The sequence below is a fragment of the Phascolarctos cinereus genome, unplaced genomic scaffold (genome assembly GCF_003287225.1).
Source record: "Phascolarctos cinereus isolate Bilbo 61053 unplaced genomic scaffold, phaCin_HiC Scaffold_2;HRSCAF=192, whole genome shotgun sequence".
Classification (NCBI taxonomy): Eukaryota; Metazoa; Chordata; class Mammalia; order Diprotodontia; family Phascolarctidae; genus Phascolarctos; species Phascolarctos cinereus.
In genome coordinates this window covers 20,232,208-20,304,082 of record NW_027555625.1, presented here as the reverse complement: position 1 = coordinate 20,304,082, position 71,875 = coordinate 20,232,208, and the positions used below count along the sequence as shown (strand labels likewise).

At 44.0% G+C, this 71,875-nt stretch overlaps 1 protein-coding gene across 1 annotated transcript; it reads right to left on the bottom strand.

Annotated features, from left to right (window-relative positions):
- Positions 1-15,897: 15,897 nt before the first annotated feature.
- Positions 15,898-32,563, bottom strand: STC1 (stanniocalcin 1). Its single transcript, XM_021001164.2, has 4 exons — positions 32,221-32,563; positions 27,726-27,868; positions 24,724-24,935; positions 15,898-18,899 (listed from the first exon to the last, which is right to left on the bottom strand). The coding sequence occupies exons 1-4, from the start codon at positions 32,336-32,338 to the stop codon at positions 18,629-18,631; spliced, it is 744 nt and encodes a 247-aa protein (XP_020856823.1). The 5' UTR covers positions 32,339-32,563; the 3' UTR covers positions 15,898-18,628.
- Between the last annotated feature and the right edge of the window lie 39,312 nt (positions 32,564-71,875).

The following is a 71,875-nucleotide window of genomic DNA, read 5'->3' as shown; positions in this document are numbered from 1 at the left end:
TCCATAGCCCAAGATAGATGACTTGGTCTTCTCAACCAATCAGAAGGTATGTAGTGAGTGACACCATCTGTCTTTCATCTAGTGGCCCAAAGTCCTTAGGTCCTTTCAAATTGACTGAGCTTAACCACTCATTGACTTCAGGAAAAGTAAAAGTCTATGTTTGGCCAATTGTTGACTTCCTGGTCACCGCTCTCTCCTTGGAATTCTCATGCCTCAGGTAGTATTTGTTGCTTCTGGTCATAGGTGCCATCTTTTCAGATTTCCTGCAGACAGAAGGTCCCATTTCCTTACTCTGCTGTAGGCACCCACTTTCTACATAGAATATGCTAGGTGGTACAGTGGATAAAGCATTGGACTTAGAGGGAGGAAAACACCTGTTTGAATCCTGCTGTATGACCCTGGGTAAGTCACTTAATCCCTCTCAGCCTCAGTTTCCTCATCCATAAAATGGGGATAATAATAGCACCTACATACCAGGGTTGTTGTAAGGATCGAATGAGATGATACATGTAAAGTACTTTGCAAAATTTAGCACACAATATAACTGCTAGTTATTATTGAGTCACTTGCTTCACCTGGAAAGTCTCTGGTAAAGTATCTAAAAGTATCCAATATCTATGGCCATGTGAAAAAATGCCCCAAATCACAAATTATTAGAGAAATGAAAAACTTTACCTCATACCAATTAGGCTGGCAAAGATGACAAAGAGAAAAATGACAAATAGTGGAGGGGTTTGAGGAAAGCAGGCACAGTATGTTGCACCACTGGTGGGGCTATGGATTGGTCTAGCCGTCTTGGAACACAATTTGGAACTATGCCTCAAAAGTCATTCAATACCCTTCTCTTTGACTCAGAGTTAACTTTATGAAGCCTATACCTCAAAGATAGTATAGAGTTATTGTTCAATTGTTTTTCAGGGGGGTCTGACTCTTTGTGACCCCATTTGGGGTTTTCTTTGCTAAGATACTGAAATCAGGCCTAAATCTGCATCCCTTTTACTTAGAGACATTATGCTTAGTCCTGCCTTATGGGGCCATTGAAAACAAGTGGAATCCCTTTGACACATGACAAGCCCTGAAATACTTGAAAACTGCTATAATGTCCCTTTTAAGGCATCTCTTCTTCAGGGTAAAACCTCCTTCATCAATCTTCATATGATGAGATTTGGTTCTTTTTTTTTTTTTAATCATTCCTGTCATCCTCATTTGGATATAGGAACCTTAGAGACCACTTAGTCCAAATCCCTCATCTGACATGTCATAGAAGGATTGATCAGGACACCCACGAGCAATTAATTTCTTCCTAACCCAGCTGATAAAATCAGGAAAAGGGGAAAGTAGGAGAGACAATGCAGAGTTAAGATCTTAAAAGCTGTGTAAAGAAAGACTTCATACTTTGTTATTCCTTTAGGAGGAATGAAGAAGTTCATGCAATCAGATTTCATGCAATTAGAGGGAAGATTGCCATCGGCTGACAAAGATTGGTCACACGTCCCTCATAGCCTTTTAAAAGCAGTCTTGCCATATCTGGAAGTCAGGTGAAGCAACTCTGAGGAAGGTGACCCTTGGCAGCAGGGAGGAGAACCTATGGAAGAAAAAAAAAACAGTTCTTAAGAGGAAATCTCTCATCCTCTCTTAGGGAAAAAGGGGCTTTATTTCTCCTCTGCTCTTACTGGCATGACATCTTGCTGCACCCAGCAGGTAGCAGGGTAAAAAAGAGAGTTTGTTGAGACAATTTCAAGGGAAATGACTTCTGGCAGTAGAGAAAAGAGCTAGCTATGGATTTAAGAAAGTTAGTTCTGGAAATTGGGAGTCAAGCAGGCCCGGAGAGACTATCTGAATGACCTCTCCAAAAAGAGACATTGCATGTATTGGGGAAAGAGCATGAGGACATGATGAGAAGAGAGAGGATATTGAGGTGCTATAGTGTCAAAGATGTAAATTGTATTGATCACATATATTCCCTATGTGTGTCTTTTGTGCATGTACCCACTTTTCCTTCTTATGTTGTATATATTTGAAGGAGTGCGGCCAGGTTTATTGGATGAATGTTTGGTGACTAGGGTTCTTACTGGGCCACCTCAGTAGATGCCTCTGTTTTGAGTTCATAGTGTCTATATAACACAAAATCTTTCCTGAATTCCATATTTGCTACTGGCCTTCTCATCAACAACATTGTATTGTACTGCCAGGCATTTATTTTATAGTCATTCAATGTGTCCATATATAGATCTATATTTATATAAATCTACTTATAGATCTCTCTCTCCTCTCTCTGTACATATTATAATATATTGATAATACAATATATATATATACACAATATGTATAATTATCTATCATCTCTTCTGAGAGAAAGTGAGCTCCTTGAGAGTAGGAATTGTTTCATTTTTTAATGTTAGTATCTCAGTGCCTAATACAGTGCCCAGCATGCAGTAGATGCTTCATGAATGCTTGTTTGATTGATTGATATTAAAGGGAAGGTGCTCCTGAGTTTTGGTTTTATGAATATGGACCTAGATTAAACTTTAAAACTGGGGTATTCATCACCTTGTGGGGATTTAACATGCAATTTGTTAGTGTTGAGTTGGGAGTTGTTCCCAGAGGAGGAGCTGCTATATACAAATGAGGAAACTCAGGCCCAGGGAGGGTAAGTGGCACATCCAGCATCACAAGGGTTAGAGAGGTCCTTCCCAAAAGGCGGTTGCCAGAAGTGAATATGATATTCCCTATAGAATGTGACTGTGGCTGAGTATGTGGGACTATAAGTATAGCCTAAGATGGTGGCTTTATTGGCTGCCATATCCTACTATTGATGCATATTGAGCATGCTTAAAGCACCATTAAAAATGAGCCATAGCCTCATGTTTACCTGACATAGTACTTGTACAGCTGATTTTTTAAACCCAATTGTGGGATTTCCTATTTGTCCTTATTTTATTTTCTCTGAATGGATTTGACCCAGAGTCCTAGCCTGATGAGATCTTTTAGGACCCTGACTCTGCCATCCAATATGCCAGCTATTCTTTGTAGTCTGCATCAATGTCATCCCCAAAGCTGATAAGTTTGCTTTCTATGGATTTGTCCAAGTCATGGATAAAAATGTTGAACAGCATATGGACAAGGAGAGATTTCTGGGGACTTCCCTTCAAGTCTGACTCAGTAGAACCATTAATGACTGCTCTTTGGGCCCAACTATACAACCAGCTGGGGATCCACCCCACTCTACTATTGCCTCGTGCTTATCTCTTCATGTTGCTCTGTGTATGACAGACTTGTCAAAAGTACCTAACATTTCATATTTAAGAGCCAAAACATTCCAGCCATGTTTGTTGGTGGAAGAATCTCCTAGATATATTTTACCTTCTTGCCTTATAAAAGTGAGTGCACTAAATTGAATTTAATCTTTTCTTGATCATTCAAGGTCACTATTATGAGCTTCAGTTAACATTATATGCTCTCAAGGTTTTCTTTGGTAGGCATATAAGGATTTTGGATAACAGTAAGAAGGGATTGTTGATTACGGTTGAATTCAGGTGTGTTGATTTCCTCTTCTCTTCCCCAAAGGGATGGACATGGGACTAACAGAGCATAAACTCCTCAAAGGCAGGGGCTGGCCTGCTTTTATAGTGGTATATTCCCAGAGTTTTGAACACAACAGGGCCATTTTAAATGCTTGTTGATTGATGAAAAAGATGATAGGAATCATGTCACCCAATAAAAACTTGATGCCTTGCCAAGAGATATACATCAACCGGGGCAATGCAGGTCTAGAATACAGAGTCATTTGTGAATCTCTATCTGTATGTGGGGAGACAGCAGGAGCTTATGAGCACTACCAGTTTACCAAACAGCCTAGAGCAATGGAAGAGAAAAGGAGACTTCCAGAAAGTTTGACAGAAGACCCAGTGACGACAAATGATCCCAAAGGCATTTACTGGTAGAACTGGAAGTGGTTGGATATGCCAGGGTGCTGAGGGAAATTCCAGGATGAGACAGCATGGTTTAAGTCCCAAAGTCAATAACTGGGGAGGTGGTATAATTGGTGGAAAGGGTGATAGATTTGGACCCAGGAATACCTGGGTTCAAATCCTACCTTGGACACATATTATGGCACCATGGACAAGTCATTTAACCTCCATTAGCCTCAGTTTTTGTAGCCATTAAATGTGGATAACAATGTCTACAGTGCCTCAGAGAGTTGTTACAAAGTTCAAATTAGATAGTAAGTGAGAAGTGCTTTGCAAAGCTATTACAGCTCTTACAGTCATCAGAAAATGAAGCCCTGATGTGCTTATGTTGACACTTATTGTATAAAATCATTAAACCTAGTAGAGCAAGCTCTCCTCCAAGATGTCTCCTAGTCATGCATGAGATTCATAGAAGACTTCCTTCATAGATGCACCAATCAAGGGGACTTTTTCAAGGATCTCCAATTATCAATAGCATCTCTATCATTTTACAAATGAGGAAACTGAGGCACAGATAGGGTAAGCAGTCCTCATTTTGCTAGTCTGTGTACATTACCCTCCATTTCCAGACTCCATGCATATTCACTGGTTGTTTACCACGCCTACAATGTACTCCCTCCTCATCTCTATTTCAGATTTCTTAACTTCCTTCAGGTTCTAGCTAAGATCTTACCTGTAGCAAGTTGTACATGACAGATTTGCAGTTTCATGTACAATCATATTTTTAAATTAAATTGTGGAAATGCTTGTTTTATTCCATAAATTAAAAATAAAATAAATAAATGTGAAAAATTAAAATCTTACCTTTTGTAAGAAGTCTTTTCTAATCCCTCTAAAAGTTAGTGCTTTCTCTCTGAAATTCTCTCTAATTTAGCCTTTCTATATTTTATTTGTACATACTTGCCTGCATTGTCTCCTTCCATTAGACCATGGGCTCCTTGAAAGCTTTCCTACTCTCTTTGCACTTCTAGATACTTAGCCCAATACCTGGTATATAGTAGGAGCTTAATAAATACTTCTTGATTTGACTTGACCCAACAGGAATTAGCAAAGTCAAGGATTTGAGTGAAGATTCTCTGGCTCCATACAGAGTGGTCTTTCCATCCTAGCACCCACAGGTCATGAGTTGGGAGGAGTTCATGTTCCAAGAGGCTCTTGAGGTTGAGGTGTGTGTGTGTGTGTGTGTGTGTGTGTGTGTGTGTGTGTGTGTGTGAGTGAGTGTGTGTGTGAGTGTGTATGTGTATGTGTATGTGTGCTTCACTCATTTAGGAACATGGCTGATGCCATCTAACTTCTATCTCAATTAAATACTTACTGCTTCAATGCATTTCTTTGCATGCTTCTCATTGTGGTGAACAACAACACACAAAAAAAGACAAAACCATGGCTGGGTCTTAACTTCACAAACGTTTCTAACATCCTGATCTGGTTGGTGCAAATGAGACAGGCTAAGTACTTTATCTTTGAATCCAAGATGAGCAATTTATTTTTAAATCTGCATAGTCAAAACTTGAGTCTGTGTGGGTTCACAGAGAGGGGGGCCCATTGGCTACACAAAGTCCGAGTATAGGAATGCCCCAGTGTGAATGAGCAATAGGAAGATTCTTCAGGTGTGCAGAATGGACCTGAAAGAAAAATGGTGGGAGGTGGCTAGTAGGCTGAGGGCATGAGACTCAGCATTAATTAATTTATCAACAAGTATTTATTAAGCACCTACTATGTACCAGGTGCTATACTATGATTCATGTACAATGGAAGAAACCATCCCTGCTAGCTTATATTTTAACAGGCAATTAACTAAGGTTAGAAGTGAGCTGTAGCTGAGAAGTCTTGTCGAAATCATCCCAAATGTGGAATTATTGGGAGCCTGGATTCATAAAATGGGGTTAGGTTTAGCAAGCTTAAACGACTCTCTCCAGGGCTAATGCTTCAGCTCCCCCTCTTCCCCTCTCTCCTCCCCCTACTTCTTACTCTCAGGCTATTCCCAAATTGGAGAGATGCCTATTGGATAAGCTCTGCGTGGGTCCCTGCTTTCTTCTGGCCATTTTTTTAGAGCAGAAGATGAAAGGGACCTGAAAAAATTAAAATCAAGATAAGGTCTCTCCTCTGGCAGGATTGTGAGGATGTGGTCATTTAAGAGGGCCTTTCCCTCTTCTCTTTGGCTTTTGACATCTAAAGTCATGCAAGATGCTATCACAGCTCTCTTTATTAAGGTGGCATGAGTCACCAATTGCCAAGAGCCAGGCATGTTAAACTTCTGTGACAGGGAAGTGGCGCCAAAAAGAGAGAAAGAGAGATGAAGTTTTGGCAGCCCAACATTCCGGCTGCATTCCAAGCTCCTGCAGGTACTTTCTAAGTGGCCCCTCGAGTTTATTTTATGGGTGAGATCACCTCCGAGGTGGGAACAACCAGGAACTGTCGTGCTTCAGATAAGACTTAGAAAATCTGCTGTTATTCACATGCTCTGGGCAGGAACAAGGGAGCAGTGTCAGGCCCAGGAAGTAGTTGGAGAGGGGATGTTCCCAGCTGGGATGGAGAATGAGGAAGAGATTGTCAGCCTTGGCTTCACTGGAACCAAGGACTTAATGTGAGAGGTCCCCCAGCTCAAGAAAGGAGAAGAGAGACCTGAATGGGTTAATGTGGAATCTGGGATAAACTGACTCACAGATCCAAGTGGGTTCTGTCTCCGGAGCTCACTTCTTGCCTTAAAGATGTGTATGTAACAGCAAAGCTGGAAGTGATTAGTAGTTCTGGGTATCACAGCTGGCAGAAGCCTTCTGGAGAGGGGCCCTGGGGTTAATGCCATTTCTCAGCTTGGCATTTCCCTGCTGGGTGTGGAAAGGCTGAAAGAGATGAAGGCATTAGGGCAGAGAAGCCAGAATTGGGAGATCAGGAGGCAGGACACCTGGAGCTGAACCCTGACTCTCTTGCTTTCCTCAAGACAGTTCAATTCTCGTCTTCTGCACCAAGCCTCCCCCCCCCCCAACTAGCACCTTCTCTTAGAGATGATGATCCATTCTCACTGCCCATCTCTTGTTGGTCCATTGTTTTTGCTCATTGCTTCCCCGTTAGTCTGTGAGTCCCTTAAGGGGAGGGGATGCTTGTGCTTTCCACATATCTGTATTGCTTAGCATAGTGCCTGGCACACACTAGGTGCTTAAGAAATGTTTGTTGGTTGATTGGATCACTTCTCTGAACTTTAGCTCTCCCATCCAATATATTCTAACCAACACTTATAGAGTGCCTCCTATGTTCATGCCTCTGTGACGAGTACAGCAGATAAAAAGCCAAGATGAAACCATCATTTCCCTCGATAAGTGAATATTCTCCTAAAATGAGTTTAGACCAGAGGATTCCCAAGGTTCCTTTCTATTCTAACTTCCTATGGGCCTATAAGTCCTATGGATTCTAATTCATGGGGATAGGGATGAGGTGGGGGTAGGGTCAGAACCCAGAAAGATGAAGTATCAAAGATGGTGAAGGATTATATAGCATCCCTTAAAGGAATTGGGGATGTTTGGCTTGGCGAGAGAAGAATGAGAGAGGATATGATAATTGTCTTCAAATGTAAGAAGAGCTGTAACTCCAAATGGAAATCAGATTTGTTCTATTCTCCCCAGAGGGCAGAATTAGGAACAATGGATGGAAAAGGAAAGCTTACGCTTGTTTCAGGTTGAGACTCCACAACATGGTGAGGAACTTGGAAAGAGAACTTTTTTTTTGTGATTATTGTTGTTGTTCAGTCATGTCCGACGCTTTGTGACCCTTTTTGGGGTTTTCTTGGCAAAATACTGGAGTGGTTTGCCATTTCCTTCTCCAGTTCATTTGACAGATGGGGAAACTGAGGCAAATAGGGTGAAGTGACTTGCTCAGGGTCACACAGCTAGTAAGTGTCTGAGGCCATATTTGAACTCAGGTCTTCCCAACTCTGGGTCTGGTGCTCTATCTATTGTGCTACCTAGTGAGAAAGACTTGGGTTTGATAATCTTGGGCAAGTCACTGAACTTCTCTGGGCCTCAGTTTCCTCATCTGTAAAGTGTGGGGGTTGGCCTTGACAGCCTATAAGTTCCCATTCAACTCTCGAGCACTGATTCTATGAATTAGAATGGTCACCAGAAGGAAGAGGAGGACTCTGCTTTGATCAATCAAGTGAGTATTTTTTTTTTTGGCTAGGCAATGGGGGTTAAGTGACTTGCCCAGGGTCACATAGCTAGTAAGTGTTATGTGTCTGAGGCTGGATTTGAACTCAGGTCCTCCTGACTCCAGGGCTGGTGCTCTATCCACTGCACCACCTAGCTGCCTCAAGTGAGCATTTTTTTAGGCAATTGGGATTAAATGACTTGCCCAGGGTCACACAGCTAGTAAGCCAAGTGAGCATTTTTTAAGGGACTACTATGGTCTAGGCACAGTGCTATGTACCAGGGATACAAAGATGAAAACAAAACATCCCCTATCCTCCGAAAGGTTCCCTTTTTATTAGAAGGTAGAGGGTTCCTCCCCACTAGAGGTCTCCAAACAAAGGCTGGGGGACCATTTTGTTGAGGCGAGACTGATTCTTGTTCAGGTATGGGCTGGACTGATGATGATGATTATGATAACTAGCATTTGAATCAGGCTTTAAGGTTTGAAAAGCACTTTACAAATACAATATCTGATCCTTACAACAACCCTGGGAGGTAGACGCTATTATTATCCCCATTTTATAGACGGGAATACTGAACTAGAAAAAGGTTAGGTGATTGGCCCCATGTCAAATAGCAAGTTAAGTATCTGAGGTTTGTACTCAGGTCTTCCAAGTCCAGTGCTCTATCCACTGAACCATCCAGCTGCCACCCTGACTAGATAATTAGGTCCCTTCATTCTCTGGGCTTATATGAAGCTTCTCTGAAAGGACACTTCAGAGGACAACCTCACAGGGGCAGGAGTCACCTCTAGGACCCAAGACCAGGAAGGTTGAGGTCCTATGACTGGTTATTTCAACTGGTAAGAATAGCACATTTATGCAAATCCAGAGAAAAAGTCTGACGACAGCAGGGTCAGTTACATTGGCTTGGCTCCTTAGCCATAGATGGTAAACCTTTTGCTAAACAACTAACTTTCTAATACATGTACTAAGTCTCAAGTGGGTAGGAGAAAGAAGTGTGGACGGCTCAGTGCAAATACATCCCCACTCCTGGAGAAACCATGGCCACCATGCACATGTCTTTCAAATGTTGTTTTAGGTGTGTGGTGGGAAGTGATAAGACATTGACTATAATGAAATTTTTACAGTAGTTCAAACAAGTTTAAGGAATCAACTTGGGTGGAGCCATGTGGTTGGTATAACTACATTGTTTCCCAGTTCTTTTGTCAATGGGCTCATCTGTTTTGTCTTTCTTTACAAGTATCATAGACCACAGCTAAACAATACAGAGGGTTTCTTAGAAAAGTTTCATGTTCCTTCAATCATATATTCTAGTATTCTACAATAAATATACAACTTTTCAGGGATAATGATAATGGCTAGCAATTTTGTAGCATTTTGAAGTTTGCAAAATGCTTTATAATATTTTCTCATTTTATTCTCTCTATATCCCTGAGAAGTAGGTGCTATTACCATCACCCACATTTTACTGATAAGGAACCTAAGGCACACAGTGGTTAAAGGTTTTGCCTTAGGGTCACAGCTACTAAATATCCGAGGCTGGATTTGAGTTCAGGTCTTCTTGACTCCAAGTCTCTTGCTTTTTGTCCACTGTGCCACCTAGCTGCCTCCAAGAAACATTGTCAATTGACTGAACATACAGGGAAAATTCATAGGATCATAGATTTAGCTTGTTATTATCCTTTCTAAAATGTGATGTTCAGAACCAAACATAATACTTGAAATGTGGTTTTAGTAAGGCATCCTCAACTCCATTCCTCTCTTAACATCCCACTGCTGGGCTATAACAAGGCTTATATTATGTTTAGCCAAACTGCTCTTTCTCCCCACTCATATTTACAAAATTGATTTTTTGAACCCATGTTTAAGACTTTACATTTGTCCTTATTATACTTTATCTAATTTAATCCAGCCCAATGTTGATATCTTTTTGGGTCTAGATTCTGGCATCTATCGTTCCCCCACCACATTTGTGTCACTTGCTAATTTGATCAGCAGGCCATCTAATGCCTTGATTCAAGTCATTGATAAGTATGTTAAGCAGCTTGGGGCAGAGAACAGATCCCTGGGGCAGAGAACAGATCCCTGGGGCATTCCATTAGAGACCCATGTCCCAGTTAATATTGACCTATTAATCACTGTTAATGTTCATCATTACTTATCGGGTTTATCAATTCAACCAATTCCTGGAATCTACTCATCAAGTTGGCATTTTCCCATTTTGTCTATAGGAGTAGCATGATTTTTTTTTTCAAATATTTGGCTAAAATCAATGTAAATGATCACTCAATCTCCCCAGGTTTCAGTTTCTTCATGTGTGATTAGTGGATTAGACTAGATGATTCCTGAGGTCCCTCCCAGCGGGGACCCAGCATGCACTGACTCATGCATCTGTCATAAGATCTTGCTGACATGGGGATTTTTTTTCTCTTTTATTTTTTTTTAAATTATTTATTTATTTTTAGTTTTCAACATTCACTTCCACAAGTTTTCGAGTTCCAAATTTTCACCCCATCTCCCCCTCCCCCACCCCAAGATGGCATGCATTAGGAATATCCCTTCCCCTAGTCTGTCCTCTCTTCTATCTCTCTCCCCTTCTCTTATCCCCTTCCCCTTCCATTTTCCTGTAGGGCAGGATAGACTTCTGTACCCCATTTCCTGTATTTCTTATTTCCCAGTAGCATGTGAAAACATTTTTTTAAACATATGTTTTTAAAACTTTAGGTTTCAAATTTTCTCTCTTCCTCCCTCCCCACCCACCCTCATTGAAAAGGCAAGCAACTCAATATAGGTTGTACATGTACAGTTATGCAAAACACGTCCATAGTAGACATGTTGTGAAAAACTAACTCTATTTCCCTTAATCCTATCCTGCCCTCCCATTTATTCTATTTTTTCTTTTGACCCTGTCCCTCCTCAGAAGTATTTACTTCTGATTCCACCCTTTCCCAATCTGCCCTCCTCTCTATATTCCCCCTGCTCTCTTGTCCCCTTCTCCCCCTATTTTCCTGTAGGGTAAGACAGATTTCCATACCCAATTGAATGTGTATGTTATTCCCTCCTTAAGCCAAATCCTATGAGAATAAGATTCACTCATTCCCTCTCACCTTCCCCTTTCCCCTCCACTGTAAGAGACTTTTCTGTTTTTTTTTGTGAGATAATTTACCCCATTCTACCTCTCCCTTTCTTCTTCTATGAGTATCATCCTCTCTCATCCCTTACTTTTGTTCTCCAGATATGACCCCTTAATCTTCAACTCACCCTGTGCCCTCTATCTATCTACATATACATACATATAATTTTTTTCCTCCAACTACCCTAATACTGACAAAGGTCTCATGAGTTATAAATATCATCTTTCCATGCAGGAATGTAAACAGTTCAATCTTAATAAGTCTCTTATGATTTCTCTTTCCTGTTTACCTCTTCATGTTCCACTTGAGTCCTGTATTTGAAAGTCAAATTTTCTATTCAGCTCTGGTCTTTTCATCAAGAATGCTTGAAAGTCCTCTATTTCACTGAATGACCATTTTTTCCCCTGAAGGATTATACTCAGTTTGCTGGGTAGGTGATTCTTGGTTGTAATCCTATCTCCTTTGCCCTCCGGAATATTATATTCCATGCCCTGTGGTCCTTTAATGTAGAAGCTGCTAAATCTTGTGTTATCCTGATTGTGTTTCCACAGTACTTGAACTGTTTTCCTTCTGGCAGCTTGTAATATTTTCTCCTTGACCTGGGAACTCTGGAATTTGGCTATAATATTCCTAGGAGTTTTCCTTTGGGGATCTCTTTCAGGAGGAGATCTGTGGATTCTTTCAATTTCTATTTTGCCCTCTGGTTCTAATATCAGGGCAGTTTTCCTTGATAATTTCTTGAAAGATGATGTCTAGGCTCTTTTTTTGATCATGGCTTTCAGATAGTCCAATAATTTTTAAATTCTCTCTCCTGGATCTATTTTCCAGGTCAGTTGTTTTTCCAATGAGATATTTCACATTGTTTTCTAATTTTTCATTCTTTGGTTTTATTCTACTGTGTCGTGATTTCTCATAAAGTCACTATCTTCCAATTGCTCTATTCTAATTTTTAAGGAAGTATTTTCTTCAGTCTTTTGGACTTCCTTTTCCATTTGGCCAATTTTTCTTTTTAGGGCATTTTTCTCCTCATTGGCTTTTTGGACCTCTTTTGCCATTTGGGTTAGGCTATTTTTTAAGGTGTTATTTTCTCCAGTATTTTTTTGGGTCTCCTTTAGCAAGCTGTTGACTTGTTTTTCCTGATTTTCTTGCATCACTCTCAGTTTTTCCTCTACTTCCCTTACTTGCTTCTCAAGATCCCTTTTGAGCCCTTCCAAGGCCTGGGACTGATTCATATTTTTCTTGGAGGCTTTGGATGTAGGAGCTTTGACTTTGTTGTCTTCTTCTGGTTGTATATTTTGATCTTCTTTTCACCAAAGTAAGATAATATAGTCTGACTCTTTTTGCACTGCTTGCTCATGATCAGCCAATTACTTGAGTTTTAAACTCTTTGTTAAGGTAAAGTCTGCTTCCAATGTGGAGAATGTACTGTCCCAAGCTTGGGGTTTGTACAGCTGTTTTCAGAGATACTTGTAGGGACCTGTAAATTTTCAGTTCTTCCAAGGTGGTATGATAAGGGGCGAGGTGTTTACTCCTTTCCTGGCCTGTGACACAAGTACTCCTTTCTGTCCTGTAACTGTGAGGAGGGTTCCTCTCCACAGCCACTACAAGCTCCACCAGCCAGTGCTCCTCCTCACCCCAGCACTGCCCCAGAACTGTGACCCAGATCCAAACGGGCAAAGCAAGAGATTCCTGCCTCAGCACTGGCAAAGAGATCCCTGCAATCCCTCTCTGATCAGCCACTGGATTCCCCCTCAGTCTGTGGGCCAGAAGCTCGGGAAGCAGCTGCCCCCCTGGGGCCACGCTCTTGGGGAATGGAGCTGAGACCCTGCCTTCCTTTCTCAAAACCGACAGAAACAGACTTTTCCCACTGACCTTCTAAGTTGTCTTTGCCATTGGTGGATTGAGGAGTGTGGAAACCTCCACAGCTGCCCAAGATTCAGTCCTCTGAGGCCTGCTCCAGGTTCGCTGTGGCCTGCTTCCCTACACTGTGCTGTGCTGTGCTGTGCTCCCAGCCTGGTGCGATATGCCTTTCTGATCAACCATCCAGGTTGTCTTGGGCTGGAAATTTGTTTCACTCTGTCTTTTGTGGGTTCTGCTGCTTCAGAATTTGTTTAGAGCCATTTTTTAATGAGTATTTGGAGGGGTTTGGGGGAGAGCTCAAGCAAGTCACTGCTTTCACTCTGCCATCTTGGCTCTGCCCTAACATGGGGATGTCTACAAAGTTCTCCTGACATACTAGCCTAGGCTGGGGTAAGTAAAGGCTTGGCTGGACAGAAGCTCCTTTGAAGAAGATCTGGAGATTTTGGTGAATTACACACTTAAGCAGGGGCAACAACACAATGTCTTTGTCAGCCCCCAAAGATGATTGGATCTTGGACTACATTGAGATGCACCACTTTTAGGAAGAAGGAGGCACTGGTTCCGTGGTGTTCTGCCCTGGTCAGATTCTCCTCTGGGCAGAACAATTTAGGGACAACATTGATTAGGTAAGAGGGGCAAAGAAACTGGAGCCTGTGCTCCAGGAAGATTGAAGGAGCTGGGTACAGTTAGTTTAAGAAAGATTTAGGGGAGATATAATGTGCTTCCAGTGTAGAAGGGCTGCTGCATATTAGAGGGATTAACTCTGTTTTGCTTGGTCGTAGAGGGCAGAATTAGGAGAATGGGGAGAAGTCACTGAGCCAGATTTTAGCTAGATAGAAGGAAAAACTTGTCATTGATTAAGGACCTCTCAAAGTGGTATGGACTACCTGGAGAGGTAGTGAGCTTACTGTTGCTGGAATTCCATCAATGGTGGGATAACCAATCACTGGGGGTATTGTAAAAGAGATTGATGATAATGTTGTTTGTTGTTATTCACTCATGTCTGACTCTCCGCGACCTCATTTGAGATTTTCTTGGCAAAGATACTGGAATAGCTTGCCATTTCCTTCTCCAAATCATTTTACAGATGAAGAAACTGAGGTAAACAGGGTTAAGTGACTTGCCCAGGGTCACACAAATAGTAGGAGTCTGAGGTGGGATTTGAACTCAGGTCTTTCTGACTCCAGGCCTGGCACTCTTTTCACTGTGCCACCTAGCTGCCCAATAATAAACTGATAATAATAATAATAATAGCTAGCATTTACATAGCACTTTAAGATTTGCCAAATGCTTTCGGACTTTTCCATCATGTCCCAGTGTTAGGTACCTCCCCCTCCTCTTTACCTGCTCCCCAGATTTTTAGCTTTCTTTTGTGTGTCTTCCCCTATTAGATTGTAAGCTCCTTGAGGCCAGGGGCTGTCTTTGCTGCACAGTGTCTGGGAAATAGCAGGTGCCTAATAAATGTTTATTGACTGACATATGTAGGTGCTTTTATTATCCCCATTTTACAGATGAAGAAATGTAGGCAGACAGAGTCACAGTGACTTGCTGAGAGTCACATGCCTGTGTCTGAGGCAGCTAGATAGCTCAGTGGACAGTGCTGGTCCTAGAGGCAGGGTGACCCAAATTTGAATGTTGTCTCAGATACTTGCTGCGTGGTGGACAAGTAATTTCCATCTGTCTATATTTCTTTATCTGTAAAATGGGGTGGTGCAGTAGATAGTGTCAGGAAGACTCATCTTCTTGAGCTCTAATCCAGCCTCAGACATACAGTAGCTGTATGACCCTGGGTAAGTCATTTAATCCCATTTGCCTCAGTTTCTTCATGTGCAAAATGAGCTAGAGAAGGAAATGGCCAACCACTCCAGTATCACTGCCAAGAAAAGCCCAAATGGGGTCACGGAGTGTCAAACGTGACTGAAATGACTCAGTGACAACTTCATAACTCCAAGACCATTGTTTCAGGTAGGGGTTTGCTCGGATGGCTGCTGAGAAGATTCTGAGATTCTTTGACAATAAAACGAGCTGTCTGTCCTTTATTCACAGAATTAATCCATCCACAGGATCACAGATTAGAGCTGGTGGCAACCTTAGAGATTAGGTCGTACAAAGCTTGACTTTTACACAAAAGGAATGATTTCCTTTACTTGTAGCCATATACCCATGTTCATAGGGAAGGAGTCTGAAGTGATCCCCCTAACAATCATTACTAAGCTGGTGATTTGGGCCAATTTGGTGGGAAAACAGTGCAATGAGAAGTTTTAGCAGTCTGGATCAGACAGATGTAATATATTTTCTGCCTATAGGTGGCAACCCTTGTATTAGTCGTCAATAATACACAGGAACTGAAGGACCAAAACGTAATCTGAAGAGACAATTAAGGCTCATATTTAGAGCTAGAAGGAACCTTAAAGGTCATCTATCCCCACTCCCTTATTGGACAGAAGGAGAAACTGAGGTTTAGAGGAATAAAGAGCTTTGCCTAAGGTCACCCAGGCAGAGCTGAAGAGAAAGGACTAAGAAATCATTCATTAATTTTCCCCAGAGTCTGACTTCACCTAGAAAGAGCCCCAGCACCCTAGTGCCCCTCTCTAGAAAGTTAAGGAGCCCCAGAAACATGGTATGAGACAGACCTTCTTTTTAAATCTCCAAAGCTGACTCACTGCTGCCTAAGGGATAAAGTAAAGGACCTTCCAAACCTGTGCTATATAGTGGGATGTCATTCTACATGAAAACTAACAAAACAGAACAAAACAAAACAATGAAAGACACCAAAGAGGGCAAAAAATAAAACTTAACACTTTATTTTTTTGTCTCAGAAGGAATTCACTTCATATTATGCTATGGTATCTTTTAATTATAAAAATAAGCAAAGAAAATAACTTGAATCTCTCATTACCATGATATGTTTAATAACCTTTATATGCACATGGAGCTTAAAATGTAATTCAACAATAAATAATGACATATGCCAGATATGCTCACTGTTTATTCCAGTACTCAGCCCCAACCCCCTAAATATCATTTAAATTATAAATACATTAATGCAAATATAATGGCACAAAATTTTCTAAAGTGCAACCAGATCACAAGAGAAGAATCATGCAGACAGGTGGAGATCTGCCCCCAAATCACTCTGGGCAGGGAATTCAAGACAAAAACTTTGGAACAGTAGGTAGGGAGGCGATGGGGAGAAGGAGTGGGAAGGGAGGGGAGAAGCAAAAAAAAAAAAGAAAATTGACAAGTAAGAATTGCTTCTTTCCATAAATACATAAATTATATATGTACACATATGTATATATACATATATACACACACATATACATATATGTATATATACTTTAGAGGGGTGTGAAGGAACCACAGCAAAAAGAAAGAATTCCCATGACTGATGTAAGACATTCCCCGGTAATTTTGCTGAAACCCCAACAGGGATCCTAGCTCAGTGGGATGGCTAATGTGGATAAGGACACACAAGCCATTAGCTTTTCTTGTTTAGAGAAGTCATCGACCCTACCTGATAAAGGGGGCCCCAGACTATGGTTCACCCAATGCCCAACAAGATGACATGGTGCCCATTTCTTTGGGAGTGGAGAGCTGCAGGTGACCCTTCAGGTCCATAGGCTCAGCTCACTGCTGAATGCCCCGAGGATGGGCTTCATGGGGGGGCAGGCTTAGGGGGAGGAGGGGGGCAGTAACATTCACACAGCTGCTTTGGGTACCTTGGCAGCAAGTGATTGGTTTAAAGGCTTTGTGGTAAGGTTGGTTGTATTGCTTCCTCTTTAGCTAGAGACCTACTCTGCCCTCATCCCTTCTCTCTCTGGGAATCTACAGGATGGGGTCACCTCCTGCCTATATTTCAGGGAGAATGAAGCACCAATAGTTTCTATCTAAGTAAGTTTAGAAGGCTTGACTTCTGGTGGGCAGCATTGCCTGGGAGGGACCACCAAGGCCAAGGACAGTGACCTTGAGAAACTTTTGGACGTATATCGAGAAGTTACTCGTGATACTGAGGCCTTATGAGTAAGCTGATGAAACCCCCAGCTCTGGGGTGTGGTGGGGTGGGGGGGATTTTCGTCTCTGTCTCTGTCTTTCTCTCCTCGAAAAGCTGCAATGCCATCCCCAGCCGGCCATTTAATGATGGTCAGCAACATGATAAAGCCCAGAAAACATAAAATACTGGAGATTTCTATTAAGGCTGGATGGCCCAGGATTATTTGACCTCCCTCAACCCCTTGCCCTTCAAAAGAGGGAATGGTGAGCTACCTGTCTCATTTTCTCACCATCCTTTTTTGCCATGGAGGGGTGGCCTGCCAAGAAGTTACAATTCCTAAGATACGGAACAGACTGCTCTGGGAACTCCGTTTCCCACGTGTGATATAGAGCTACTTCCTAGCCAGATTTAAGGGAACAGTAAGCAGCCGCAGATTTGAGGTGGTCGACCAAGAGGTCAGCTCCTCAGCTGGGCTTCATCAGAAATGCCCGCTGGTTTCCCTGACCCAAAACGAATAGAGGCCCACCTCAGATTCTGATGCAGAGGGAAGTGACATCTATCCTTTTAATTATACTTAAAGATTAAAAAGGCCACAAGAGCATGTATATGTACTTCTAGTCATGAGAGAAGCTACCCTATTCCCAGAAAGAGAAAAACAAAGCTATGTCATGAGGCTAAATCTCTAGGCAATAAAGTTATTATTATTTGCTGCTCGGTCTAAGCAGCTTTCTTGGGCGTTTATCTACAGTATGTGAGTCCTCAGCTCTTTACATTCCACAGTTAGACCTTAAGATAGGCTAGTTTTTAAGACAAGTGTTAAAGAGACTTTTAAAGCTCTGAGCAGTTACAGTACATGGAGATAGAAGTTTGATTCTCTATCGAAAAGCACAACGTGACAGGCTGGAGAATGAGGCACGAGCACTTTAGTAGTGAGCCCCGAATACAAAAGGAAAGGCGACATTGGAGGGATCGCGATCGCACGCTGCTACTTCACCAGGGACCCACAAAGCAGAGCATTCATATTCGTCCATGGCCAGCACAGATTCATAACACGAACTCCATCGGCGTCTCTCGGCGCGGTTGATATGCGCAGTTAAACCTCCAGTGGTTCCCTAGCGGCTAACTCCATGGGGTAACTATGCTAAAGGGCTCCACGTCTTCAAAACCCTGGTGGTTCAGGGACAGCGCGGAGGGATGGGGTCGGAGGGCCGTTTGGGGGAGGGCATGGACAAGGGTCGTTTCCACTGGGGAAGATGCAGTAGGGTCACATCTGTTCAGTTCTTGGGGACATTGCCATCGCAATGACAGGACACTGGATACAGAAGCTAGTTCCATGCAGTCTATAAGGGATGGGGTGGTGGTGGGGAGGTGGGGGTGGGAGGAAAAGGAAGACAGATAATAGGAACTACTTTGAAATAAAAACGTTTAAAAAAAAATTAAACCAGGCGCAGTACACTCAAGATGGGCACATTATCTCCCCTAAAATGAAACTATCTTGGCAGGGGTGTGAACGCCCCCGCCTCTGTTATGCACTCTCGGCCGATGTGCCTTTGATGTGGGAGGCAGCAGAATCCTCACCTCGGAGGTTCCTGAAGAAGATTTTTAGCTTCTGAGGCTCTGCCATTCGCCTCCTGCTGAAGTCAGCCCGAGGTGGCGTTTGGGCGCAGTGGTCCGTCTGTAGCAGATGGAAGAGGCTGGCCATGTTGGGGCCGATTTTCTTCATCAGGCTGTCTTTGATTCTGGTCACTGTCTCATCATCACATTCCAACAGGCTACGAACAAGCTTGTTGTAGTATCTGGCGGACAGGAGAAAGCAAGTTTCATAACTAAGTCCACCCAGGGGAGAGTCAAGGGATGAATAAGTACTTGTCAAGCTGAGTCACAGATGCTCGTGCAAAGGGTGATACCTAATGTCACAGAGATAGGATGCATCATAGGCTTACAGCTAGTAAGCACCTGAGGCAGCATCTGACCCCAGGTCTCCCCGGCCCTAAATCTAAGCTTCTCCCAGGGAGTGAGGTGGGAGGGAGGTTACTGATGGGTCTGGTTCCTTTTGTTCCATTTAGAAGGTGACTGTTTCCAGATGGAACCGATCCCATGCTGGTCTCTTATACAATCTAGGTGGTTGTCCAACCTTCTAAGAATTGTGGAGCATTTTCAAATTGGAAAGACCACAGGGTTTTGAGAGCTGGAAGAGACCTGAAAACTCATTTAGCCTACTCTCTCACTCTTTTTAAAGAGGAAGAAACTGAGGACCAGATGGGGAAGTGACTTGTCCAAGGTTGCAGAGCCAGCCCAAGGCTCTAGACTTCCTAGGATCAGTGTTCTTTCTGTATAAGGTACTGGGGGTAGGGATGGAATGGGGAGGGATATTCCAGGCTACACTTTGAGTAAGAAAAAAAGGTTGCTTATTTTTAATTCTCTGCAGAGGGCAGGGGGTTAGTCATTTTCCCAGTATGACTTAACCCCTCCAGAGAGGTCCATTGAAGGCTATGTGGTAAATGGAGCAGAACATATCTAATGAGTTTAGGGGATGACCTTCCTGCTCTTGGACAGAGTTGAGATGATGATTGTGGGAGGGGAGTTGGAGCTGGGTTAGCCAAAAATGCCCTGGGTGTCCTTTCTTCTCCAACCTCAAGGGGAGATCACACTTCACTCTTGTTTATTTATTTATTCTAAATTGGGGCATATCTTCCCCATAGGGTTAGAAATTACAGGAGCTAAGAATAGATGCAGCGTAAAGAACACTCCATTCAGCGATGGAAGGCCTGACATTACATCCTAGCTCTTACCATCTGTGTGATCTTGGGCAAGTCATTTAACCAGTCTCAGAGTCATTTTACTCACCTGCCAAATGGAGATTAAAAGCAGCACCTTCCTCCAAAGGCAGTTTTGAGGATCATGAGATGACTTATGTGAAGTGCTTTGAAACTTCAAGCAATGCATAGATATCCACTATTATAATTATTTCTTCTACTAATAACCTTTTGGAGTCTCAGTTTTCTCCACTATAAAATGAAGAGTGGCAGCTTAGGTGAACTCTAGGGTTGCTTCCAGTTCTGACATCCCAAGTTCTAAGATTCTTTCTAACATTCTATGACATATACACTCTGGGCCTTAGTTTCCTCATCTGAAAAGTGAAGGGGGTTGGACCAGATAACCACTGGGGTTGCTTCCAATCAGTTTTAGTTCTAATATTCTAAGATCCACACCCTTATGGCCTCACTTTCCTTATCTGTACATTGGGGAGGCTGGACCATGAGGTGACTGTTCCAGCCCAAGATCCTATGATCTGGAGGGGAGGGGAGGTATAGACCAGCTATAATGCAGTGGTGACTGCAGCTATCCACACACTCGCCCAACCTCATCTGAAATGTTGGCTGTTGTCAAGATGGCAGGCCTTTGACGTTTGTTCCCATGGTGGAGGGAAACTGAGTCAGGAAGGATGGTGAGTATTGCTGCAGAGGCAAGAGCTCCCTCTAAGGCATCTCACCCCTCTATCTTGAGGGTGGAATAGTTGATGCTGCTGGGAAGCCAATCTGGGTCCCCAAATCTGGGCCTGGGTACCTAAGCCTTCAGTTAATTTTGTGAGGTTCTGGGACTTAACTGGGTCCATGACTATATAGGTGGGCAGGAGGCAAACTTGTCTTTGTAACTCCAAGCCTAGCCCCTGGTCCACTAGACCATAACGTTTCTCCATTGAGAATGATGACCCTTGCCAACACATCCCTTTGCCTAACCCCACCAACTGTTATGGACCAAGAGAATCTGAGTTCAAATTCTGACAATGACATCTACTGCCAGTGTAACCTTAGGCAAGTCATGACCTCCCTGGACCCAATTTCTTCACCTGTAAGATGAGATGGTTGCAACAGATGACCTCTGGATGCCTTCTATTTCTAGACAGATGACCCTATGATGCTCCTACCTAGCACAGGACAGGGCTTGGATCTGTCCCAGACAAGGCAAGCCGAGATGGTCCCCATGACCGGAGAAAGGCAAAAGAGGTAACCAGCATCAACCCCATGGCAGGAGTCAAGTCAGGAAGTGTTTGTTAAGCACCTACTAGTGCTAAGAACAGTGCTAAGCACTAGGGATACAAAGAAAAACAATACCAGCCACTGCCCTCATGGCACTCAGAGTCTAATGGGGAAGACACACATGGACAATTATGTACAGAGAAGCTGGATCAGGATGCCAGGAGATCATATCTAGGGAAGGTTCTAGCATGAAGAAGGACGGAGCCCTCCCTCTGTCTGGGTGGCTAGCCAGAGAGAGCCATGGACAGATCCCAGCTCTCTCTGCCAGCCCTTCCCTTCTCTACCATCGTCTGGGCTTTGGCCTCTTGGGATCTCCTGGCCGATGAGAAAAGGACCATGCCCTGTTGCCATCGGTTGGTCGCTGGGAAGAAGAGGCCTTTGGGTACCTTTAAGGAACTGTGCATGCAGCCTAAGTTAAGAACTTCAAATTTCAGAATGTCAATGTTAGAGGGAGCCCTGGTCCAGCTCCTGCATTTTGCTGGTAAGGTAACTGAAGCTCAGAGAAGGTGATTACTTGCCTAAAGTCACACACAAGTCAGTGGCAGGGTCTTTATCATTCAACCTACACAGTTACAACAATAACAATAATCATGATTAACGTGCCAGGCATTATCATTAAACACATTGCTTGTCATCTTTTTTGAGGCTCACAACAATCCTGGGAGGTAGCGGGTGGTATTACTGTCTTTATTTTAAAGGTGAGGAAACTAAGGCAGGGCAGAGTGACATGCCCAGGGCCACATGGCTGGTGGCTGAGGCAGTGTTCAAACTCAGGTCTGTCCTCCTGATTCAAGGCCCGAAGTCAGCATCTACTCACTGCACAACACAGGCAAATTGCTTAACGTCTCTGAGGAAATCGGAACTAGATAACCTGGGGGAGGGGGATCCTTTCTAACCCTACATCTGTAATACTTTGATTATCCCCACTTTAAGTGAAGAAAGTGGCTTTTAGAGAGGTGATTTACCCAGAATGGGAAATTAAAGAGCCTGGCTTTAGTTTTCTCACTCTCCTTTGACAAATCCACCCTGAAGGGGTCAGTTTCCCCAGGCTTGGTAAAGAGCTGGTCCCAACTTTCTCACGAGAACACAAGTTTCGATCTGAGCCCAGACTTGGGCTCCTCTCAGCCCTGGAGTCCATGTGGCTTAGGAACTCAGTGTGTGAAAATTTATAAATAGCCTTTTGTTTCCCTCGATCAATATTATTCTCCTGTTTCCTGTTCCCTGTCCATGCACCAGAGAGGTGGGAAGCGTCATCGGTGACACGCACTGGCTCTGGTCTGGGGCGTAGAGCTCACTGACTCTCAGCCTTCCCTGGCGGCCTCATCCGGTTGCCCACAGTGGCAAAAGGCCACCTCTGGCCAAGCTCAGCTATAGGGGCGGGCACCTGACCTCCCCCTCTCTCAGCTCCTCGAGGGACCTGCTTCCCTTCGCTGGCCCTTCTTCCTGGGCAGGGCTGGCTGGCAGGGGTCTTTGCCTCTCCTCCCCCACCTTACTTCAGATAAGTCACAGGAAAGTGGAATGGACCGTTAACTACTTCCTCTTATTCCTCCTTGCCAATTGGCACAGGTTCTGTGTGTGTCTATGCTGAGATCGAGCTGGGAAAGCAGGATGTTTCAGGGGAGCAGAGATCTCAGCTAGCGAAGGGCAGCCTGTCAAGGAACCGGAAAACTCTGCCCCTCTAAACAGTCATAAAATTTAGCCAGCTCCAACAAAAGCACTGGGGAAAGGTCGCTTTGAAAATGCGGGTCTCCAAATGCCAGCTCGGGCTTTGCAGGGAACGTCACGAGAGAGCTGGGTTCAAACCCAGCTCTGTAACCTTGGGTAAGTTACTTCTACCTACCTCGGCCTCAGTCTTCTCATCTGTAAAATGAAAAGAGTGGACTAGATGACTACTGGGGTCCTTTGTGGCTCTAGATTTATGATTGGACAGTTAATAAAAGAAGATGAGGAAAGATGGAAATTAGCAAGAAGGGGAAGAAAGGGGTGTGTGTGTGTGTGTGTGTGTATGTGTAGGGTTCAGGGTAGAATTGTCAAGACTGGCCTTTCTGCACAAGACCCCCTTACCCAGTACAATGAAGCAGGTAGTGTGCTGCATTTAGAGGTAGGAAGACTTGGGTTCAAATCCTGCCTCTGATAATTGCTAGCTTTCTGACTTTGGGAATGTCATGAAACCTCTCTGAGCCTCATATTCTTCATTTGTAAAATGGGGATAATAATAGCACCCATCTCCTAGGATTTCTGTGAAGCTTCAATGAGACAATAGACATAAAGTACTTGGCAAAATGAAACTACTGTTATAAATGAAATGCCTGTTATCATCAACACAGTAGATCAGATGCTGAGCTGGGAGCTAGGAAGCCCTTGGCTCAATTTCCCATTCCGGGTAAATCATCTCTCTAAAGGCCACTTTTTTCACTTTAAAGTGGGGATAATCAAAGTATCACAGATATAAGGTTAGAAAGGACCCCCTTCCCCCAGGTTATCTAGTTTTGATTTGCTTAGAGAAGTTAAGCAATTTGCCTGTGGTCATGCAGTGAATAGATGCTGAATCTGGGACTCAATCTTATGTTTTGAGCTGGAACTTGGAGCCATTAGACATGTGAGGAAAATAGGCTCAAAGAGGAAAGAGTGATTTGCCTATGGTGACCCAGCTGCAGGGACCCCAGGTCTTAGATCCCCTCCCCTTTCTGAAGAAGAAGAAAAGCTTCTTCTCCTCTTCATAGAGTAAATACTTATAAATGCTCAGGAGACTGGAAACTCACTGAGGGCAGGGATTGTCTCATCATTGTCTCTGTATCCTCAGTGTCTACCATAGTGTCTGCCCCCTAGTATTAGAGTGTAAGCTCACTGAGTGCAGGAATGGCTTCATTCTTGCTTCTGTATCCTCAGTGACTACCATAATGTCTGCCCTCTAGTAATAAAGTATAAGCTCACTGAGGGCAGGAATGGCTTCATTCTTGCTTCCGTATCCCCAGTGCCTGGTATTTGATCAGTATTTGTTCAGTGAAGAGTGCTGGATTTAGACTCAGGAGCCAATGTGTATAACAACAACAATCATAATTGCTCACAAATAGTGCTTACTGTGTGCCAGGCACTGTGCTGAGTGCTTTACAAATATTATCTCACTTGAGCCTCACAATGACCCCAGGAGGTAGTGGCTATTGTTACCCCCATTTTACAGGTGAGGAAACTGAGGCAGAAAGTGGTTAAGTGACTTGCTCAGGGTCACACAGCTAGTTAGTATCTAAAGCTGGATTTGAGCACTCTGTCCAATGCCCCACCTTCGCTCATTTAGATCTCAATTTTCTTCTCTGAAGGTGAGAGGGCTGGACTATGTGAATCCTCAGGTCACTCCCAGATAGGGACCTATGGTCCTTCCACACACTTTGGAAAGCAATCCTAACTTTAAAGTTAGGTGATTCGGCAAGTCTTGAATGATTTCTCCTACCCTTGCAGCGAAAGCTTCAGGAGCAGTCTTACCATTCTCCCTGCAGGGCGAGGGAAGGTTCGGTGACACAGAGGTCAGTCTGTCTCATCTCTCTCCCCCCTCCCGTCTTTGGCCCAAGGAATAATGGGGTACCTGTTGGAATACTGATTGGGCAGCTGGACCACTTCAGATACGGCTTCGGGGTTCTTCTTGGCCACACCGCATATGTCCAGCTTGTGGTAACAATCCTCTTGTACATCGGAGATCATCCTCTGGAATGTGGAACATCTCCGAATGGCCGTGAAGATCTTGGAGGTAATGCCATTGGCGATACACTTCAGACTTTCTTTGACGAAGGCCTTTCCCTGAAAGGTCCATGAGAAAAGGAGGGACTTAGCATTGGTTGGGACCATTCTACTCTACAAGCACTTATTAAGTACCCACTGTTTGCAAGGCACTGTGTGAAGTACAGGGGATACTGAAACAGGAAGAAAAGAGAGAAGAAATGGCCCTTACTGGAGAGAGACAACATAGATAACAGCAAATAATTAGAAGGCACATTCAAAGGCATTGTAGAGGACACTAACATATGGTGGCAGTGGAGATCAAGAAAGACCTTCATGTAGGAAGGTTGGCCCTTGAGCTTGCCTTGAAGGAAGATGGGGATCCCCAAAGGAACAGGTGAGGAGGGTGCACATTCCAGGCACGAGGCAAAGCTATAGAGATGGGAGATGCCTTGTGGTGCATGAAAAAAAGCAATTTAGCTGGACTTGAGAGGCCATAAGAAGGGGAGTGATGTGCAGTCTGCCCGGAGTCAGGCTGGGAAGGGCTTAGGAGACAGGGAGACCTTGAACCTTCTTGAGAAGGAGGGAAGCAGGGAGTGCTTTGCTTTGGTAGCTGTGTCAAGGACGGATTAGAGAAGGGGGAGTCTGGAAGCAGAGACACCTCTGGGGTAACTAAGGCAACATTCCAGAGGAGGCAGGATTGGACCAAGGGCAGTGGCCAGGCTAGAGGGTCACTGATCTTGTTCGTCCTCTGGTTTTACCGATGAGAAACCTCCATCTCAAATAGGGGCAATGATGCACTCATGGGCCCAAAAGGAGTCGGCAGCAGAGTGAGAATCTAAGCCTAGGTCCTCCAGAGCCATTGAAGGAGCTTCAGGCCCAGGGGCTCAGTGTCCTGGCCACTTGAGAAATAAAACTAGCCAGCCCTTCTATGTCTCTGTGTACTTCACAAAGTGCTCATGGCATCTCTGTGAAGAAGGTGGCACATTGATCATTAATAACAGCTATCTTTTACATGAGGCAGCCAAGCGGCACAGTGGATAAGATGATTGGCCTGGAGTCAAGAAGACCTGAGTTCAAATCCAGCCTCAGGCACTTACGAGCTGTGTGACCTTGGGCAAGTCACCTCACCCTGTTTGCCTCAGTTTCTTCATCTGTAAAATGAGCTGGAGAAGGAAATGACAAACCACTCCAGTATCTCTGCCAAGAAAACCCCAAGTGGAGTCATGAAAAGTTGGACACAAATGAGTAACAATAAAATCATTTACATAGTGCTTTAAGGTCTGCAAAGCACTTTACAGATATTACCTCATTTGATTCTCATAGCCACTTCAGGATGGAAGTGCTATTATTATCCCCATTTTACAGAGGAGGAAACAGAGGCACAGAGCATTCAGATGACTTGCCCAGGGTCACACAGCTAATAAAAGTCTGGGGCAGGATTTGAAATGGGTTCTTCCTCCAGGGCCAGCTCTCTATCCACAGGGACACCTAACTGCCTCATTATTAAAGAAGAAGGTATCCATGTGTGGATAAAATGCTGAAGTTGGGAAGACCTGGGTTAGAATCCTGCCTCTGGTACTTGTTAGCTCTGTGACCTTGGCCAAGTCACTTGACCTCTGTGGGCCTTGAGTTCCTCATCTACAAAATGAAGGTGGTAACCATAGCACCAACTGCCCAGCTTCAAATGAGATCATGCCAGTAAAGTGCCATGAGGAATGAGGGCCATACTTGGGGGTAGTAGTGTGGAGAGCTTATACATGTAGGAAATGGCCTCCCTGGCTTTGATAGGGAAGCTTAACCTTATCTTACCCAGAACCAGCCCTCCTTGCTCCTTGGCCATCTCACCTTCATACCGCCCATTCTCCTTATCTCTGTCCACAGCCTCCCCACCCCCACCCCACCTTAGAATCTGGCCTGTCCCCAGCTCTTCTCTATGTATTGTCTTCCTCCTACAGAACTAGCTCTTGGAAGGCAGTGCCTGACTGGATCGCTCGTGAGTGCTTCCTAACTGCTTTATCTTACCAGAGAGGGGCTCCCAAGGCTACGGGTTTTTTTCCTTGCCTTTTGCTGCCTCAGGATCTTCACCATGTGCTACAGTCCCCACCCTAGTAAAGCAGCACCCTCTGGGGCCAACAGGCACGATGCTGGGTGTAAACAGGGCATGGTGCCAACGTGGGGCTGTCACTGAGGTACCTGAGCCCACGGGAGGCTCGTGGAAGTTTTGTCTGCCAGAGTGCCCCTCCACCCGTCTTCTGGAGTTGTCGTGAGAAAGGAAAGGAGGTGATATTAGAGAGAAACGTGAAAAAAACCTTCAGATTTAGAGGGACCTCGGAAGCCACTTAAAACCTTTGCAAGGAAAGAGACTCATCATTTGGCTTTGCTTCCAGAAGGAAAACTGCCCAGTTCCTAGTTCTTATTTCTAGGAGAAAACTATTTTGAAAGGAATCCTTTATGGGCTCATAACATGAAGGAAAAGTAATTTTCTGCTCCCCCACCTCTGTCCGATCCCACCAGGATCACAGGATCATCAGTTGGAGCTGAAAGGGACCTAAAAGGTCATAGTTTTACACCCCCCTCCCCAATTTTACAGAAGAGGAAACTGAGGCTCAGAATGAGGGGCAGAGCCAGGCTTTGATCTGAGGTACTCTGATTCCAAATAGAGCTCTTTCTACTGCTCCATAGTCACCCCCCATCAAAGACCCTCTGAGACCCCCAGTGGAGTGAAGATCTGAGCCTTTGTTCACAAAGGTGATTGGGGTTGGGGTGAGGAGGAGGATAGGGGAAGGAAGACAGCCTCTGTCCCTTACTCAGACATTCACCTCAGTTGTGGCTGGAGGTGATCGATCCCTCCCTCCCAATGCCTCTTACCTGAGTATCAAATTTTGCGGCACTGTACAGGAAGGATTTGCAGATGTCATACATTCCATCTGTATCACAGGTAGTGTTTTCCAGACACGCGAAAGCCCCACAGCCCACCTGCAGAGCGCTGTTGAGGCATCGGATCACTTCAGCTGACAAGAGGAGAGACAACACGAGTCAGTGGGGTGGGGGTGGGATCCAGTCTTCAAGCACGTTGGTAGGACAGATGAGGCCTCTACAGTGGAGTCTGGCATCTTAGGGAGAGAGAACCCAGACAAGAAGTCCATAGTATGGGACAGGAAGGGGAAGGGAATCATCTCTTTTTTTCTTTTTGGGTTAGGCAATGGGGTTAAGTGACTTGCCCAAGGTCACACAGCTAGTAAGTGTTATGTGTCTGAGGCCGGATTTGAACTCAGGTCCTCCTGACTTCAGGACCAGTACTCTCTCCACTACACCACCTAGCTGCCTGGGAATAATAATTTTTAAGTACCTACTATGCGCCAAGCATTGCACTAAGCTCTTTCACAAATATTAGCAACAACCCTGGGAGGTAGGAGCCATAATTATTCCTGTTTTATAGATGAAGAAACTGAAGAAGACAAGTTAAGTGACTTGCCCAGGGTCACACAGCTAGTAAGTGTCTGAGGCTGGATCTGAACTCAAGTCTTCCTGACTCTAGCTCTATCCACCAGTTGCCTCTAGGTATGAAACCAGCAAATGAATCAAAGTGGGATGCCCAAGGAGGAGGGAGGGAGAAGAAATATGAAAGAATGAGAGGCAAGGGTCCACCCACCCGGAGATTTTCCTCCTTATTTGAATGTCTCAGAAAACAGGATCATAAAATGTTAACCACAGGGGACCTTAGAAGTCACTTCGTTCAATGGGCTTGGGAGTCAGGAAGACTTGAGTTCAAATACAGCCTCAAATTCTTTCTCAGACTAGCTGTGTGACCTTGGGCAATTCATTTCTTCAGCTCTAAGATCTCTTCCTGGTCTTAATTTATGATCCAGTGAGAAGCCCAGAGGTGACCTTGTCCAAAGTCATTGCAGATGTAGGATCTGAATTCAAGTCCTCTGGTCCTAAATTGAAACCTTTACCAACTGGAGCACATGTTTAATTCTACAGAGGAAAGGTGGGGGAGGATATATCCTCCCTTTCCCTGCCTCCCCCCCCCAAAAAAAAAAGAAGCCTGGGATTAAGAATCAGAAGACCACTAGCTGTGCCACTTTGGATGAGTAATTTATAACACTTCTCCAAACCTCGGTTTCTCTATCTGTAAATGGGATAATAGCTAGTTCACAGAGCTGTTGGGAAGAAAAGGCTTTCCCCAGTTGTTACAGAAATGTGAGTAGCTGTTAGGATCACAGATTCAGAGCTGAAAGGGGTTTCGGAGGCCATTAAACCAATCCATGAGTCAGAGGAATGTGACCCCCCAAAAAGATGAGACAACTTGCCCAGAGTCCACAGGAAGTGAACAGTCAGAGGCAGACTTTGAACCCAGGTTCTCGGGCTTAAGAGTTGACGATCTTTCCACTGTCCCACAATGCCTCCCTTTACTGAGTCTTATAAGGCATTATTACCTTTAGGACTTAACAGGCATTCTAAGAAACAGGTATAAGTTCAGAAAGCAGGAATGTCTGCACTTAGGTAAGATTGGGGGTGGGGAGGCAGTGGAGAAGGAAACCAGCCAGTTTGGCTCTAGAGAGCTCTTTCGAGAACATACTTTTTCAAAAAGTCCAAATCTATTCTTTGTCATTGAGGGAAACTCCCAGTTTGGAAACTCCCTTCACCAATGCCAATCATCGACTCCTCTGGGACTTCAGAGCCTTAGAAGTTTGGTGGCTAGCTATGGGTCACACAGCTGGTAAGTGTGAGAAGGAAGGACTTGAGCCCAGGCCTTCTTGATCCAAAGACCAAACCTTGGGAGGCAGCATGATACAGCAAAAAGAATACTGGATTTTGGAATTTGAAGGTCTGGGTTCAAAACCTTCTTTTTCCTTCTACTACTTCCATGCCCTTGGGCCAATCACAGCGCAGTCTCTGGACTCAATTTTCTCATTTCTGAAATGAGGGGGTTGATTAGATGCCTTCTGACTCTAAGTATACCACTCTGTGTTCCCTCCAGCCACTGTATTACATTGTCTCACAATTCACCACAGAAGGGTAGAAAACGATTCCACATGTCCACCTGTGAACCCATCAGCCTCCTAGGCTGCCCGAGTCACATTCACCTTTGGGTTGGCCAAAAAGGGAATAGAGCCAGCTGGTATTTTTCCCTAGTCCCCCCCATTATAGAATCGTGCTCAGAGCAACACACAATATTCAGTCATATTTTCTCTCTCTCTCTCTCTCTCTCTCTCTCTCTCTCTCTCTCTCTCTCTCTCTCTCTCTCTCTCTGTCTGTCTCTCTCTCTGTCTCTCTCTCTCTCTCTCTCTCTCTCTCTCTCTCTCTCTCTCTCTCTCTCTCTCTCTCGACATTAAAAGCCTTATTTAGGAGAGACACAGGTGTGGAGTAATGAGTCCAAGGACCCCGTTGTGCAAGACTGGGAGAAAACCACAAGATGAAAACTTGCATGAGGGTTTTTGCATTCTGGATAAGATCTCCCATAAAAGTAATTTCTTCCCTCCAGAAGGGGGGGTGGGGTGGGTTCTGGCAGGCAGCTCAGCAAGAAGCTATCTGCAGCCTCCATTCCACAGGATTCTCCTCAGAGATCAAAAGCTTCCTGGGTTCAGTTGGGCTTCCCCGCCCCTCCCCCCTCCCCAGCCTCTGGGATGCTACAAGTCATTTCCCTAATTATAGATTTCCACGGGTTCAAATGATAACTTTGCTCGAAGCAGTTTTAATATGCATTAGGGCTGCTATTGTCTTAGGCAGGCTAGAGTTGGGAGGGAATCGTTGGATTTCTATAGCAACCAAAGTACAAAAGGAAATGGGACCATTGCCCAGAGACCTACTACTCTCCATTGGGCTGGGGGAGGGTGGAGGTGGAGGAGAAATTGCGTGTGTCTTCTGGGAAGGAGGAAGCAGGACAAATTCTGGAGAGAAGCTACCCATCTGACACCTGCCGCTATCTCTTTGGTGTCAGGAAAAGCTGAGAGGTGGGTTCAAATCCTCTGCCACTTACTAGCTGTAGGACATGGTTTCAAATCCTGCCACTAACTAGCTATGGGCATATAACTTGGGCAAGTCATTTCAACTCTCTTCAAGCAAGGGGTCAGGCTAGATGATCTGAGTTCTCTTCCAGATCTAAATTTTTAAGTCTTGGGTTCCATTCCTTTTCTAGGCATCTGTTTTCTGCTCTGCAATAGAAGAGGGTTGGAATAGGTGTTCTCTCAAAATCTACCGTAGTTTGAAACCTGATTCTGAGATTATGCATTCACGCTGATCTTTCAGGGTGGGGTGGAAGGCTCTCTGGATTGGAAGTCTGAGAAGCCTAATTTGAACCCTGGCTCTGATGTTTGCTCTCTCGGTGACCTTGAGCTAGTCACTTCCCATCGCAGAGTCTGTTTTTTTTTTTTAAATCTGTGAAATGAGAGGCTTGAGCTAGATGCTCTTAAAGTCCCTTCAAGCTCCATCGTCTAGGACCCAGCTCTGACCTTTGGGAAGGCGTGGGGAATGGATGATTCCCCAGAGGCCAGGGAGCAGAGAAAAGGTGCTCGGGTACCAGAGGGGGAACAAAGGTGTGGAGACAAAACAGGGGCCAGAGATGTCCCTGCTGACTCCTAGTGACCCTTAACCCTTTAGAGACAAAGGCAACAGGCAAGGAACTGCTTCGGAAGCCAGGACTAGAAAGCCCTTTCACTCAGACAAACAGCTGCAGTTTGGGGGGAAAAAAAAGAAAAAAAATTAAAGGGTTTTCTTAGTCATGTGATGCACCAATGTTTCAATGCTAGGGCCGGGGAGAGGGAATGCGCTTCTCTTTGAATTCATCCTTGATGACCCATCACTCCTGAGGGTTCAAGGATTTTTTCTTCTCATTTTAGCATGTGCTCTCCGCAAGGCTGAGGATGCCAAGTGTTTTTTTTTTTTTCTAAGGGGGGCTTGGGTTGCATCAGCCTGTCCGGGTCTCACCTTCAGAGCCAGTCCCTGCGAAGCGCTGAGAGCGTGCCTGGAAACGCTCCCCACGCCCCCTCCCCAGCCCTCCTCCCAGCAGGGTACGTGCCAGATTACAGGCGATCTGACTGAGAGGCTTATGCAACGAAATACCCCCTCAGCCCCGGGCTCGCCTTCTCTTCGGATTCTTCGTCAGTCGCATAGAAATTTATTAGACAAAGGCGGTTCGCTTCCTGGAGCTATTGGATTGCCCCCGCCGCTTTAGGGCCACAGGGCATGAATGAAACACGTTTCGGAGCTCCAGCCTGCCGGCCGGCACACACAACCGCAGACGCTTTAGCAGAAGAGCCGGGAGATGCAGGACAGCTCTGGGGGATTAGGGTGGGGGGCAGGGAGGGGCAGTGGGAAAACGGGGGGGCGGGTAGTGCCCGCTGCCGGGCCGGCCGCTTACCTGAGCTGTGAGCCGCCCCCCGGGGCTTCCTGGGGCTCACCGAGTCATTCTGCTCCGAGTCGGTGGCTGCAGAAGCGCCGATCACCAGCACCAGCAACACGGCGGAGTTGTGGACCATTCTCTGAGAAGTTCCCGCTAAGTTGCCGGGTTTTTTCCCCCTATCCCCACTTCCCTCCTTCTCCTCCTCCTCCCCCCTCCTTTCCTCCCTGTCTCTCCCGGCTTGAGAGAAGACGTGGATCTGGACGTTTGGAGGCTGAGGCGGGGAGCGGGCGAGGCTGCTGGCTGCGAGCTTGCTGGCGTTGCAGCCGCTGCCGCGCTCAGAATGGAGGTGCTGGCACCTTTGGCTTGGACAAACTGGGGGCTCCCGAGCAGCACCCAGGGAATTTATAGCCGCTCTTATCGCTCCCCGGGATCGGGAGCCAATCAGGAGCGGGGCCGGTCAGCCAATGAGCGGCCACACACTCATTCAAGCGCCGGGGCCCTGGACTTCGGAGGAATATTTTCCAGCAGATCTCAGTACCTGGTGCCAATATTTCGTGTGTGTGTGTGTGTGTGTGTGTGTGTGTGTGTGTGTGTGTGTGTGTGTGTGTGTGGGAGGGGGGAGGTGGGGAATAGAGAACTCCCCATGATTACTCTCCTTCAAGGAAATAACCTTACTTAGCATCCTTTAATTTTCCGAAAGAGGCCCCGTTTTCTCACATCATTTAGCAAAATGCGGGGTGGGGGAAGCTTTTGGAGAGAGAGGAGCCGGGTCCTTTGTAGGGCTCAATTAAGCAAGCCATCTCAGGATTAAGACTAATCTTAAAAGCATGCTCCTAGTGTTGCAAGCTCCACACCTCGCGTTCCTCCCTCCCACGCCCAGCAGCGCTCACATGTTCTCAGACTGATCGATGAGCTTGAGGCAGCTGGGAGGCATGGCCCCCCGTGCGTGTATGATCACGAGGCAGTGTAGCGAGACACGGCACTGGGCTGAGACCAGGGACAACTAGGTCCTGGTATCAGCTAAGCTGCTGGGGAGCTTGGTTACCGCCAGCTTCTTTACGAGTATTTTGTATCTGTCTGGTGAAGCCTTCGGACCTCTTCTCATAAGAATGTTTTTACATGCATAGAATATAATGCGTAGTATTATCGACATATACACATATATCGATATATACACAAACATATGTTGTATGCGCACGTAGGTACATATGCGTATGTTGTAACACAGACACAATAGACTTACATGCTGTATATATACATATATACCATACCTGCATACATAACAATGCACACATACAAGTAGACACACATAGAGTTCCTGTTCCCCAGGTTAAGAATTGAGTAGAGAATAAATTCGTCGAGGGAAGGAATTTGTTTTCTTCATCTTGTTTCGTATCTTCAGTGACAGGCACACAGTAAATATTGAACACTGAATGAATAACTAAATGCACTCATGCATGCATGAGTGAATGAATAGGGAGCTCTGTGACCTTGGACTAGTCACTCTTCCCCACTCTGAGCCTCAGCTTTCTCCCCTGTAAAATGACTGGATCATAATTTAGAGCTGAAAGGGACTTCAGAAGCATGTCATTTTACAGAGAAGGAAACTGAAGACCAGATCTGTCCAGTGATTTGCCCAATATCACACAGACCAGGTGGGATTTGCCTTTGGACTCCAAATGCCTGGATCCTTCTACTACAATTAGATGGTCTCTGACATTCCTTCCAGCCCTGATACTCTGTGATACATTCTACATACCGGGATCAGTTCTGATGACTTTTGGTCAAGCTCTAGGGAAACATCACCCGCATCCTCATCCTTCTATGGTTCCTGAAGGTGTCTTGAAGATGACTCCACTGTGTACGTAGAAGATGAGCCTATCTCCTAGGCATCATATTCAGTGACAAAAGCAGCCATTCTATCCGCCTGAACAGTAGTCTGTAGCACATTAAATATAAAGGAAGAATAATAGACTAGTGGGCAGCTAGGTGGCACTGTGGATAGAGTACTGGGCCTGGAGTCAGGAGGACCTGAGCACAAATCTCACTCCAGACACTTACTAGCTGTGTGACCCGGGGCAGGTCACTTAATCCTGTTTGCCTCAGTTTCTTCATCTGTCAAATGAGCTGGGGGAGGAAATGCAAACCACTCCAGTATCTCTACCAAGAAAATCCCACACAGGGTCACAGAGAGTCAAACACAACTGAATAATTAAACAAAGGACAAGTCCCAGGGCAATTTTTGTTTGTTGTTGTTACTGTCTTCGTGACCTCGTGGACCGTGGCACGTAAGGCCGTTCATTATCAATGGTTTTTTCTTGGCAAAAATACTAGAGTGTTTTGCCATTTTTTTTTTCCAGTGGATTGAGGCAAACACAAGTTAAGTGACCTGGCCCACAGTCACACAAACCATCAAAACAGGTGAAAGAACCAACATTAATAATAATAATAATAACAATACTGATTTGCACGTGTATAGTGATTTCACGTGTGCAGGACACTTTACATATATGGTCTCATTGGATCCAATAAGTATGTGTGCAGACATACACAGTATCACTTAAATCACACACACACACACACACACACACACACACACATTACACAGAGACACAAGGAATACCTGAAGGGTTATAGACTGTGTATTTATGCCCAGCAGCTTCATCATATCATTGAAATAGTGGTTCCTACAAAACCAAACCTGCTAGATGAATGAATTCATTTTCTTTCCTGAGGGCCCTTGGGGAGAAGGGCAAGGGAAGGCTGAGGATGTGCAGGAGGGAAGCTTGGAAAGTTCATCTGAGTTAAGGGGGAAATGACTGGAGCCTTCAGTGAAAGTCAGGTTGCTCCAGTAGATGATGGACCCAGGAAGGGTGAGGGGTTGCCTGGAGGTTGGTTTGAACACATGAAGGTCAGAAGATTCTGTCCAGAAGGGTTCTGAGAGCTAGGATGAGATGGAGAAATTCAAGGAGATAGATCTGGAAGGACTGTGTGTGGCTTGTGGGGATGGAGGTGAGAAATCCTGGTGCCTACAGTGGTTCCAGTGGCTTTGAACATCTCAAGGAAAAGTATAAGAAGCACCTGCCTCCAACCTCTCCCTCCTCACCTTTGCCTCTGAGGCTTCCCAGATTCCTTCAGAACTCAGCTTGGGTGTCACCTCCCGCATGAGTTCTTTTTGGGTCAGTCAAAAAGCATCTATGAAGGGCCTTCTATGTGCCCTGTACTGTGCTAAGCACCAAGGATACAAAAATAGGTAAAGTATAACCCCTGCGCTCAAGGAGCTCATGGTCCAATTGAGGAAGCAACATCCCACAGCACAAGCTACCTACAAGATAAAGTGGAGATGATCAGCAAAGGAAAGACATTGGTATTACCGGGGATCGGGAAGGACTTCTGCTTCCTCCCAGTTGCCATTACCCTTTTCCCCTTCATCCCAAGTTACTTTCTACTCTCCTTCTATATTTTGTATGGATTGTATGAGTTGATTCTCACTCCACCTCCCAGTAGGCTCCTGGAAGGCAAGGCTTCTTTCACTAATGTCTTTCTATCCCCAGCACCCAGTACAGGGCCTGACATACACTGTTGTTCAGTCATTTCAGTCATGTCTAACCCTTGGTGACCCCATTTGGGGTTTTCTTGGCAGAGATACTGGAGTAGTTTACCATTTCCATCTTCAGCTTATTTTGCAGATGAAGAAACTGAGGCAAGCAAGATTAAGTGACTTACTCAGGGTCACATAGCTAGTAACTGTCTGAGGTCAGTTTGAACTCACCTGACACTCTATTCACTGTGCCAACTAGTTGCCCCGATACATATTAATAAATGCTTGTTCAGTGAATGATTGATTTCTTTGTTAACTGCAAGACAGACAGGTGTCTAGCAGCTGAGAAGTCTGCCTGGTTGGGGAGATCTCCTTGCAGCACAGAGCCTTGATTAATGTTCAGATGTTTTGAAAGAAAGATACCTTTGGTTAGGGATAATGGAGGTGAGATAAAAAGGAAGCCAAAGCAACAAGTATTTATTAAGAAAGGGAAACATCTAAACATGGAAAGGGAATTTAAGGGACTCAGTTTCATTTCACTAGTTTTATCAGCCCCCCCCCCCACACCTGTACTCTACCCTTGGTGCTGTCACACTTCATGGGCATGGCAAAAATTCCCCATTAGTGGCCACCCTATAAATGAAAAGTGAGTCTCCCTATAATATATTATCACTTGGTCACCCACCACCTTCCAAGAAGGCCTACTCACTTTTAGAGAGGTATAATTGCTAGGAAGGGTTGGTTTTTTCCCTGACCTTGAACCTAAATTTTATTCACTCTTTATAACTTCCACCTGATGCTCCTGGCTCTAATCTCTGGGGACAACCAGGACAAGGTTAATGCCTCTTCTTTATAACTGCCCTTCATTTCATCAGTGTGGATCCTCCCTGTGCTGAAGCAGATTATAACTGCTTCGTACCTCATAAGTCATGACAGCCAAAAAAAAAAAGAAAGAATGAAAGAAAGAAAGAAGAAAGAGAAAGAAAAGAAGGAAGGAAGAAAGGAAGGAAGAAAGAAAGAAGCAAGAAAGAGAAAGAAAGGAAAGAAGTAAGGAAGAAAAAAGAAAGAAAGAAAGAAAAAAGGAAGAAAGAAAGAAAAAAGGAAGAAAGAAAGAAAGTCATCAGCCTGGTGGCCAATGTGATGGTGAGACTCTTCCATTTAGGAGAGTGTTCAGCATAGCACATCCTTGGACTGCGCCCACAGGATCCTAGAAATGGAGCTTGAAGGCACTGAAGAGGTCATTTAGTCCAACCTGCTCACCTTCTTGATCTAACCAAGGCCAAGGCAGGGTAATGAGATGCCTGAAGACATGCAGCTATTAAGTAGGCATAGGATTATGGATGTAGAGCTGGAAAGAGCCCAAGAGGTCATTTAGTTCAAACTCATCACCTTCCAGATGAGGAAACTGAGGCCAAGGGGGAGGGGTAATGGGTTGCCTGAAGTTACACAGATATTAAGTAGTACTGCAGGGCTGCAAATTTAGGACTGAAAAAAAAAACCAACCCTGGGATCTGAAAGTTCAATCTTCTTGTTTAACAGATGAGGAATTGAGTTCCAGAGAAGTTGGGTATGCCTAACATCTCAGACAGTAAGTGTCTGAGGGGGGATTTGAACTCAGGTTCTCTGATTCCAGAGGAACTGCTGCCCTTTCTACTGTTCCATACTGCACTGAACCATGGTAGTACCTACTTGGGCAGGTACCTTCAAGAACTCAGCCTCCCAACACAAATTTGGCAGTTACCGGAGAGTTGGAGGGGATGGAGAAAACTCATAAGACATGGATTCAAGGACTCAACGATTCGCCTGGGAAGACACGATTCCCCAAGAGAAGGATTATTCAATGTGTGTGAGTATCTGCACATGGAAACAATTTGAAAGCAGAGCTGTGTATGGTCAGAAAGGGGAAAAGAAAAATGGTGCCTGAGCAAGGACTTGACCTGACCTGGGAAGGGGGAAGGTTCCAAGAGGCAGAGGGGACGATGGGCAGTTTTTTGCTTGTTGGTCTCTCTGGGGTGAAACCAAGTGCAGAAGACACATTCTTCCAGGCACAAGGGGGACAGAATAGACAAAAGCATGGAGGTGGAGATTAGGTAGAAGCAACAGCAAGATATGTTAGATTAATGTGAATGCTGAGTGCGTGAGGGAAGTGAAGGTTAGATTGTGCTCTGCATCTTCTGTTGGAGATCTCTTGTTCCATGTTCCTAGCCTCGTTTCATCAGCACATTTCTATCGACCAGTCAATCACTGAACATTTATTAGGTTTCCAGTATGTGCCAGGCACTGGAATGGATACTGAAAATACAAAAAGACAAAAAAAATACCATCCCTGTCCTCAAGTGGCTTACCTTCTAGCCAAGGAGATGCCATGTACGTATATATATGTAGATACAAATAGATACCGAGTGATTAGGAGGGAAGGGCACTTGTGTGTGTGGGGAGGCAGAAGATGTAGAAGATGGTGCTTAAGCAAGGTCCTGAAGGAAACTAGGGATATGAGAGCTGGTGGTGGGCAGGGAGGGCATCACAGGTATGGGTCATGGCCAGTGCAAAGGTCTGGAGATGAGGGATGCAGCAAGAAGGCCAGTTTTGTTGGTTCTGCCAGATGTTTGGCATAGTAGATCTTATGGGGCTACAATGGGGAGCATTGGAATGGTATAACAAGGGCTACTGTTTCTCCACTGGTTTAAGATTTTAAAGCCCCTTAACAATAGAGTCTTATCTGAACCTCACACCAACCCAAAAGGGCAAGTACTGTGGCTATCATGGTCCTCATCTGACAGATGAGGCAACTGAGGCTCAGAGGGTCTTCACAGTATAAAGTTTGGGGTGGAGGCTCATCTCTCTGATGGGCTTACTGCCTGTCATAGGCTGGTGGCAGGAGGTGTGGATAAGTGAGGACAGTGGTGTTGGTCTGGTCCCGCTCCCTGAGGCTGACCCTGGATCTGGGAATGCCAAGAGAAGAGGAGTCCAAGGTCCGCAGTCCGTGTCCACTGGAAGAACTTATTCCTTTGCCCAGTGTCTGAGGTCATCCCCTTGAACTCATTCTTCTGATGGTAGAAGCCACTGTGGCAAGGGGGTGGGCAAAAAGAGGCATTGATCCCAGCCCAACCACTGCCCTCCAGGGGTCTGAGGGCTTGGAACAGACAAAACCATTAACACAGAGTGGGAGGCAGTAGAGTTTCGAGTGTGCTGAACTTTGAGTCAGAAAACACCGAAGTTCAATGACCAGTCTGAAATTTCTTAGCTGTGTGCCCCCTACAAGTCATTATACCCATCTGAGCCTCAGTTTCCTAATCTGGAAAAAGAAAGACAGAAGGAAACAAGTACATATGAAACCTTTACTATATGTCAGGTGGTGTGCCAGGGGCTTTATACATATTCTTGCATTTTGGTCCTTAACCCAACCCTGGGAGATGGGTGCAATTATTATCCCCATTTTATAGATGAGGAAACTGAGGCAAACAGGGTGAAGTGACTTGCCTGGTTTGTTTGAGGCCAGATTTGAACTCAGGAAGATAAGTCTCCATTTATTAAGTGCCTGATATGTGCCAGTCAGCAGCTAGAAGGCACGTCAGTGAATAGCGCGTGCCAGGCCTGGAGTCAGGAAGACCCATCTTCCTGGGTCCAAATCTGGCTTCAGATACTTACTAACTGTGTGACCCTGGGCAAGTCACTTCACCCTGTTTGCCTCAGTTTCCTCATCTGCAAAATGAGCCGGAGAAGGAAATGGCAAGTCTACCTAGTATCTGTGCCGAGAAAACCCCAAATGGGGTCCCTAAGAGTCAGAAGCTAAAGAAATAGCTTCTTAACTTCAGTCCCAGAGGTCTAGCCACTGTGCCAGCTAGCAATCTACAAGGCACAATGGTAGCTGTGGTATTTACCACACAGGGCTATGGTGAGAAAAGAGCTTCAGTTGTAAACCTGAGTAAGCATGGGCACTTATTCCTAAGTGCTCCCCACTCCTTCTTATTAAAGAAACACCTCTTCAAGGCTCATCAATCTTTCTCACAGGCTGTACTTTCAGAACTAGAAGGGATCCGAGAGATTGAGTTCAACACTATCCTTTTACGGGGGAGTAAACTGAGGCTTGGGCAGGGGAGATGATCTGCTCAAAGTCACAGACCTTTCAGGTGTCAGATCCAGGATCACGCAGCTCTTTTGAGACTCCTGGAAAAAGCCACCTTTGAGTTAAGAAGACTCATTCTGTTGGGGGCTTGGGGTTGGTGGGAGCAAGGTGGCTTGTTCTCAGATCTCAGCCCTGGCAATCTGGTGGGGCTGAAGGCTGTAGACTCTGCTGCTGGCTTTGACTTGGGGCCTACACTGGTCAGAGAGGCTGCCAGCAGGGTGGGAAGATGCCCAGCCAGCTGGCGCTGGCGCAGTGAGGAGAGAGAGCCAAGGAATCTCAGGACCCGTGTTGGCTTTGGCCACTTCACCGGTGAGGGCTGCGGGTTGTTTGCCTTTGAGGCTCAGCTCAGGTACCACATTCTACAGGAGTCCTTTCCTTCCTGCTGCCCTCTCTGCCCCCCTTCCCATCACAAAAATACCTGGTTTGTATTTTATTTTGTACATATTTTGCGTGTATCTACCTGTCTACACATTGTTTCATTTCAGCAGGAAACAAGCTCATTGAAAGTAGAGACTTTTTTTTGGTCTTCGCATTTCTAGCACTTCTCTGAGTGTATCCTGCATGCAGTAGGGGCTTACCAAATGCTTGTTGACTTGTGTTGAGATGGATGGAAGCTCTTTGTGGGCAGAGAACGTTTTCATTATTAGTGTCTTCCCAACAACCAGTAGAGTGCCTGGCCTATAGTAGTGCTTCATAATTACTCACTGGATTGAAGGTCCAGACTGTCTCCTGGTCAGAAGAGCCGCAAAAACAGCAAATGTCAGAGATGGTCTGGATAGAGAAGGAAACAGGCCCAGAGAGGAAAAGGTGTCCCAATGGGAGTTAGGGGCAGAGTCAGGAGGAGGGCCCAGGCTCTGGACTCCCAGGTGCACTGTGAGAAGCAGCCTGGTCAGGTGGAGATAACCTGGACTGTGGAGACAGGAGACTTCGCTTTGGAGGCCGGCTCTGAGGTGTATTTACCTTGGTTGGGTCTCTCCCCTTCCCTCAGTTTTGTCCTTTGCGAAATGAGGGGCTGGGGGCCTGAAGGTAACACTGACTGACATTCACGAGGGCTTTAAGTTTTCCAGAGCACATTGCACACTTTGTCTCCATCCCTGTGAGGCTGTCGTGTTCGGTAGGCTAGGAAACCTCAGACACCTTGAGGGACCTGCTTGTGGTCACACAGCTGGTCATCTCAAAGGGGCCTGGAAGCTTTATACCACTGAACCACGGCCTCTCACCTGGGAGCCCCCACCTTCCTTAGCCGAGAAAACCTTCCAAGGTGGGTTTGACGAGACCAGTGTGAACCAAGGGAGGCCCTTCCTGACCCAGAAACTCAGGAGGCTGAAGTCATGCAGGCTCAGGGACTTTGGGGCCGCATTGGTAGCATAATTCTTCAGGCCTCCCCCCCGCCTTCCTCCTAAAGGCATGGCTTTTCCTGCTTTCCATATGTACACGTTTGCATAGACAATACACATACACAGATACCTATCTGTATACATATACATACGCTTATGTATCTGCATATACACAATATAACATACCTACATATGTACATGTACATGCATCTACATATACCTACATATATATTTACACATATACCTACATATCTACACACATATATACATACCTATATCTCTACATACACACGTACCTACATATATACATACATATACATACATATACACACATATATGCCTACACACATATAAACATACACCTATAACATACGCATGTATAAACCTATATATAGACATGTGCACATGCACATATACATAGATCACATGTATCTACATATATACATATACCTACATGCATATGCGTATACATATATATGTATATAATACCTCAATGCAATAGGACAATACACACATGTGTATATATAATGCACAGGCACACGTGTGTGCACATGTATATACTGTATATATATATAAGCATATATATATACATGTACATGCATATAGCACAGATATACATAGCTATCTCTCTATTTACACTTAGACGGCTAGGTGGCACAGTGGATGGAGTGCTGGGCTTGGAGGCAGGAAGACCTGAATTCAAATCCAGCTTCAGATACTAAGTAGCTGTGTGACCTTGGGCAAGTCACTTAACCTGTGCTTGCCTCATTTTCCTTAGCTATAAAATGGGGATAATAATAGTAGCACCTATCTCCAAGGATTATTATGAGGCTCAAAAGAGATAATATTTATAAAGTGCCTGGCACATAATAGGTGCTGTATGAATGCTGGCTATTTCTATGTGTTTTTTGTCTCCCCATAGATTAATAGGCTGTTTCTATTTGATCTTTATATATCTAATGCCTAGCATACGCATATAGTAGGTGCTTAATAAATGTCTGTTGATTGATTTTATGCATGCTGTTTTCCTCCAGTAAAATGTAAAGTGTCTAAGGGTCAGAATTCTTTCGTTTTTATCTTTGTAGCTCAAATGTGCAGTATATAGTAGGTACTTAATAACTGCTCGTTGATCTATTGGTTGATTGTGTGCCCATTGTTTCCCCTAGGAGAATGTAAGCTCCTCAAGGGTAGGAATTTGTCTTGTGACCCCCAGTGCCCAGCACAATAGCAGGCGCATAGTAGGGCACCAAATGAATGCTTGGGAATTGATAATCTTAGTTGTATAAGTCATGAATTCTTGAGTTAATTCCAAATCTATTTACCACAAACCCAGTAGCAGTGGGAAAAATGCAGGCTCTAAGAACTTTCTTCTTTTGTAAGCCAGGACGTACTGGGGCCACCCTGGTGCTTAGCCCTAAACTGTGTTTGGTAGGAAAGGCCCCCTCCCTGCCTGATCTGGGAAACTCACCAACAAGGAGAGTTGGAGGTATGGTAGGCCCTTAATTCTACAGTGGTTCACTGTTCACAAAACTCTTCCACAACAGTCTGGGAAGGTGGACACCCAAGCATTCTTACCCCCATTGTACAGCCAGTTGCTAAGTGTCAAAGGCTGAACTCAGCTGATCTTCTGACTCCAGACCCAATATTCTCCATTGTATACAACCTTGTTGGAAGTGGCTAGGTGGCCCCAGAAGACAGAGTGCGGAACCTAGAGTCGGGAAAACCCAAGTTCAAATCTGGCTTTAGACACTCACTAGCTGTGTGGCCCTGGGCAAGTTGATGAGCCTGCCTGCCTCAGTTTCCTCATCTGTATAATGGGGATAATAATAGCACCTGGCTCCCAGGGTGGTTGTGAGGATAGAAGGAACTTTGCGTACCTTAAAGGGTTAAATGAATGCTAGCTATTATTATTATTATTATTATGAGTGGAGGTTCCCGTTCCTGCCAGTACAATATGGTCCACAGGGGTGGGATATGCAGTCATTTTGGGTGTGTGGCCAAACACATCACAGAGGTGGGAAAACTGAGATTGCTACTCCAAAACCGCTGCTACAAAGTGAGAAAGCGAGGAGGGCAAATAACATGGCAGACAACTCCTACACCCTAAATAGAACTTCTGGACTGCTAAAACTCACTCTCTGTTCCTTAGGAAATCAGCACTGATGTGATTTCCTGCCTCTCCCCCACTTAATTAAATTTTTTTTTTTGAAATTGATGCCTTTTATTATTTCACATCAGTCATTTCCTGATATCCCTCCTCACTGAACCCAGAACACATCTCATAACAAAGAAAAACAGTTATACATGACCACTGTCCCCCCCCCCCCCCCCGTTCAATTGCAAGCTTCTGAGGGGAGGGACTGTCTTTTGCCTTTTTTTTTTGTCTCCCTAGCACTTAGCACGTGTGTGGCACACAGTTGGTGCTTAATAGATGTTTATTGAGTTGAACTAATTTGAATGGCCACAGTGACTTCATCAGCTAGTGTATTCACATTCCACTCCCATAGTCCTCCACCTTTCTACTGACAGGAAGGAAGTGTGCTTTGTCATCTTTTCTCTTGAACCAAGAGGATTGCAAATAATTTGAATTTGCCTGCCAAAATTCTTTCGGGGTTTGAGTCTCCCCTCATAGACTTACTAGTTGTATGATTTGGGGGCAGATGACTTAGTCTCTCTCAGCCTCAGTTGCTCCATCTGTAAAATGGGGACAATAATAGCACCTTCCACACAGAGTTACTATGAGGCTTGGATGAGATGGTTTATGTCAAGCCCTTTGTAAAACATTAGGTGACATAAAAATGTCAGTTATTATAACATGCAGTCATAGATTCAGAGCTGGAAGTCTTCTCAGAGGCCAGCTAGACCAGCCTCCTTATTTTACAGACAGGGAATCTAAGGTTCCTAGAGATGGTAAGAGGCTCAGTGAAGGTCACACAGTTAGTCAGTGGCAGTTTGGATTTAAACCCGCATTCTCTGATGACTTATACATTCCATCGCTGATTGTGTATATTGTTCTGTGATGCTGTTTTCTACCTGGGCTGGCCTAGCTGTGGTCCCAGAGGCCCGCATGCCCCTTCAGAGTTTCCTGGTGGGCCCTTTAACTAAGGGGAGGGGAACACTGACCCCTTTGTCTTCTTTCCAGGCATTGGTGAAAATGATCGAGAAGGGGGAAAGCAAAGCCATGCCATGCCATTGCAATATATAGGCACATGAGGGCGCTCTAGGCAACCTGCAGCAAAGAAAACTTTTCTTCAAATTTTGGAGGAAAAAATTTATTTATTCATTTAATTTTTTTGCTGTCCTCTTTGGAGGACACTGGTGAATTCGGACTCCTCCCCCTGTCGAGAGGCTCTGAAGCCTCGGAGGACGGAGGAAAGGCTTGCTGACAGGCTTCTTTCTCAGTTTGGCTCAGAAAGACTTTTTCTTCCTTGCAAAGACCTAATGATTCAAACCAGGTGGAGAGCCCCAGCAGACCAATGCAATGGACTAGGGGGGCAAAGAGAGGCAGTGAAAAGTAGGGGAGAAAAGCAGTCGTCCTTTCCATACTGGGCTGCTGCTGGGGTGAAGTAGGTTTGTGCTTGTAAAATGGAGGAGGATGGTCCTGCGCCTTGACTTACCTAAATGTCTAAAACACCTGTGAGGAGAGAGGAAAATATATGCTGACAATAAATGCCATTACAGAATGCCTTATGAACTTTACCTCATTTGAGCCTCACAATAACCCTGGAAGGTAGGCACTAGTATTACCCTTATTTTACAGATGAGGAAACTGAGTCATGAAGCAGTTAAGTGGCTACACAGTCAGTAAATGTGAGAAGAGAGTTTAAAACCCAGGTCTCCTTGACACCCTCCTCCCCTTCCACCTCAAGTCCATCTTTCTATCCATTGCGTTAGGTGACCTGTTTGGCTTCATATCCCCAATGACTAACTTGGCCTCTGGCACATAGTAGGTGCTTAATAAAAGTCAGGGTGAAATGACAATGGAATAAATATTTGCATAGCATCAACTCTGTGCCAGGCACTGTGGGGAGTGCTTCATAAATATGATCTCATTAGATTTAAATTAAATCGCCATTCTCCCCAGTTGCATTTGAAGGGTGCTAGCAAGCAGATATTGATCAAATTGGGACTGAGCTTTTGTTTTCTCAAATGCCAAAGAGAAGGAACCCACTCCCCAATCTTTCGCTCCATTCTTTCAGTCAGAATTCTCTTATTTCATGGCGATTTCTTTCATAAAAGGAGAGGATTACTTTATTAGTTTGAGAAGCCTCTCATAGCAGATGCTTAAGAAATGTTTATGGAAGTAAATTGTTGAATTTTAATTGAATTTCCATGCTTGGTTCCTAGCTCCAAGTGGTTTGTGAAGGAAGTGGCACTCAGCAGTGGCACTGTATGTACATCACAGAATGTCAGAGTTGGAAGGGACCTTTGAGGCCACGTCTTCCAAACCATACTTGACTGAGCGCCCATGATACAACATGCCCAGCAAACGGTGATCCAGCTTCTATTTGAAGACCTCCAGAAAGGAGGAAGAACCCCATTGCCTCCTGAAGTGGACCACTCCACTCCACTTTTGCACAGTTCTGATTGTGAGGAAGGTTTTATTGGCATGCATTTCAACTTTTCTCCATCACTTCTAGTTGTAGCCTCTGGGGCCAAGAAAAACTCATCTAATTTCTCTTTTACATGACAGCCCTGTAAATATTGAAAGACAGGTGGTATTTCCCACCTAAGTATTCTCTTTTCCAGCCTAAACATTCCTAATTTTTCAACAGAACCAAATAGAGAATGAGCCTTCCATCATTCTGATTACCCTTTTCTGGATGTTTTTCAAGACCTTTCCAAAATGTTGGCCCCCAGCCCTGAAGACAATCCTCAAGATGTTGTCTGACCAGTGCAGAATACCACAACAGGACATTCCTCCCTTCACTCTAGACACTGTGTTTCTTATCATGTAGTTTAAAAGTACATTAGCCTTTTGGCTTTCCATATCATGCTCTTAATCATTTGGAATTCTTAGTCCAAAAGAATCTCCAGGATTTTTCAGAGTAATTGTTGTCTAGCCACACCTCTGCCATCCTGCACGCTTGTGAAGTTGACTTTTTGGACCAAAGTATAAGACTTTATCTTTATTCATATTTAATTTGATGAAATTTAGTTCAAGGTTTGATCCTGTCAAGGTCTTTTTGGTTCCCGATTCTATCAGGTCCCTATCCCTCCTAGCTTTGTGTCATCTTTAAATTTGATAAGCATGCCATCTGTGATTTATTCAAGTACAAATCCCTGCTGCACTCCATTAAAGCCATCTTTCCAAGAAGACATGAAAGAGCATAAGGTGGGGTGGGCATCCTTGTTGTGTGAAGAACTTCTTTCTTTTCTTTTGTGTTTCAAAGTCTCTTTCCTGGTTGCTTGCAGAATTTGTTGCTTGTCATTGGAATTGCTAAGCTTAATCACTATGTGTCTTAGAGTTGGAAGCATAGGGCTTTTGTGCACGCACGTTTGTGTGTGTGTGTGTGTGTGTGTGTGTGTGTGTGTGTGTGTGATGGAAGTGATCTGTATATTATTTTGATTGATTGTGGTTTTGATTTCTGGACAGTTTGCTTATATTATTTATTGAATCAAAGTGCTCAGTTTTTTTGGCTTATCATGTTCTTCTGAGAGACCTATCATCCTTAAGCTGTTCTAAAGATTTTGCCTTCAAGATCAATGTGTTTTGCTTACATTGAGTTCATATTTTCTTTTGTGTCTCTTTTTCTGGACTGTCCTTTAGGATATTTGTATTTCTAATATGTTTGGAGATACTCACAACTGCTAATTATTTCTATTGTGCAGACCATAAATCCTGCCATTTCTAATAATAATAATAATAACTAGCATTTACATAGTATTTTAAAGTTTGTAAGGTGCTTCAAAAATATCTGATTTGATCCTGAGAATAACCCTGGGGGGTGTCATTATTATCCCCATTTTACAAATGAGGAAACTGAGACAGGAAGTAGTTAATCAACTTGTCCAGGGTCACACAGCTAGTATCTGAGGCAGAAACTTTCTCATGCCTTCCTAACTCAAAATTCATTTGTTTAATTTCCCCCAAGATTTTGATTTCCCTCTTGAGCCATTCTGGAATATCCTCCTGTGGTTCAATGCTGTTTTGGGACTCTACAGTATTCTGTGTTTCATCAGGTAATATTTCAGTTTTCTCTGTTGTGCAATATTTATTTAGAGACATTTATAATCTTTTAGATGTTCTTGGTACTCCTTTTTCCTAACTTTAGTATTTCCCATATCAATTTATCTATTTGTGCCCTAGGTTTTTAATTGAATTTTTTTTCTTCCTGAAATTTTTGGTTGTTTTAGTCTCTCCTTCCCCCCGCCAACATATTCTCCTGTCACTTACTTTTGGACCCCTTTACCTTTAATGTTGGGTTTATTTCTGGAACTGGACCCCAAAGTTGTCTCAGCCTCCTTTAATGTTGGGGTATTTACTTTTCACTGACCTCAGTTCCTATGCAAAGTAGCTTCTGGAAGAGAGACAGCACTGACCCCAGCTCAATTCCAGGGCAGTCTTTCACTCCAGCAACCTGATCTAGTTACCCCCATTATATGCTTTTCTAGATGAGCTGAGTCAGTTTCTTCTACTTTCTGCATGCTTGGGAAAAGGCAGAGTGACTGTTCTGGGTAGATTTTCTTCAGCTTTTGGGTTCTCTAACTCAGGGGCCACCGCAAGAAGGAGGGAAGTGTCCACCCATACCCACAAAGTCCTCCACACATAGATGGCCAAATCGGAGGTACAACATTCCTGTAGCAGGTCACTAAGGGAAGATGGAGAATGGCATGTGTTGGCAGAGACTGTATCAGGAGGGAAATCCCTGAGCAAGTCCCAAAGGCAAAGCCCAAGTCTGGCTGAGGCTGGTGGGGGTGGGGAGTGCTGAGTGGATGCTAAGGTCAGTGTTCTTTACTATGTTGTGTTACTTTGTTGAGCTTTCTTACCTATAAGTGCTCTACTTCTAGCATGTAAGTTTTCCTTCCTTCCTTCCTTCCTTCCTTCCTTCCTTCCTTCCTTCCTTCCTTCCTTCCTTCCTTCCTTCCTTCCTTCGTTCCTTCCTTCCTTTCTTCCTTCCTTCTTTCCTTTCTTCCTTCCTTCCTTCCTTCCTTCCTTCCTTCCTTCCTTCCTTCCTTCCTTCCTTCCTTCCTTTCTTCCTTTCTTTCTTTTCTTCTTTCTTTCTTTCTTTCTTTCTTTTCTTTCTTCTTTCTTTCTTTCTTTCTTTCTTTCTTTCTTTCTTTCTTTCTTTCTTTCTTTCTTTCTTTCTTTCTTCCTTCCTTCCTTCCTTCCTTCCTTCCTTCCTTCCTTCCTTCCTTCTTTCCTTCCTTCCTTCCTTCTTTCCTTTCTTCCTTTCTTCCTTCCTTCCTTCCTTCCTTCCTTCCTTCCTTCCTTCCTTCCTTCCTTCCTTCCTTTCTTTCTTTCTTTTTCTTTCTTTTTTCTTCTTTCTTTCTTTCTTTCTTTCTTTCTTTCTTTCTTTCTTTCTTTCTTTCTTTCTTTCTTTCTTTCTTTCTTTCTTTCTTTCTTTCTTTCTTTCTTCTTTCCTTCCTTCTTTTTTTTTTTTAGTTTTTAAGTTACCACTGGAAAATATGTCTTGATCTTTATTATATTGGATGAATGATCTAGAAAGAAGTAGCTCCTTTCTAAAAACTTTCTTAAACTTACTATGCAGCTTAGTCACTTTTATTCTCTGTGCCTCAGTTTCTTTATCCATATGAGTGTTGTCTAGTTGACTTTAATTTCAGAGTTGGAAAGGACCTCAGAGGTAATGACAATCATAATTAATAATAATAGGAAATAGCTAACATTTATATAATGCTTACTATGTGCCAGGCACCGTGCTAAGCGCTCTTCAATTATTATCTCATTTGATCCTCACAACAACCCTTGGGAAGGTTGCAATTATCATCCCCATTTTACAGATGAGGAGACTGAGGAAAACATCAGTTTTTTCCTGATTTGCCCAGGGTTTTACAGCTTAGTGAGTGTCTGAGGTAGGATTTGAATTCATGTCTTTTGGATTCCAGGCCCAACACTCTGTCCGTTGAGCCCTCTAGCTGCCTACCTAATCTGACCTATATCTGAAAAAGAATCCTCCCTATGGTAGACCTGAAAAGTGGTCGTATGGCTTTTTCTCAAAGACCATGAATGAGGGGAAGTCCATGATTTCCCAAAGCAGTCTGTTCAACCTTTGGGAAAAACTAATAGTTGTCAGGGCCAATGTCAATGGAATCACCATCAAGTCACAATTAACTCCTTTGTGATTTTCCCTTATTGTTCCTAATTCTACCCTCTAGGACCAGGCAAAACCTGCCTAATTCTTCCATAGGTCAGTAATATGAAATGAGTCTTGAAAGGTGTCACAGTAATAATGTGCATGTAATTAAAATAGACCCTCATTTGTATAATGATAAAAATCCCCATATGGTTGACCGGGGTTTGATTCCCCACTAGGGATCCAGGAGCAAGTAGGTGGTGCCATAGTGCATAGAGTGCTGGACCCGGAATCAGAAAGACCTAAGTTCAAATCCTGCCTCAGACACTCACTAGCTATATGACCCTGGGCAAGTCACTTAATCTTGTGTGCTTCCATTTACTCATCCATAAAATAAGCTGGAGGAGAAAATGGCAAACACTCCAGCATCTTTGTCAGGAAAACCCCAAATAGGGTCATGAAGAGTCAGACATGCCAGAACGCAACAATAAATGCTTTAAAAATAAATTGTGAAGAAATGGAAATCCAAGATGGGAGGAAACAGACTTGGGCCTCAAGATACGTGCTTGAAGACAGAGATCCTGTGATCCTGCCCCACCTCCCAGCTTTTCTTTTCTGGGCAAAACATCTCTGGTTTCTTCAGCCTGGTGTTCGAATTTCACGATCTCAAGGCATTTCCCATTCTGTTGATTGTTTGTATACTCTTTAGTTTATTGAGGTCCTCCCATAGCAGTGGTTCATAGAAATGAACCCCAAGCTTCAGATGTGGGCAGGCCTCGGCAGCACACAGTGAGACTTTCACTTCCCCCCCCGAAAAAAAAGTTATGCCTGTCTTAGCGAAGCCCAAGATTGCATTAATGTGTTTTTTTGATTTCAAGCTCTTTTTTTCCCAGATAAACTATCTAGCTGTAATTTCTTCATCTTGTGAAACTGGTTTTTTTGAAGACAAGTATAAGACTTCACATTTGCCCCTAGACTGGGACTCCTCAAGGGCAAGGACTATCTTTTGCTTTTCTTCATATTCTAAGCACTGGGCACAGTGCCTGGTATACGGTAGGTGCTTAAAATAAATGTTTGTTGCCTTGACTTAAATTTCATTCTTTCAAGATCTAAGTCATCAATTTTGCAAACATGTAGTGAAGAACACTTCTGATATATTTGACTCAGAGGAAGCATTTCATTTACAAAATGTCATCCAAACATAAAGACCTTGTCTTCCAGTCCTGACTGGGTGTTAAGTCAGCATTGGCTGGGAAAAGGAGACACTACAGGAAGCTGGTTTTTACCCAGAGATACAGGCAAAGTTTGTTAAAGAGCCAAAATGGGAGATGACTTGTTTCATATTTAGAAAAGTTGCCAAGAAATTTCGGATGTCAGTTCAGACCAGTTCATGGTCAAGCTGCTTTCGATGTCCCTCAGATGACAAGGACATGAAAATGAACATGTCCCTGCTCGGGAGTTGAACCATATTCCCAAGACTATAGAAAATGAATTCAATTTCATTCAATTGCTACTCATAGGCATTTATTTGTCAAGCACCTTTTATGTACCAGGCAATGTACTGGGCACTGAGCACACAAGTACACATATGAGACAGTCCCTACAAATAATCTACTATTGTATAGCTTATATCCTTCTGCGGAGGGGATAGAACATAAGTAAATGCAAACTGCATGCCAAGTAAGTTCAAGAGGGAGAAAATACTGATGGACAGGGAGGAGATGAGCTAGGGTTTCACAGAGGAAGTGATGTCAGCGCTGTACTTTGAATGGAGCTAGAGATCCTACAAGTCAGGGAGCAGGGGGAATGCATTGCCTAGTGGAGATGCCTCTGAAAAAGCCCACAGGTGGCAGATGGAATGTCATCTACAAAAGTTTGACTGGAATCTAGAATACGTTCAAAGGAATAATATGAATGCATCCAGGAAATGTGTTGGAATCATGAAACATGAGCCATTCAAATGGAAGCCAGAAGGGTTTTCTAATGGGGTCAGTATAGTCACTGAGTAAATTCATCTCAGCTGTCTGGAAAAATGAACTTGTAGTTCCTTTTAAAATTAATTATAAGGACATTTAGTGGAAAATGCAGAAGTCTAAGAGCAGAGGAAACAGACTCCAGGCGTCCATTTTGTTACATGTGTCATTCCTCAGTATCGTGACAATAAAAGGAAGAGGAGAAGAGGAGAGAGGAGGAGAGAAAACGGTTCATCCTGGAGGGAAGCTGGGAAATCCTCAAAGGCAGGCAGAGAGCGAAGGCACCTGCTTGGTCTGGATCCCGAGGCTGGGGGATTGAGCTCTTAGGAGCATGGAGGGAGAGAAAGGCTGCTGCTGCTGCTGCTGCTGCTGCTGAATTTCTTTTAAAATTAGTTTGGTGGGTACTTTTCATTTTTATGGTGGAGTAATTTTGGGAAGTGCATCCTCTCTTCCCTCAAAAATGGTAACAAAGCAAAAATATCTGATACACTAGAAAATGACTTTCTCTTAAGTCAGAAGACTTGGGATCAAATCATACCTCTGATGGTTCATTTCTCTTGTAATAAATTTAGTTGCAACACTATGTCTCATGGATTTGTGATACTGTTTTGTTTTGTTTTTTTGGCTAAAATGGTTTACTACCTGTGACCTTGGGAAAGTCACTCAACCATTCTGAGACCCAGTTTCCTTAACTGTCAAAAGAGGGAGCTAAACCTGCTGTCCTCTGAGATTCCTTCCAGTCCTAGATTTATGATCCAATGATCCTAGGCAATGATCCTTCTGTGCCTCCGTGCAACTAAGTTTTCATTATTTGTTTCAACTTTGGGACTTGCTTCAACCTTTTCCACACATATAAACTAGAAATTACCTTGTATTACCACCCCCTACCCCCCAGCTTTGACATTGTGGTCACTGATTGAACTGACTGAATGGGGAGTCCTAGCCTAGCACCTGAGAAAGGGAGCACAAGCTTAGAGGTACCCTTAGTCACACACAGAATCACAGCATCTCAGAGTTGGAAGGGACCCAACCCATCCCTGAATATGAATCCCTTCTGTAACATACCTGGGAAGTGATTATTCAGCCACTGCTGAAAGACCTATAAGGAGGATAACCTACTGCCTATCCAGGCGGCCCCTTCCATACTGGAATAGCTGTCATTGATGGGCAGCAAGTCCAAATTCACCTCTGGACCTTCCACTTCTCTCTCCTGGTTTTCCTTCTATCTGACTTTCTATCTCAGTCTCCTTTGCTGGATCTTCATCCGGGTCATGTTCAAGATCCATAGGTGTCCCCCAAGGCTCTGTCTTTGGCCATCTTCTCTTTTCACTCTTATCTCACTTGGGGATCTCATCAGCTCCCATCAGTCCAATGATCATCTCTATGCTAATGATTCCTGGATCTATAGATCCACCCCTAATCTCTCCTGAGCTTCAGTCCTGTGTCTTCAGCCCTTTCTGGGAAATCTAAAACTGAATGTCTTGTATACATTTAAACACCACATGTCCCAAGTTGTCATTATCTTTTCTCCCAAACTCTTCCCTATTACTACTGAAGGAGTAGTCTTCTTCTCAATCACCTGTCATTTAGGTCCTAAACTGTGCTCTACTGATGTTAACAGTTGAAATAGTCTTCTCCCTTATCAAAGAGCTTCCATTCTACATCCCTTTTGTGTCTTCCCACTTGACAAGGATGGGTATGACTCTTTCACCTCCAGAGTGAGCCAGATCACTTCTTCCTCCCTCCCCACACCCCATCCTTAACTTTCCCCTTTTCCTCCTTTCTCCCTGCCCCAGTCCTTTAGATCTTCCCCAGAGCAAGGATGCTGTCTTTCAGAGTTCTTTAGGAAACAGGAGGTTGGCTTTCGTGTCACTTTCTGACCTCCCTGTCTTGAAAGGTTTGGTTTTTTAGCCCCAGGAATTCAAAGGGGACACAAATGTTCCTAGGTCCTTTAAGGGGCTGGGAATGTAAACCCGGGGACTATCACCAAGGGAAAGCAGGGTTTTTGATAGAGAGGGAACAAACATTTCTAAAGTGGCTACTAAGTACCAGGCAGTGTGCCTTGGGTTTACAAATATAATCTCATCTGATTCTCGAAACAGCACTGGTAGGTAGGTGCCTACTAGGGAGAGATCTGGGTTGGGCCAGGAAGACTTGGCTTTCAAATCTTGTTTTCTGCCCCTTGCCAGCTCTGTGATGCTAAGTAAGTCCCTGAATCTTTCTGAGTCCCAGTTTCACTATTAGTATGTAAGCTTCTTCAGGGTGAGGGACTATCTTGCCTGCTTCTATTTGCATCCCCATGACTTAACACAGTTTGGGCCACATAATAAACTTTCCTTTTCTTTTGAAAAAAATTTATTTTTAATTTATGGAATACAACAATTATTTCTGTAACATAGTATAATAAAAAAGATGATTGCATATGAAACTGCAAATCTACTATGCACAACTTGCTATTTCCTTTCAAATATACAACAAAATTATCATGTAAGTTTTTTTCTTCTCTCCCCCCCAGCCCCACCCTAGAGATGGCTACCATTAGACACAAATAAGTATAGACACACACACACACACATGCATATGTATATGTAAAATTATTCTATACATACTTCTATTGATCAGTTCTTTCTCTGGATGCAGATAATGTCTTTCTTCATATGTCCTTTATAGTTAATTTGGGTATTTGTAGTAGTCAAAATAACTTATTTGCTCAAAGTTGTTCTTAAAACAATATTGCCGTCACTGTATACAATGTTCTCTTGATTCTGCTCGTTTTACTCTTCATTATTTTGTTCGAGTCTTTCCATGTCTTTCTAAGATCATTGAGCTCATCATTTCTTACAGCACAGTAGTATTCCATCACACCCATATACCAAAACTTGTGCAGCCATTCCTCAATTGATGGGTATCCCTGCAATTTCTAGCTCTTTGCTACCATAAAGAGAGCTCTTATAAATATTTTAGAAGATATAAGTTCTTTTTCTTTTTCCCTAATTATCTTCAGAAATAGACCAAGTAGCAGTATTGCTAGGTCAAAGGGTTTAAGCAGCTTAATAGCTCTCCGGGCATAATTCCAGATTGCTCTCCACAAATGGTTGGATCAGTTCACAATTCCACCAACAATGAATTACTGTCCCCATTTTCCACATCCTCTTCAACATTTATCATTCTCCCTTCTATCATTTCAGCCAATCTGGTAGGCATAAAATAATATCTCAAAGTTGTTTTAATTTGCATTTCTCTAATCAATAATGATTTCAAGCATTTTTTCACATGACTATAAATTGTTTGATTTCTTCATTGGAAAACTGCCTGTTCATATTCTTTGATCATTTATCAATTGGGGAATGACTTGTATTCTTATAGATTCAACAAAGTTATTTATGCATTTTAGATATGAGTCCTTTATCTGATAAACTTTCTATACAAATTTTTCCTCAATTTTCTGCTTTCCCCCTGATCTTGGCTACATTTGTTGTATTTGTACAAAATCCTTTTAATTTAATGTAATCAAAATTATCCATTTTACAACTAACTCTGCTCTCTATCTCTTGTTTATTCATAAATTGCTTGCATATCCATAAATTCAATAAGTAATATGTTTCATGTTCTTCTAATTTTCTTTCAAAATCTCTCTTTGTATCTAGGTCATGCATCCATTTTGACTGTGTCTTGGTAAAAGGCTTAAGGTATTGTTCTATGCCCAGTTTCTGCCACATTGTTTTCTAGTTTTCCCAACAATATTTTACCAAGTAATCAATTTTTATTTCTAAATCTTGTCTTTACACTTGTCAGATATAAAGTTATTATGTTTATTTGTTGCTGTAAATTGTATGCCTACTCTATTACATTGATCTACCTTTCAATTTCTTAGCCAGTACCAGATAGTTTTGATAATTACTGCCCTATAATACAGCTTAAGATCTGGTACTGCTAAACCTCCTTCCTTTACATTCTTTTTCATTATTTCCTTTGATATCCTTGACTTTTTGTTTTTCCAAATGAATTTCATTATTTTTTTTTAGTTCAGTACTTTTCTTTTGGTAATTAAATTGGGATGGCATTGAACATGTGAATTAATTTGGGTAAAGTTATCATTTTATTAGCCTTGCCTACCCATGAACAATTAATATTTTTAATCTGATTTTATTTGTATAAGATGTTTTCTTAGAATTTTGTTTTGTTAACAGAATTTTAAATGTAGTCTGGACAGGACCAGTCTCTAACCTGAGAATGCCTGTAGCTGCACAAAACAGGCCAGAGACAGGAGTGCCAGAAAAAAATAAATTTGGAATGCCTCATCACCCTATCATCTGCAGGGTGACACATTTTTTTTTTGTCCAGAACAATTGTTAAAACACAACACAACACCTTCTAGGGTAGGAAATCTTAACCTTAGGTTCATGGACATGGTTCAGGGATTTATTCCCTTAGATGGAAAAAAAAATGCATATGTATTTTCACATTAATTGAGCATCTCCTTTAATTATTTAAAACGTTATCCTGGAAGAGGTCCTTGGGCTTCATCAGGGTCCCACAAAGGTGAATGTTACCAAAAAGTTAAGAACCCTTGGTCTAATGGGAAGAAGGCTGGCTGCTATCTTCATGAGTCCCTCGGGTTGTTTGTGCCCAGAACGATGATGCTGTGGCTCCTGAAAAAATACAAAGGCACAGAGAATTGGATCCTTCCTTTCAGGGGTTGTGGTTTCTGATTCTGGGCTTTCCTCATCTATCTAAATTAAAATCACAGCAATCTTCTTTCAGAAAGTTCTCCTGAGAAGGACATAGCTCCAGGGCACAGAGGAGGCCTAGGTGACTTCTCCGCACTAAGGGATTCTGGTACTCTGGTGATTGTTGAGACTTATGGAGATAACAATAATTACAGATTAAACTTCAGAGTATGTCAAGTGTACATTTTCCCCCCAGAGGGCTAATTATTAAACATTTATTATCATAGCCCCAGATCAAATACAAACCCTTCACTTCAGCATTTAAGAACCTTTGCATCCTTCCTTCATCCTGTCTTTCAATCACTTTATCAGTTATTCCCTTTCACGAGTTTTATTGCTTATATTCTTTTAGAAAGTAAGCTCTCTGAGGGCAAGGACTGTGTTTTTGGCTTTTCTTTGTATCCTCCAGCTTAGCACAGTGCCTGGTACCTTGTCAATGATTTAACACTGCTTGCAGATTGCCATGTTTGCTGTTACTGCTACTCGACATTCCATCACTTCTCTCTGTGCCTCTGGAATCCACTCCTTCCTCATCTCTGCCTCACAGGATCCCTACCTAGCTTCCCATGCTGACTATATCCAAAAATCTGAGTCACTTTCTACTTTGTTAAAAAGGGCTTGGTTTTTCCTTTTTTTTTTTTTCTAGTGTGGGGGTGGAGAAAATAAATGCTTGTTAATAGAAAAATAATAAAGTTTAGTTCTATTTTTTATTAATTTATTTTGATTTATCAACAATCACTTCCATAACCTTTTAAGTTTTAAATTATTCTCCCCCTTCCTTCCCACCTCCCTCCCCAAGACGGCACACAATCTAATATATGCTATACACATACATTCCTATCAGACATATTTTCACATTAGTGATGTTGTAAGTAAGAATTAGAACCAATAGGAGGAACCACCAGAAACAAAACAAAACAGAAGAAAAAAGAATAGCAAATAGTAGGTTTTGATCTGCATTCAAAAGCCATGGTTCTTTTTTTGGATGTGGATAGCACTTTCCATCATGAAACCTTTGGAGATGTCTTAGATCCTTGCATTGCTGAGAAGGGCTAAGTCTATCAACATTAGTCATCACACAACATGACTATTACTGTGTACGATGTTCTCCTGGTTCAGCTCACTTCACTCAGCATCAGACCATACAAGTCTTTCCAGGTTAAAATTTAGTTTTTTTTTAAAAAAGAATGTGTACTTTCCTTCTAGAACTATCTCCTTCTGAAAGCCTTTCCTTAGCCTCTCTCCAATTAACCCTCTCCTCCTCCACCACCCAATCTCTTTGTATTTACTTTGTATACTTATCTCAAATGAGATAAAATTTGTAAAGAGGTTGGCACTGCCTGGCACAGGGTTTTTCTTACTGTTGAATCATTTTTCTGTTGTGTCCAATTCTTCATGACTCCATTTGGGCCATGTGACCCTGGGCAAGTCACTTAACCCTGACATAGAGTAGGTACTTAAGAAATGCTTGTTCCCTTTTCTTTCATGTTTGTGTGTGTAAGTGCTATGTTTTCCCCAGGTAGGTTATGCAGGTGCACGTGTGTCTGTCTAGATGTAGCTCAAAGAGAGACAAGGATAGGCATCACTAGAGTCTGCTCCCCTTACAGCTTCCAAGGGAAGCTTTAATTCCTGCTAGGAGGAGAAGCAGAATGTGAGGGCTAGAGGCTGGCCACTCTGCTCTCCACAGAGAGGACGGATGCCAGAATAGATGATCTCTATCTGCTCCCTTAAATATTGTTGGTCTAGGGGAAATGATTTTTCCTATGCTTTATCGTTGTTCTTCTCTTCCCACCAAATGTCTGTTCCATAATGCATGCACATAACGAATAACAAATAAACCCATTTAAACAAACCAACAGCAAACAGAAATCAGAAAAGGTATACATAGGAGAGTATATACCAGATAATACACAGAGTAAACAATCTCCCCCTCTGGGAGTGAGGTAACTTAGCTTCATTGAGGGAGGATCTATCTCATCCAAGGAAAAGTTCCCCACTGTGCTTAGTGTTAGTAAGCTAGGGATAGGAACATGGTTGAAGTGCAGGCTTCTCTATGTTCTTGCTTCCCAGAGTCTTTCTCTCTCTTCAAAGACTTGAAGGGAGGTTGAAATCTTGTATCCTCTCTCTTGAAGCTGTAAGTCAGAAGACCAAGATCTCTCTTCTCTCAAGCTCTCACTGATTCTGCCCCTTACCTAGGAGTGGATCGTTGGACAATCAGTCTCTGTCACAGAGGAGCTGTTCTGTTGTATCTTGACTCTTTGGGACCCTCTGTATCATATCACACAAGGCTGTTCTGTCCTCCACTATATCTCAAAGTCTGTTCAAGTTCATGTTCATTGTTTCCATCTTATCTTCTTCCATCCACTTTTCCTTTTGCCTTCAATCTTTCCCAACATCAGGGTTTTTTTTTTCCTGATGAATCCCATCTTCTTATTAGGGGGGCAAAGAATTTAAGCTTTAGCTTCGGTATTCAAATATAAATATAAAATCCGACACTGTTTCCATTTCTTCTCCCTCTATTTGCTAGGAAGTGATAGGACCAGTTGCCAAGATCTTAGTTTTTTTATGTTAAGCTTCAAGCCAGCTTTTATACTCTCCTCTTTCACCCTCATCAAGAGGTTTCTTAATTTCTCTACTTTCTGCCATCAGAGTGGCATCATTCGCGCATCTGAGATTATTGATATTTTTCCTAGCAATCTTAATTCTGGCTTTTGATTCATCTAGCCTGGCATTTTGCATGATATACTTTGCATATAGGTCTGGTAATAGTGAGCACTTAACAAATACTTTATCATTCATTCTCTTACTCATTCATTTGGTTATTCATGTTGGGACAAATGATACCAATAGAAGACACTTAGAAAGCATTGTTAAAGATTATGGTGGCCTAGGCAGACCTTGGAGGCACAGGTGATGTATTCCTTAGTCCTGCTAAAAGAATGCAGGGGATTCAGAAGAGAAAGAAACCAACTTGATAAGAAGATGGAATCTAAGAATGGTCTGAAAATCCAGGCTTCCAGAGGACTTACTGCAGAGCTGTGATACAGCCATTCCCTAAGGATCCTCATAGTCACTCTCTCTACTCATCTCTCTTGCACACACATTTGCTGCTCCTTACTCCCTTTAGATTTTCTGGATTAGTATCAAAGCCCTGTTTCCATCCCATTATAATTTTTAAACCATCAATAAATGAATAAAATCATTAAGTTTCTACTATGGGTTAAGTCCTGGAGATGTAAATATGAAAGAGATAATTCTTGTCCTCAAGAAGCTTACATTTTAATAGAGGAAGACAACCTCTTTAGGGGAGTGATGGCTAGGGAAAAAAAAAAGCATGGGGGTGGAGTTGATTCGAAGAGCATTTGACTGTCATGTTTTATCCTAGAAACAACAGTAGCACTGAGTTGATAACAATTCCTAGAGCTGAAGGGGCATGCCAAAAAGGTTGGATGGCCAAGTTTATGGCAAGATGGCTGCCCAAGATGAGAAGCATCATTGAGTGGTCTGTCTGGAGCGTGGAGCTGGCTAGATATAATGGGAGGGGAGAGTTTGCGCTCAGTCAGTCAGCAACCGAGGTAGCCTGCCCTCACTGGCATTCCAAGGCTGAGCATATTAACTCCCTCAGGGACTAGGGGAAGGGCATATCTTCTGGTGCTCTGGACTACAAGGGCAGTTGCAGAGAGTGAGAAACCTGGGCAGGGACAGTGGAAGGCTGGGTAGGCAGGGTGAATGGCTGCATGGGGAGTGGAGCATGGGGTGATCCAACCCACATTGAGCAAAAGTTTGCCTTTAAGAAATCCACTTCAGTTGAAAAGAGGTAAGTTTAGATGAGGAATTAGTGAAGGGAGTTAAAAAAAAAAAGAGGCTTGACTGCAGAGGCTGTGCCAAGGTAGAATGAGCTGCCTTCTTGGGGAGTGGCAGGGTCCCCACCAGTGGAGACCTTTAAGACAAGGCTGTATGACCACACATCAGAGACGTTATGAGGGGAAGATTCTTGTTCAAGTAACCTTGGAGGAGATGACCTCTGGGGTCCCTTGCAGATCCATGAACTTTTTTCTACCCTTTTAAAGCTGCGTCTATTTTTAGCCCGTGACTCCTCCTGTGGTTCCCATTTCTCCAAGATCTTGCTCCACTGGGCTAGGCAGTACTTTCTTTTCTTGATCCTATATTTAGTCTCAAGCTTCAGGTGGCATTTGTCATTTGAACAATCTATGTTCGTTTTTTTTTTTTTTTGGCTAGGCAATGGGGTTAAGTGACTTGCCCAGGGTCACACAGCTAGTAAGTGTTACGTGTCTGAGGCCGGATTTGAACTCAGGTCCTCCTGAATCCAGGGCCAGTGCTTTATCCACCGCGCCACCTAGCTGCCCCCTTGTTTGAACAATCTAAATGGAAGCCCTTGAAGCATGGTGAGGAGTTGGGTCAGTGGAGTGAAGAAGGGAGACATTCCACGAAGGTGGAATTGTATGAGTAAGGTGGAGAGATAGGACAGCTCTGGGGAGCTGAGGACTAGGAACAGATGAATCAGAGGGAGTGGAGGCTCTGTGTACTAAGTCTGGAAAGGCAATGAGATCCCAAGTCCAGAGCACGTCAAGGTTTATAAAGCATTTTCCACATTGCAATCTTATGAATTAAGAAGAGCAAGTATTATTCTGTCTCTTCCTCATTTTGTTGGGGATGAAAGTGATGGCTTTGGAAGTTTAAATTGCTTTCCATAGTGACCCAATCATTCAGGGCTTGAGTCCTGACTCAAGGGTTGTTTTATTAATGTCATTTGTTGTTCAGCCATTTTTCAGTTGTGTCCAATTCTTTACGGTTTTGTTTGAGGTTTTCTTGGCAAGGGCTGGGCCATCTCCAGTCATCCTGATCTATATCTGGCCACTGGACCAAGATGGCTCTGGAAGAGAAAGTGAGTCTGGTGACTTTGCACAGCCCTGCCTCACTTAAATCCAATTCATTTGCAAGTCATGGCATCATCTTCCTGACTTCATGGTCTTCTTTCAGAGAAAAGAACAACCCACAACCACGACAATCTTGGCAAAGATACTGGCGTGGTTTGCCATTTTCTTCTCCAGCTCATTTGACAGATGAGGAAACTGAGGCAAATAAGCGTTACACAGCTAGAAAGTATCTGAGGCCACACTTGAACTTCACAAAGATGAGTCTTCCTGACTCCAGGCCTTGCGCTCAATCCACTGTACCACCTAGCTTCCCTCCATCTAGCTATGTTTTTACACCACAATAAATTCCTGTCATGTAATCCTAGCAACAATGAAAAGCAGTCAGGCCAAACTGTCTGACCTCATCTGATCGAATATGCAATAGTTGGTGGCCTGGGTCCCCTACCTCAGTACCCAGAGCAGGGAGGCGTGTTTCATCATCTGTTTTAAAGATCAATTGGGATAATCAAGGAAGATGAAAGGAACCACAGAGGCCATCTCACCGGTTCCCTTCCTTTGTAATGATAAGAAACCGAGGCCTACTGATGCTGGGTGATTGCACAAAGTTTCCCAGGTAGTAAAAATCAGAGATGGGAATGAAAGCAGGATTGTCTGAATTCAATTTTTTCTGCTCTTTCCACCACACCATCGGGCATTGCAGTTAATATACGATCAGTTGCCTTTTCTTACTGTTTTTGATCATGTCACCATGGTGCATATTATTTTCGTGATTGTGCTGACTTCTGGGCTCATAGGGTTTCTACCACATATTGAGTGTTGGGCTAAGATGTTTGAGCTGAAGACGATAAGGTTTGTTCAATGATAGGGCGATGATATACCCAAGGTAATTTCAAAGTTCTGGTTTCTAAGGTTCTTTGAGGGTTTCTTTAGATGGAGCTTGGGATAGGGATTGGACTGGATTTATGATTTCCTGGTGGAGTAGCTCCACCTACCAATGCCCGCTGGCACCTTCTCAGCAGCTAAGTCTTGTCCTGTTGCCTAGGGTACCGAGAGCACTGCCCAGGGCCTCATAGCCAGCACGGGTCAGAGCCTGCTGGCTCCAATGCCATCTTTCTATCCTCTAAGCCCTGTTGCTGCTCTTCTATTGAGGCTGCCACATTTAACTGTGAAGTCTCCTAGGATCCTAGTCTACCAATGCATAGCTGGAAAGGACCATCTAACCCAACCCTCTTATTTTACAGAGGAGGAAACCAAGGCCTAGAAGTGGAAACCAAGAGAAATGAATTGGTTAAGTTCACAGAGTTGGTCTTGGAACCCAGATCGTCCACCTCCAAAGCTGGCATTCCTTCTACTAAGCAAGAGCTTGATCCGTGGGCTGTGGTTTTCTCTCTTCCATATTTGGACTCCAACATCTTCCTCTTTTGCTCTCTGCTGAAATCTTTTCTCCAGGTACTCAAGTTAACACTTGAGAGCTGGGGAGGTGGGCTGGGGATGGACCTGGGATTTCAATGGCATAGAGAGCTTCTAGGTGAGAGAATTCCCTCCTTCCCAATGCAGAGAAGATATTGGCCTGTTAAAAAGCTGCCAGGACTACTGAGAAGTGGGGGGATTGGCCAGGGTTCCCCAGCTGGTCTCTGCCAGAGGCTGTCCTTGAGCCCGGGTCTATCCTGGCTTTGAGGCCTCCTCTCTAAGCATTTGACCACATGGCCTCCCTAAGAGGAGATGAATGGATCAAAGTGGACTGTTGAAAATCTCTGGCCCCAGAAAGGGTGGAACTCTGTTGAGCATGAATGTTTCTGACCCCAGGAGCTTTTTTGGTCACGCATGAAGAACTTGGGGAAAACAATTACTTGTTGGCTCAGAGATGCTCTTTCAAGAAAAAATAAAAACAGCCCAGGACGAGTGTGCACGGGGGAACAATGGACTAGTTTGTCGGGGTGCTGTGTGTGTTTGTCTGTTTTCTAAGTCACTGCTGAGTGAGATGTTCAGAAGGTTATGAAGAATGGCCCAGAGCCCAACAGACCTTCACTTGCTCCATGGGCTGCTTATTAAAGCGAGACAAAGGGAAAGGGGGAAGTGAGGGAAAGAAGCTGGGTTAATATTAAATGAAAGTTACTCCCGCCCCCGCCAACCACAAGAAATAGCTGAGGTCTCCTGAATTACCAACCAGGGGAGGGCTTTGGAGCCCTGAAGAAATCCCCCCCTTGGGGAAAAAAGAAAGAAAACAACCTCAAAAATCCAGCCTGTTTGATGTGAATATTGCAGGGAGGTGTTTGCAGGTACCTGAAGGGTAAATCCACAGGTGGGGGGGATTTCAGCTTAGGCCCCAGGCCATCCTGAGGATTGGGAGGAATGGAGCAGCTGGCGGGAATCCACGGGAAATGTGCAATCCAGAGGCTTACAGAACCGAAGAGTTGAAGCTGGAAGGGTCTCTGAGGTCACCAAGTCCAACCTTCTCCTTTTGCAAATGAGGAAACTGAGGCCCAGAGTGCACAAGTGATTTATAGATCTATGGGTGGAAGGGAACTCAGGGGTCAAATGGGGAAACTGAGGCCTAGAGAGCTCAGGCAGCGTAGTTAAAGGGTCTCAGAAGCCATCAAGTCCAATACTCATTTTTGTTGTGGTTGTTCAGTTGTTTTCAGTTCTGTCTGACTTTGTGACTCTGTTTGGGTTTTTCTTGGCTAAAATACTGGATTGGTTTGTCATTTCCTTCTCCAGCTCATTTGACAGATGAGGAAGCGGAGGCAAACAGGGAGAAGTGACTTGCCCAGGGTCACACAGCTAGGAAGTGTCTGAGGTCACATTTGAACTCAGGTCTTCCTGCCTCCAGGCCTGGAGCTCTATGCACTGCAGCAACGCCTAGACCCAGAAAGGGAAAGGAAGTTGTTTAAGGTCATGAGAAAGCAGCCAAGTCAAAGTTTAAACCTGATTCCTCATTCTTCAAATCTAGGGCTCCTCCCAGTCCTCCCAGGCTCCCTAAGGACCATCGGGGTTTCCTCCCAGGTCCGCCATTTTGGGTTTCATGAAATGTCAGTAGTTAGAACTTTAGTTTCTTTAAGGGCTAGACCCTTGGGAAGCAGAGGCAGAAGTACCATTCCACGGTTATGCCCATTTTATAGATGTACAGCCTGAATTGGGTGAATGCACGTCCCAGCTCTGCCACTTATTTATTATCTCTGTGATCTTGGGAAACCATGTTGCCTCTCTCTCTGGGAACTGATGTATTCATCTGTAAAATGGGACTCAATGGCTTCTGGCTCTCTTCTAGCCAGGAGTGTGCTGGTAAATGTTTAAGAACTGGCTTTCTGAAAAGGCAAGCTATACTTTATAGTTTAATCTGCATTATTCTGATTTCCCCCCCCCCATTATGTTCTTAAGTCTAGATGACCAAACAAAACAGCAGCTCAAGCCCCAATGGGGGGCACTTGTCAGTCTCTGAGGTGTAGATGCTCATACTGAAGATTTAACAATCGGCTTTCCAAGCCAGTGGGAGCCAGGTCCAGCCCACCCCTGCTTTGCTCTCTAGGTCTGTGATGCTGTGGTGGCCCCAGCCTTGATTAGGATGCTATGGTCTTGAGGTGAAAGGATACTAGGTCTAGAGTCTGAAGACACATGAGGGGCCATTGAGGATGACCCCCTCATATTTCAGATGCAGAATCTAAGTCCTAGGCAGGAGAATGGATGCCTACAATACTCTGCTTTCTCAATTAGCCTTTTCTTGTGCTAAGGGAAGAGAGCAGTCATGTATTTTTCTCCTTCCTTCCTTCCTTCCTTCCTTCCTTCCTTCCTTCCTTCCTTCCTTCCTTCCTTCCTTCCTTCCTTCCTTCCTTCCTTCCCTCCTTCCTTCCCTCCTTCCTTCCCTCCTTCCTTCCCTCCTTCCTTCCCTCCTTCCTTCCCTCCTTCCTTCCCTCCTTCCTTCCTTCCCTGCTTCCCTCCCTCCCCTCCCTCCCTCCCTCCCTCCCTCCTTCCCTCCTTCCCTCCTTCCTTCCTTCCTTCCTTCCTTCCTTCCTTCCTTCCTTCCTTCCTTCCTTCCTTCCTTCCTTCCTTCCTTCCTTCCTTCCTTCCTTCCTTCCTTCCTTCCTTCCTTCCTTCCTTCCATTTTTGTTTTCGGCAAGGCAATTGGGGTTAAGTGACTTGCCCAGGATCACACAGCTGGTAAGCGTCAAGTGTCTGGTCTGAGACTGGATTTGAACTCTGGTCCTCCTGACTCCAAGGTCAGAAGTCTATCTACTGTGCCACCTAGCAGCCCCCAGTCTTGTGTTTTCTAAGCAGTGTAAACGTGCTCATGACAATTCCGGGCACGTTGTTCATCAGACATAGACACTCAATTATCAGTTGTTGAGGGCGCAGTTGGGTGGCCCATTTTAAGGACGTTGGTCATCTGGAGGCTATCTAGAGGAGGGTGAAGAGAGATGACGAGAGGGGAAAGGGAGATGACAAGGTGGTAGACTAGATGAAGCAATTGGAGGAAGTGAAGATATTTAGCCTGAAGAAGGTGAGGCATGGGGGAGGAGGATGTGATAGCTGTCTTCAGGTATTTGAAGGATTGTCCTGGTGCAGGGTATAGAGCACCAGGCCCGAGTCAGGAAGATTTGAGATCAAATCCAGCCTCAGACACTTACCAGATGTGTGACCCTGGGCAAGCCACTTCTACTCTGTTTGCCTCAGTTTCCTCATCTGTCAAATGAACTAGAGAAGGAAATGGCAAACCACTCCAGTGTTTTTGCCAAGAAAACCCCGAATGGGATCACAGTGAGTCAGACATGACTGAAAAAAAAAAAGACTGAACCAGCCTCAGACAGTTAATAACCATGTGATCCTGGGCAAATCGCTTAATTACTCTCTGCCTCAGTTTTCTCATCTGTAAAATGGGGATAATAATGTCACCCACCTCCTAGGGCTGGAGAGAGGCTCTCATGAGATAATATTTATAAATCTTAAAGCACCCACCATAAATGCCAGCTGTCATTAATAGGGATTAGCCTTGTTATACTCTACCCTAGAGTGCAGAGCCAGAAATAATACATTGCAAAGAGGCCAATTTAGGCTGGATGTAAGAACTTTTTTTCTCTAGCAATCAGAGGGATTCCAGAGCGGCATGAGTTGTCTTGGAAGGTAAGCATGCCACCTCTCATTCGACATCTTGAATCAAAGGCTGGCCCAGCTCCTCCCTGGTGTGCTTAGATTCAGTTTAGCCTGGATCATCCCCGACATCCTTCCCAGCCCTGACGTTCTCCGAATGAGTCAAGGTCACGGACTGTCAGTTCCTGAACAGTACTTGGTTTGAACTCGGGTCTCCTGCTTCCACAGCGAAGAGATGGGTCCATGAGGCTTCTGGCTTGGCAGGGTATCAGAAGGAAGGGGCATTTTCTTGTTGTGGCTTCAGCCTGGAATTGTGGAAGAAGCCTTGTCTTTGAAGCCAGAAGACCCCAGTTCATTTCTTTGGCCCCACCCTTTATTATCTGTGTGACCTTGAGTTTGATCTGTTTGACCTTCAGCTCCTTCACTTGGAACTGGGGATTATGATACAGGCAGGACTGACTTCCCCCAGGGAAGTTGTGAGCACAAATGTGTTGTAAGTCGGGGTTCATAGTAGGACTTACACATGCTTGTTGATTGACTGCTTGAGTGTCAGAGTTAGAATTTGACTTAGTCCTCCTAACCCTGAGGTTTGGTTTTGCTCACTATGGCATTTGGTTAGGTATCACAGGATAGTATTCCTTTTGAACCTAGAACACACTTCTCCTTCTTGCCCTCCTCCTCCTCCTCCTCCTCCTCTTCTTCTTCTTCTTCTTCTTCTTCTTCTTCTTCTTCTTCTTCTCCTCCTCCTCCTCCTCCTCTTCTTCCTCTTCTCCTTCTTCTTCCTCTTCTCTTTCTTCATCTTCTCTTCCTTCTTCCTTTCTCCTCCTCCTTTCAGAAAAGGCATACTTCAGTGGAATGGGGGTGGGTGAATGCATATCTGACCGAATCACTACCCTCCCTAAAAAGCCTCAGTCCCCTAATTGGCCTCCAATTGGCCTGGTCGATCCCTTCTCCAATCCACTTTTCACATAACTGCCACTGTCCAAAGTGGCCGTCCAAAAGCTGTCCAAAGCTCGAGTCTGTTCATGTTACTCCTCTGCCTTAGAAGGTTTAGCCTCCTGATTGGTCTCCCTACCTCTAGTCTGTCCTGCCTCCAAATAGCTGTAATATTGAAATGCCTAAAGCATGAGTTTGACTGTGTCATTCCTGTGCTCAAGAAGATTCTCCAGCTTCCCATTAACTCAGGAATCAATTAAAAGCTCTTCACAGGGTTGTGGTTTGCTCTTTGTTCTCGAAGAGGGCTCTGATATCAGGGAGATGATGACATGACTTGCAATTGACTTTGATTTGAGTGAGGGGCATGTGCAAAGTCACCAGCCTCACTTTCTCCTCCAGAGCCATCTGGGTCCAGTGGCCAGATATTCATCAGGATAACTGGAGATGGCCCAGGATGCTTTTGATGGCCAAAAACTACCTAGTTAACTTGGAGTTTACGGGCTAGATTTCTATTCTCGGGCATGGAAAGCTTTTCACCCTGCCTCATGTGCTTTGCTTTCCTGACCAGTAGAGAATAAGACATATGTCTTTTGCACTTGACAGATAGAATAAGCTAGGAATTAGGGCACCCATGTTCTAGGTCAGCCTTTTCTCCTAACAAGCTAGGGGGTCTTGGACTAATCACTTCACAACATTCCTGGGTCTCAATATCCCCTTCCATGAGATGGGAATATTGTCGCCTTTACCTCAGTGGGTTGCTATGAAGATATTTGAGATAAGCTATGAGAAAATGATTTGAGAAGTTAAAATTCCACATAGATGCAAGAGATTAGTGTTGTGAATATCATTTAACCATCGCTGAGTGATTTTATTAACTAGGCTTGATTTAATTGCCTCACTCAGGTCCCAGTGGGGCCCAAGGGTTTTAGCATTGTGCTGGAGATGATGGGAATTCTTTACTTTGGTGGTGGTGAGGGGGTGGGGTGGGAGCTAATTCTGGAATTAAGGGCCTGTTAACACCCCTATGGAGTTGACAATCTGATGAGAGAGAGGCTGAGACCACTGAAATGTATCCACCTGTGGGGAGGAATGTCCTATCTGATGGGCGATCCAGAGCAGGTTCTACCCAAAAGATTAGCACTTGATGTATTCAAGCATCAAGGATTCTGAAATGCACTCGGAGCCCTCCGTTCTTCTCATCCTGGCTTTGAAGGGTACATACCAGCTCCCTGAGATTGGAATCCTAGGATGCTAGAGGGGAAGGGGCCTTGGAACATGGAATAACAGAAGTCAGAGATCTTTGAGCAGAGTATCCTTCCTCTCCCTTCCCCTCCCCTCTTTTCTTCTTTCCTCTCCTCTTTTCTTTTCCCCTCCCCTCATCTCTCCTCTTCCTCTTCTCTCCTCCCCTTCCCTCTCTTCTCTTTCCCTCCCCTCCCCTCCCTTCTTTTCTTCTCCTATCCCCTCCCCTTGTCTCTCCTTTTCCTCTTCTCTTCTTCCCTCCCCTCTCTTCTCTTTCCCTCCCCTTCCCCTTCTTTCCTTCTCCCTTCCCCTCTTTTCTTCTCCCCTCTCCTCTCCTCTCCTCTCCTCCCTTCTTCCTCTTCTCTTCTCTCTTCCCCTCCCCTCCTTTCCCCCTCTCCTCCTACTTCCCAGAGTTGTCATTAGAAAAAGGCTTTGTAACCTTATAGTAATATAGATTTGTGAGTTGCAAGTGTGGACCCCACCCCCACCCCCAAACACACACCTACTTTTGCACTTGACAGAAGTTGCTCAGGTCTGTGTTTTACTCCTTCTCTCCCTGGAACAATAGAAGGATGATTGTGTTTGGAGTTAAATGCTCTGGAATCAAATCCTGGCCAATCAACAAGCATTAAGTGCCTCCTATGTGCCAGGGAATGCATTTGGTGCTGGACATACAAAGGCGACAAAATGGCCTCCTGCCCTCAAGTAGCTTCCACTCAGTGGGGGCAATGATAACATGTTTAATAAGCACACGATATAGCAAAGTACCAAAGGTGATTTTGGGGAGGGGGTGTGGAGAGCACGGGGAGCTCGCTGGTGGTTGGGGTCCAGTACGGGGAGGTGGGGCATTCCAGGTGTGGAGGATAGTCAGTGCCAAGGACTGGTGGCAGGAGATGGTGAGTTGTTTGGAAGAACAGTGAATGACTCGGGGCACCATCCCACCTCTTAGGCCTCGGTGCTTCCTAAAAGGAGGGGGTTGGACAAGGTGATGGTGGGGTCCCATCTGGCTCTACATCAATGGCATCAGTTGTCTTTCTCAGCTCCTAGGACCAGGGCACAAAAAGGTACTTTTTGTACAAGTAACATTAGGTGAGTGAGTGAATGAATGAATCATGAAAACATTCTTCTCCGAAGAGCTGCTTTTGACAAAATATAGAATGAACACACCCAGCTGAAACTCCAGCTTCCTTTTTTTTTTTTCTGGTGAGGCAATCAGGGTTAAATGACTTGCCCAAGGTCACACAGCTAATAAATGTCAAGTGTCTGAGGCCAGATTTGAACTCAGGTCTCCTGACTCCAAGGCCACAGCTCAATCCATGGTGCCACCTAGCTGCCCTCTCCAGTTTCCTTTTGTAGGTCTGAATGACTCAGGTCAGAAAACTTTTTTTTCATTCAGGTTTCAAGAATAAGTTCAAAGGTTCATCAAAACCCAAGTCTGATGCCTTTGAAATTTCATCACCTGGAGAACGCAAATGGGAGCATCTAGAGATTCCTGTGCCTCTGGTCTGTGCAGCAGAGAGGAGAACCGACGTTTGGGACCATCCGTCAGGCAGCAGTGACTGCTTTCTCTGAGTGACCCCACCCCTTGACTCTGTCTCAGTAATGGAGCCTAGCGATGGTATTGAATGCCTTCTTCCAACAGGCCTGACACAGGAAGTGTACAAAGAGGTTTTTACATAATTGAAGGCAGCGGCTAAGTTGCATGAGGTTGGAAGAGGCAGCATGTCAACTCTTTGAGCAGTAGCCCATCAGCTAACAGGAGCGCCCTGTTGGCCATTCAAAACCAGGCAATGTAAGAAAAAGAACCCTAAGCTGAGAGGTCAAGAATCCAGATCCTAGTTCTGCTTCTATTGCTCTCAGTGTGACCTTGGGCAACTCCTTTCCCTTGTCTGAGGCTTTATAGAAAATTAGGATAGTAGGAGGAGTAAAGCGGGAGGGTAGAGGGTGAAAGATGATCTCACTGGACAATTTAGTCTACTAAACAAGCAACTATGCCACGGCAGAGTGAATAAATCCCATGCCTTACATAAAGAGCCCTAGATTTGGAATCAACCATCCTGCCTTTGTTACTTATCGCCTAGACAAACATGGCACACCATACAACAAGATAAGCTCCAGATGGATACAGGACCTAGATATAAAAGGTCACATTGCCAAAAAAATAGAGGAGCAAAGAAGAAATTAATTTTCAGTTCTATGGATTCACAAAGAGTTCATAACTCAAGAAGGAACAGAGAGGATCACACAAAATAAAATGTGTAAATTTGATTACATAAAATTAAAGTTTTTGAACAAAAATTTAACGTAGTGAAAATTAAAAGGGAAATAGGTAACCAGAAAAAAGTCCTTAAAAAGTTTCTCTGATAAAAGACTCATTTCTACAATATGTAAGGAACTGATTCAAATTTATAAGACTAAGAGCCATTCCCCTGTAAATAAAAGGTTTCAAGATATGAGTGACCAGTTTTCGAAGAAAGCCATCCAAGCTATCAATAATCATGTGAAAAGTGCTCTTAATCAGTAATCATCAGGATACCTGAAAATTAAGAGAAATCTGCAGTTCTACGCCCTCAACACCCATCAAATCGACAAATGGGACAAAAGATAAGAATGATAGATGTTGGAGAGGATGAGAGAGAACAGCTACATGTGTTTACTCTTGGGGGAGCTGTGCACTGGTTCTGGCATTCTGGAAAGGAATTTGGAGGCATGCCCAGAAAGTTACCAATGTCTGCATTCCCTTTGACCCAGTTCTATGATTGTTAGGCCAACACCGCAAAGAAAGCAAAGAAAGAGGAAAAGGATATAAATGTACAAAAATTATTTATAGCAGGTCTTTTCATGGTAGGCAAAAATTGGAAGCTGAAGGGTGGGGGGGAGATATCTTCTTTTGGAGAATGGCTAAACAAATTATGACATATGAAAGTAATAGGATATCCATGTGCCACAAGAAATGGTGACATGGACAATATTAGAGGAAATTGGGGAGAGCTTTATGAACTGATATGGAGCAGAATGAATGAAACTATTTGAATAATTTACACAAAGAAAGGGAAAAAAAGCATTTATTAAGCACCTACTATGTGCCAGGCAATGTTCTAAGTGCTTTATAAATATCATCTCATTTGACCCTCACAGCAACTTTGAGAGATAGGTACCGTTGTTATCATCATCATCACCACCATCATCCTCCTCATCTTTATCATCCCCATTTTACAGTTGAGGAAACTGAATCAGGCAGACTTGAGATGACTAGTCCAGGGTCATATAGCTAGAGTCTGATGGTGGATTTGAACTCAGGTCTTCTTGACTCCAGTCCCAGTGCTCCATAAACGGGGCCCTCCAACTGTCTCACAATGATAACATTATAGTGAAAAAGAACTTTGAAAGACTTTAGAACTCAGATGGATAACATGATCAACCACCCATGAGTCCAAAGGAATGAATCTGAAATAGTCTATAAATGATTCACTTAAAATGCAGGAGGATAAATTCCCACATGGTTAATGGCTAAATTACCCCTAGATCTGTGATGTTATGAAGCCAAGGAACTCTC

Coding starts and splice junctions, on each gene's coding strand:
- STC1 (XM_021001164.2), bottom strand. CDS start 32,338: ATGGTCCACAACTCCGCCGTGTTGCTGGTGCTGGTGATCGGCGCTTCT. Junction 27,869..32,220: donor GGGGGCGGCTCACAGCTCAG/GTAAGCGGCCGG, acceptor TCCTCTTGTCAG/CTGAAGTGATCCGATGCCTC. Junction 24,936..27,725: donor CCGCAAAATTTGATACTCAG/GTAAGAGGCATT, acceptor TGGACCTTTCAG/GGAAAGGCCTTCGTCAAAGA.